Genomic DNA, 67,400 nt, shown 5'->3' on the forward strand with positions numbered 1-67,400 from the left:
GATGCTGCTTGGCCTGCTGTGTTCATCCAGCTCTACACCTTGTTGTCTCAGATTCTCCAGCATCTGCAGTTCTTGCTATCTCTGGGTAAGTACATGACAGGTTTGGAGGGATATGGGCCAAATGCAGGCTAGGAGGTCTAGTTTAGTTTGGGATCATAGTCAGCATGGACTAGTCGGACCAAAGGGTCTGTTTCTGTGCTGTATGACTCTGACACTATATCCCGTAAAAATGCAGGGTAGTTATAACGCATAGGCTTCAGGGCGATCTGGATCAGTTGATTGTGTGGGGAAACAAATGACAGAAGCTCTTCTATTTAGTGCTTTGACTAATAAAGGCAAGTCTGCCATATACCTTCCCAACCACCTGATCCCACCTGTTTTGTTTCTTTCAAGATCTCTCTGGTCCTCAGTATTTCCCAGCATCCTGCCCTTCATAATTTATTCCCTTGCCTTGTCAGTCCTTCCAAATGCATCACCTCACGCTTCTGTGCAGTTTCAAAGAATGATCTAATTGAAACCTTCAAAATACTTTTTTTAAAAAAAAAAGTGGATGCCATTCAGGACTGAGATGAGGAGACTTTGTTGATACAGAGAGTGAGTGTCTTTGGAATTCTCAACGTCAGGGTACTATGAATGCTCAGTGTTTTGAGTATATTTAAAGTAGAGATTAATAAACTTCTGATTACTAATGGTGAAGCTCTTGGAAGAGAGGAACATATTAGGATTAATTTTGTGGTGCTTTAGCAAGAGTCGATGCAGGTGTCTAATTCTCTAACAGGAGCAAGTGTTTCTGCTAGGCTGTGCAGCAACTGGGGGAAAGACTATGCAAAAGCAGCATTTTCTTGAAGATACACACACGTACAAGGCAGTATTTCAAATTTAAAGGACCTGTGCGGTATAACAAGCCAGCCATGCACAGAAAAGGAGCGAGAGGTGACCTTGGATGTAATTCCCAGAAGACTTGCAATTTCACACAACTTTTAACTGCCATTTGAATTTAGGATCTAAAAGGATTCAAGGGTCCAAATCTCCATTTACTAGTTAACTGTCAGTACACTTAATTGAAATCTAAATTTTAATTTTCAGTGTACTTTGAAATGTTTATTACATCTTAATATGTCTTAAAGCATTCCTACTTGAAATATTTTGTAAAGACTTTTTCTGTATTTTGAAAAGGCTTACTGTGTCACATTGGTATGTAATTTGTATGGAAGAATAATTTCTGAATTTCTTTTAAACAGATTGGTGATAGCATTGTTCTGAAAGCAAGAGAGACCCTTGAGCGTGCAATAAAATTGGTCAATGAGACAAAGAAGTGGGGAGCTCATGTTGTGTACGGAGACACTGACAGGTATCACTTATTGATCAAACTATAATTGATGATAATGATAAATAGATACCTGACCTTCAGGTGTTAAATTATGAGGAGAGATTATACAAAGTAGGCCTGTTTTCTCTATAATTTAGAAGGTTAAGGGGTGATCTGATCGACATCTTCAAAATATTAACAGTAAAAGACAGGTTGATAAAGGTAAATTATTTCTACTGGTTAAAGATTCTAGAACTAGGGGACATCTTCTGAAAAATAGGTCCAGGCTGTTGAGGAGAGATGCTAGGAAGCACTTCTACACACAAAGGGTGGTAGAGATTTGGAGAGGTTTCCATAGACAGTGGTAGATGCTAATTCAGTTGTTAATTTTGAATTTGAGATTTTCTGTTAAGCAAAGGTATTAAGGGATATGGGCCAAAGGTATATAAAGTTAGGCCACAGATCAGCCAGGATCCCATTGAATGGCAGAACAGACTCTGAGCTGAATGCCTATTCCTGATCCTAAATGCTTATTTAATAGCTAATGTATTAAATTTAGCATTTCTATGCAGTAATGAAAAGTCAGAAGAAAACTACAAATCTTGGTAGTTTCATCCAGATCTGTTAGAAATGATTGCTGATTAGCATTAGAAAGAAAAGGTAATGTTTTAGATAATACCTTTCATCAGAACAGTTTTCACATAGGATTCTGATTATTGCCTTTTCAGTAAGTAGCTGCTTGCATAGGCACCACTCGTTTGACTGGCATCACTCAGAATCGAGTTCCCTTGAGGAACGAGTTGGCTAAACCTGGCTGGAATATTTTGAAAGGATAGAAACCAGGGCTGAGTTGAGACATATAATTGATCTTACAGCTGTAGGAATGTCCTGCCTTGTGGCTGAGAAATGTATTTGCATGCACCTATTGGCCAAATTTCAAAAGTGTGTGAATGAGTCTTTAAAAATCTGTCTTGTCAAATGTGTTCTGGCCAAAAAGCAAGATAATCAGGAAGACCACCTACTTCCATCTCCATAACTTCAATAGATTCAACTCCTGTCTCACCTTTCTATCTGCTGCAGAAACTGTCATCCATGCATTTTTTTTTTTATTCCCACCTATTCCAATACAATCTGACTAGCCAACCACATTGTTCCTTCTGTAAGCTTGAGCTTAATCAAAGCTATACTGCCTATTTTATAGCTGTCACTGAGCTGCATTGGCTTCTGGTTGAACTATGCTTCAGTCTTCAAAATCTCATCCTAGTTTTCAAATTACTGCATAGCCTCATCTCTCCTTTTGAGGAAATGTTGGTTTATGGTAATGTTCCTGGACCAGTCATCCAGAGGCCCAGACTCGTGCTGTGGAGATGTTGATTCAAATCTCACCATGGCAAGTGGTGGAATTTCAAGTCAACTCACTAAACTTAAAATTAAAAACTCGTGTACCCTGGTAACCATAAAACTAATGATTGATTGTCAAAACCAATAGTGTTTTACCATTGATTCACTAATTTTCATTAATGAAAGGAAATCTGCCATTCTTAACTGGTCTGGCCTACACGTGACTTGAGATGCACAGTAATAGGGTTGATTCTACATTATCGACTGAATTGGCCTGGTCACGGCTAATTAGTGATGGGTCACAAAAGTTCACGTTACTAGCAACACCCTCATCCTATGAATGATTGATTTTTTTTTTTAAATTCAGATCTTTTTCAGCTTCACAACTGAGATATTTGCAAACTTCTTTGCATCCTGGATTACATCAGTCCACCATTGACTATCCTTACAGCTGCCTTGGCCTTAAATCTGTCTGTCCAATTCTCTTGTCCTTTTAAGGTGTTCCCTAAAACCTAATGTTTTGACCAAATTTTGGGCTGCCTGCCGTAATAGATTTTTTTGTGGTTCTGTGTCAAACTCCATTTAATAATGCCACTATAGAACTTCTTTAAAAATCCATTCCCATAAAATAGACCACAAATTTCAGGAAATGCATCTCAGGTCTTTCAGTAAAAGACATTCCTAATAATAACCCTTGTGGAAGGTAAAGGTTTAGACTCTGTTTTATTCCTCAAAAGGGTTTCTGAAGAAGGGTTCCAACCCAAAATGTCAGCTTTCCTGCTCCTCTGATGCTGCCTGGACTGCTGTGTTCCTCCAGCTCCACAATTTGTTATCTCTGACTCCAGCATCTGCAGTTCTTGCCATATCTCGGATTTTTGTTGATATTGTTTTTCAGCAGACCTTACCCAAACTGGCTGACATGTGACTTCAGATTTATTTATTTTACGTAATAGAAAATATTGAAAGAATTGATAAATGTGCTAATAAGGGGATAAGTGAATTAAATAATCTACAAATTGCTTATCAGATGACACGAGTACTATAAAAGACCATTATAAGTATGTAGAGGCAAAGCAATCAAAATATAGAAATAATAGAGAATGAAAACATAAGTACATAAGAAAAAGGAGTAGAAATAGATGATACTTGGGCCTACTGAGTGTGTCTCACCATTCAATAAAATTATAACCAATCTTGGGCTTAACTCCTCTTTTCTGCCCTCCTGCCCCAAAATTCTTTCAACACTCTTTAAATATATTCAACAATGGGGCAACCACAGTCCTCTGGGAGAGAATTTTAAAGATTCACAGCATTCTTGAGCGAAGAAATCTTTCCTCCTCTCTATTTGTTCCTTTGTCCCAAGACTCTGTCCCTGTGTATTAGATTCCCCATCCAGAGAAGTAGTAACCAGCAGATTCACAATCTGGAATGTTTCAATGAGATTATATCTCATTTTCTAAATGAAAAGGTTTTAGGAAAGCCCCCACACACAACTGAAAAAAAGTGGAAAGGGTAAGCTGCAAATGTGAACTAAATTTTAAAATCTAAATTACAGAAACTACAGAAATTGTAGTTTTACTGGTGATTTTCTGAGTTGATTTTTGTTCTTGTGCAGTATGTTTGTGCTGTTGAAAGGAGCCACCAAGGAGCAGGCCTTCAAGATTGGTCAGGAGATTGCTGATGCTGTGACTGCCACAAATCCAAAGCCTGTGAAATTGAAATTTGAGAAGGTAAGATGTCTGTTTTATATGAGAGTGAAAGTAAAGTTTTTGCCAAATAGGTGATTTAATCTTAATCATAATTTCTAAGAAATTAAAGTATTGCAGGCCAGGTAATGCCAATAAATTTCAAGTCTCTTTTCAAACTCCAGTTATCTTGAAGGGTCTGTTCTGGTTATTTAAAGAACCTGCCTGAGGAGCAGAGAGAAAAATCGGAAGTGGAAGATTCAAGATTTTGAGTGGAGGTTGTACTTTCAAAGTTCTCAAGCATGCATCACAAGATACTGCTTTGTTGTGACCATTAATAATTTAACTGTTTGCCCTGAGTTAAAGAGATCCTATTCTTGCAAAGGTATTTGGCAAACATGGACATGGGCTATTCATACATTTGCATGTCTGGCTAGGTTAGCATTTGTTGTCCATCACAAATTCATTTGGAGAAACTGGAGAAAGAGATGAGTTGCCTCTTTGCATGTGTTATAAGTCCAGTGCTGTTAGGGAGGGACTTCTAGGATGTTGACCTAGTGACAATGAAGGAGCAGTGATATAGTTGTAGATCTGGATGATGTGTGTCTTAGAGGGAAACTTGCTGATTGTGGTGTTCCCATCTGTCTGCTGCCATTATCATTCTAACTGATAGAGGATGCGTATTTGGAAATTGCTATTGAAGAAGCCTCGGTAATTTGTTGCAGTGCACCTTTTAGATCATGCACACTGCTGCATCACGATTGGGGTGTTTTTGTCCTGGATGGTGTTGAGCTTCTTTTGTAGTTGGAGCAACACTTGTACAGTTAACGGGAAAGTATTCCATTTCATTCCTGACTTCTGCATTATAGTTGGTGGACTAGGTTTAGAGGGTGGGTCCTTTATAAGTCTCTGACCTGATCTTGTAACCACAGTATTTATATGCCTGGTCCAGTTCAGTTTGTGGTCACTGGTAACCCCAGAATGTTGATAGGGGTGTTTTTAAATGGATGGAAATGGAGTTGCAGCGCAATGCTTTCACATCATTCCAATTGATGAAAATTACGCACGACCCTGCATAGAATCCCTACAGTGCAGATAATCCAAAGAATCCGAGAATCCCACCCTATCCCCGTAACCCCTGTATTTCCCATGGCTAATCCTCCTAGTCTGCACATCCTTGGAGACTACGGGGCAATTTAGCACAGCCAAGCCACCTAACCTGCACATCTTTGAACTGTGGGAGGAAACTGGAACACCCAGTGGAAACCCACGCAGACATGGGGAGCGTGTGCCAACAACACAGTTCCAGCGCTGGAGTTGAACCTGGGTCCCTGGTGCTGAGAGGCAGCAGTCCTAAGTACTGCCAACATGCTGCCCTATCCTCAACATTTCAGAAAAAAATTTGAAACAGTTTGAAGAATCCTAAATTTATCACATTTTGATTTGTTTGGGATATGCTATTCCCGAAGCAGAGGCCTCAGTTTTTTCCTAACTTGTCCATAAGATGTGGGAGTCGCTCACTAGGCCAGCATTTATTGCCCATTCATATAGACTTACGGCAGTTAAGAGTCAACCCCACCGCCCTGGGTCTGGAGGCCAGTTTTGCTTCCCTAAAATAAATTAATGAACCAAATGGTATTTTATGGGAATTAACAATTAAGAAGGTCGCCATTTTAATTGTTTTTTTTTAATTGAATTCCAATTTCATGATCTGCCATGATGGGATTCAAACACGCGTCCCCAAATCATTTTTGGGGTTCTAGATTACTAATCTATTGACACTGGGGAGACAGTGATATAGTGGTAATCTTGTTGGTTTGTTTGCTTTCTTATAGGTTTACTTACCGTGTGTTTTGCAATCAAAGAAGAGATATGTTGGTTATATGTATGAGAGTTTAGATCAGAAAGATCCAGTTTTTGATGCCAAGGGTATTGAAACTGTGCGGCGAGACTCCTGCCCTGCTGTCTCCAAGGTATGTTATATTTATTTATTTTTAATGCAGTTATTTCCTGTTTTCACCACCGCACAGATGTCCCCACATCAATTGCACAAATGAAAGAAAATTATTTCAAATGTTCAAGCAATATATTTTGACTCCGTTTTCCAAAGCTGGATATTTGATATCAAATTACTCTTGGAATTGTCTTAATGTAGTCTTATTAGAATATGATATTAAGGTTTCATATTTCACACCGCAATACAAGAGGGTTTATAACTTGCAAATCCAATTTGATGACTCCCAAATACAGCATAGCAGACGCTATCTGATGCCTTGATGCTGTATATATTTGTTTGTTCAGGTTATTGTCCAGAAATAGAACAAAACAAGCATGATGCCTATATCCGACAGGAGAATTTTGTCAGCAAATCTGTACATTGTCTGCTCCCAAACAACAGGAAATGTTATTAACAGTTAACTTGTTGTGGGATTCAAAAAGGTGCAATGCATTTGGCGTGTTCCCCATCCTGCAGGGAACCGGTTCCGCAAAAGTGAGTGAGCCACACTGGTAAAGTTAAATTGCTGAACCTAGATTATCAAGTCTTGGACTTGATTGTAGGTGGTTATGAGATATAAAACGGCAATTAAGAGTAGAAGGTATGTCTCCCTGTGTTCAAGGAAAGTGTCTGGTACCTAACTTCAGGCACAGTAGATAAGGGGTCAACTATGAGAAGGGAGACAGTCCACGCAGGACTGAAGGTGTTGTACTTAAATAAGAGCAGAGTACGAAACAAGGTAAATGAGCTTGTAGCATGAATTGTACACCCAGTTTCAATGTTGTGGGTGTCTCAGGTGTGCCTGCAAGATGATCAGGGTGGGAACAAAATATCCAAGGATACACATCCTATTGAGAGGACAAGCAGAAGGGGCAGGGTTCCCTTGTCAGCAAGAAATTAAATGAAACTAAATTGATAGTAAGAAATGATAACGGAGTTGGAAGGCATGAAATCTGTGTGGGTAGAGTGAGGAACTGCAAAGGGAAAAAACACCCTGATAGTTGTGTACAGGCCTCTTGGCAGTAGTCAGGATGTGGGGAAGAAAATAAATCAGGAGATAAAAATGGCACGAATGAAAGGCACTATTACAACGATCAAGGGGGACTTCAGCATGCAGGTGGATTGGCAGAGTCAGGTTGTTAACAGATCCCAAGAAAAGGGATTTGTGTGATGTCTACAGGATGTTTTTTATGGAGAGGCTTGTGATAGCAACCACTAGTGAACAGGCATTTCTGGATTTAGTGATGTGTAATGAGACAGACCTGATTAGGGAACAGAAGGTGAAAGAACCTCTTGGGGGGTATTGACCATAATATGACAGAATTCACCCTGCGTTTGAGAGGGAGAAGATTGAATCAAATGTAACAGAACTGAAGAAGTGTTCTGAAGAAAGGGCATTGGACCTGAAACATAACTCTGATTCCCCTCCATAGATGCTGCCAGACCTGCTGAGTTTTTCCAGCAATTTCTGTTTTTGTTTCTGGAGAAGTAGTAATTAACTTACTAGAATCGGGAAGAGTCCCAGAGGGCTGGAAAATGGCTAATGTAACACCTTTATAAAGAAGGGAGCAAGGTATAAGACAGTAAACTATAGGCTGGTTAGCCTGACCTTGGTCATTGGCAAGATTTGAGTCCATTCTGAAGGATGAGATTGCTGAGTACTTGGATTGCATGATAAAATAGGGCTGAGTCAGCACTGCTTCATCAAGAGGATGTCATCCCTGACAAATCTGTTAGAATTCTTTGAGGAAGTAACAAGCAAGTTAGACAAAGGAGTGCCAGAGGATGTGATCTATTTGAATTTCCAGAAGGTCTTTGACAAGGTGCTACACAGGATGCTGTTAAATAAGAATCCATGGTGTTATAGGCAGGGTACTGGCATAGATAGTGAATTGGCTGGCTGGCACAGAGTAGTTATAAAGGGGCATTTTTCAGGATGTCAGCAGGGAGTACCGCAGGGGTCTGTGGGACCACAACTATTTACGTTTTACATTACTGGATTAAGTTACTAAGTTTGCAAATTCCATAAAGACACGTGGAGTTGAGAAAGCAGGGAGGCTGCAGAAGGACTTGGGCAAACTAGGAAAGTGGACAAAGAATTAACAGATGGAATACAATGTTGGCAAATGTGAGGTTAAGCACTTTGGTAGGAAGAATAAAGGTGTAGACTATTTTCAAATGGAAAGGGCTTGTGAAATCTGAAGTACAAAGGGACTTCGGAGTCCTAGTTCAAGATTCTCTTAAGGGTAACAAGCAGGTTCAGTTAGGTGTGCAAATGCAGTATTTGGCATTCATTTTTAGGGTTGGAATACAAGAGCACAGATGCACTGTTAAGGGTCTACAAGGCTCATGGACCACATTTGGAATATTGTTAGCAGTTTTGGACTCCATATATAAGAAAAGATGTGCTGGCGTTGGAGGGTGTCCAGAGGAGGTTTACAGAAACGATGGCTGGGATGAAGGGCCTGTCGTTTGAGGAAACGTTGAGGACACTGGGTCTGCTCCTGGAGTTTAGAAGGTGCGGCAATCTAATTGAAACTTACTGAGAGGCCTGGATAGAGTGGACGTGGAGAAGATTTTTGCACTGATAAGAGAGACTAGGACCCAAGCGCACAACCTCATAAAAAAGGATGACCTTTCTTCAACCAGAGAGTAGTTAATCTGTGGAACTCGGTGCCACAGAGGGCTGTGGAGGCCAAGTCATTAAGTGTATTTAAGACAGAGGTTTGTCATTAGTAAGCAGTTCAGGGGTTATTGGGAGAAGGTAGGAGAACGGTGTTGAGAAATGCATCAGCCATGATCGAATGGCGAAGCAGATTCGATGGGCTGATTGAGCTAATTCTGCTCTTATTCTTATGGTCTTATGAATACCTATTACTCCATATCCTCTTAATTTTGCAACAAATAATCAATGGATTTAAACAGCAAAGGTGCACTGCTTTGAAGCAGTTGTTGCTGCATAGGTCTCAGCTGATCTGGTTCTCTGCAGATGTAATAGATAAGACTTTTTTTACAGAGACATGAATATAGAGGAATGAGAACTGTACACAAATAATGGTCATTTGCTTTATGAGACTGGTATATTCTAAATTGACTCAGAGTTGTTATCAGTTCATTGACTTGGGATGTTATTTTTAATGAGGTTTTGGCGATAAAGAAACAGTTGTCATTAATTTTGAACAAATAGAGCACTTTATCAGCTTTGTGTATCACAGGAGTGTCTGCTGCTTTTTCATGTGTGAACTTTTCCACAGATTCTAGAACGCTCAATAAAGCTGTTGTTTGAAACAAGAGATATCAGTCAAATCAAGAGGTATGTCCAGAAGCAATGCGCAAAGGTACTGGACGGGAAAGCCAGCTTGCAGGACCTGACTTTTGCCAAAGAGTACCGGGGGAGTGACTCATATCATCCAGGGGCATGTGTCCCAGCCCTTGAGCTAACCAGGTGAGTTGTACTGCTGGTAAAGTCCTGGAATATCCACTGGATTTAGAAGGGATTGTTTTGTTTGTTCTTTTAAAATGGCTTGTCTAATAACTGTTGAATGCATTACTTAGACTGGCAGAAATCTATGAAGTCTGCAAAGCTAGTTCCCAGTCAGAACAAAGCTACTACAGAGGTAACCAAAGCACTGGAAGCCTTAAATTATATCTCACAGCTGTCTCTCATTCTCTGGAGGACTTGCAAATCTTACTTTAATAAAAAATTTAATTAAAAGTTTAATTAGACCAGTAATAAAATAAGAAGGATATTTAAGTACCAGCTCGGGACAAATAAAACTTATTAGCGTCATGGAATGGAGATTGAAATTTTGAAACATTAAATTAACATTTCTAGGAGTGTCCCCCAGGAAAATGCTAACTTGTGGTCCAGTTTCTGTTGTGGATTAAGCATCTCCTTTAGAACTAAAAAGGACAAATCCCTGTGGCAATGTGTTAGGCAAGTCAAATAGTAGAAGAAGATGGATTGAATATTAGCAATTGTAATAGAAAAATAGCCAAATATTTAGGATTACAGGACTCGATCCAGATAGTTGGACTGTCATTTAAAGAGGATGATGACAATGTCCAGGTGATTGCAGGGCTCTTAATCTACCAATAGCATAACATAATGGACCTGTACAAGGGTTATATTAGAATAATAACATTTAGAATAATAACAGATGTTGTATAGGTATAGAAGAGGAATATTCTGCCAAACAACATTATTTTCTTTGGGAATGCTGCAGGTAAAATAAGCTACAATCAGGTTAACTTTGAATGATGTTGCCTGTCCAGAATCCCAACCTTCTCATCATCCCAGTGATCCAGATGATCCAGCCAATCTGTCCCACACAGTTATGATGTCTAACACACAAAGCACTTTCCACCCACCCCAAGACATGTAATCTCCCAGAACAGTTGAAAATCAAATATCTAATCCAGACTATCCTGTCAGCCCTAATGTTGCATAATTACATAAAACAAAAAAAAAACCAAAAGATGCTGGAAATCAGAAACAAAAAAACAAAAATTGTTGGAAAAACTCAGCAGGTATGGCAGCATCTGTGGAGAGAAATCAGAGTTAATGTTTTGGGACAAGTGACCCTTTTTCAGAACTTCAGTTCGCTTGTGCTCTGCCAGTGACACCAATGTGCAACATCACCACCACAGCCAGTATTGATTGTACGTCCCTAATTGCTGTTAAGGTGGCAATGAGCTGCCTTCTTGAATCATAGCAGTTGATGTGGAATAGATACATCCAGAGAGAGTTAGGAAGGGACTTCCAGGATTTTGGCCCATCAACAGTGAAGTGACAGTGGTATGTTTCCAAGTCAAGGTGGTTTGTGGTTTAGAGGGGAACTTGCAGGTGGTGTTGCTTCCACGCATCTGCTTCCTTTGTCTTTCAAGTTGTTCGATGTGACATAATTAGAAAATGCCATCAGTGGAGACGTGAGTTGCTGTGATGCATTTTTTTTTTTAAGTAGTGCACGCTACTTCAACTGTGCAGCATTGGTGGAAGGAGTGAATGTTTATGGAGGTAGGTGGAGTGCCAATCAAGCAAGCTGCTTTTTCGATGGTGATGATGAACATCTTGAGCGTTTTGGGAGCTACACTTGTCCAAATAATTGGAGAATATTCAATCTTACTCCTGACTTCTGCCAAATGGTGGGCACACTTTGGGGAGTCAGAGAGTGAGTTACTGCGGAATTTCTAGCCTCTTATTTGCACAGTATTTATGTGACTAGTCCAGTTCTGTTTCTTGTCCATGATGATTCCTAGCATGTTGGGGTTTAAACAGTAGCAACACCATTGAACATCAATGTGCAATGCTTAGGCGCCCTCTTGGAGACTGTCATTGCCCAACATTTATGTGGCATGTATATTATTCATTACTTCAGCCCAAGCCTGAATGTTGTCCAGAATTTGTTACTTATGGACGCTAATGCTTTAGTATCTGAGAAGTTACAAATGGTGCTGACTGTTAAACAGTCATCAGTGATCATCGCCACTGCTGAACTAATTATGGTGGAAAGCACGTGATGAAGCAGCTGTAGATGTTTGGGCCCAGGACACAACCCTGAGAAACTCTTACAGAGATGATCCAAAATTGAGCTGATTGGCGTCCAATCTTTTTGAGGTGTGTTCTCCCTGATTTGCTGATGCCACACACAGTTAAATACTGCCTTGACATCAAATGCTCTTGCCTCACCATTTGAATGTTGGCTTTTTCGACAGATGCTAGATGCCGGTGTGTCGCAAAACTGGGACAGTTTGGCAAGTGATGTAACTAGTTCTTTAGTACAAGCTAATACAAGTGCTCAGCTTTGTCTGGGCATGTATTCTTTGTAGTATGCAGTGTCTTCAGCCATTTGATATCATGTGGAATAAAACGAATTGCCTGCAGACCGATGCCTATAATATTGGGGACCTTGCTACGATTCATGATTGGATGTAGGAAGATTGCTGTGTTTGGAGCTGATTTGTTGGTTGGAATCATTTAGCTGTTTCCATTGCATATGAACATATGAAATAGCTGAAGTAGACCATTAGGCCCCTCAAACATTCTGCCCCATTCAATAAGATCATTACAAGCCAAGTGGATACAAAATTGGCTTGAAGGTAGGAGACAGAGGGTGGTGATAGAGGGTTGTTTTGTGGAATGTAGGCCTGTGACCAATGGTGTGGTGCAAGGATTGGTGCTGGATCCACAGTTTTTCATCATATATATAAATGATTTTGATTAGCAACCAAAATTTAGATTAGTGGGACTAGATCAGATCCGTTCAGGTCAGCTTGGATGAGTTGGACCAAAGGGTCTGTTTCCATGCTATATGACTCTGACTGTACTGGTCTGTTTTCCACATGAATTCCATCTTCCCATCTACCAAACTTAGATTTGGTTGCTAAGTTTGCAGGTGAAACCAAAATTCATGGTGTAGTGGACAGTGAAGAAGGGTATCTGAGTACAACAGGGCCTTGATCAGATGGGCCAGTGGGTTGAGGAGTGGCAGACTTTAATTTAGATAAGTGTGAGGTGTTGCATTTTGGCAATGCAAACCAGTGCAGGACTTCTACCATTAATGGTAGAGCCCTGGCCAGTGTTACTGAATAGAGGCCTAGGGGTGCAGGTGTATCGTTCCTTTAAAAGTGGAGTTGCAGGTAGATCAGATGGTGAAAAAGGTATTTGGCATGATTGCCTTCATTAGTCAGTGCATTGAGTATAGGAGGTGGGATGTCTTGTTATGGCTGTACAAGACAGAGGCCACTTTTAGAATATTGCATTCAACTCTAGTCACTCTGCTATAGGAAAAATGTTGTCAAACGTGAAAGGGTTCCAAAGAGATTTACAAGGGTGTTGCCAGGTTTGGAGGATTTGAGCCTACAAGGCGAGGCTGAATAGGCTGAGACTTTTATCCTTGGAGTATCAGATGCTGAGGGACGAGCTTAGAGAGGCTTATAAAATCATGAGGGACATGGATAGAATGAATAGCCAAGGTCTTTTCCCTAGTTAATGGAGTCCAGAACTAGAGGGCAGAGGTTTAAGGCGAGAGGGGAAAGAAGTAAAAGGGACCTAAGGGACAACTTTTCCACGCAGTGGGTGCAGCTTGTATGGAACGAGCTGCCAGAGGAAATGGAGGAGGCTGGCAATCTGGATGGTTACATGAATAGGAAGGGTTTAGGGGGATATGGATCAAATACTGGCAAGTGGGATTACATCAGTTCAGGTCAGTTTGGATGAGTTGAACCAACGGGTCTGTTTTCGTGCTATATGACTTTGACTCTACTGGTCTGTTTTCCACATGAATTCCATATTCCCATCTACTGCCAATAACCTGTGATTCCTTTGCCTAGCAAGAATCTGTCTCCTTTTATTTTTTAAATATTCAGTGACCCTGCTTTCCGCTGCCTTCTCAGGGAGAGAGTTCTAAAGTCACAGAACCCTCTAAGAAAACAGTTCTCCTCGTCTCTGTTCTAGAAGGGTCACTCCCAATTTTAAAATCATACCCCCTAGTTCTGGGATAATCTGTAACAGTCAGCATTCTATTCATGTCTACCCTGTTAAGACTATTCAGAATCTTAAGTTCTTTAATCAGGTCACTCTGCTCAAAATTCTAATAGAAACAAGCCCAGATTGTCCGACCTATCCATGTTTTTTTTTTCAATTTGTTAGCTGACATTGAGTTATTCTCATACAGATATCTTTAACAGTTGATTTAAGTTTGTTTTCTAATTACTGACGTTTATTTAATGAGTCGTCAGGGTTATCTGTACTTACTCCTTTGGAAAAGGGGAGGTTTGTCTGTTTCAGTCTGTCACTCCTTGACTCCCTGAGAGTGATAGATTGTACTCGGTATTTCTGCTAATTTTGATCAGGCATTAGTGGTATGTTGCAAGCAAAGAAGAAATAAAACTAACGCAAAAGTGAATGCTGTGAGGGAATATAAGACAAACATGAGATTTGCTTTCAATAAAAATGTGACAGTGGGAAGACCGCAATGTAGAACAAAAATTACATGGTGTAGATATGGTAAACTTTTTTCTTTTGAAGTAATACTCATCAGTGATCATTAATTATACATGGATGAAAGGCACATTTTTCCCTGTATTATTTCTTAGAGCTGAGAATTTGAAAGACCTTTCCAAGCAAAGAAATGAAGGCACGGATGTGAGTTCGTTCATAAGACCATAACTGTGAAAGAAAGTCATTTAACCCACCAAGCCCAGTTCAGAGAAATCATGGATGATCTGATGGTCCTCGGCTTCACTGTCCATTTTTTTAAACCCTCATAATCCTTGATTCCCTTACTAATTAAAAATCTATCTCAGCCTTGAGCATATTTAACAAACCCATCTCCATAGCCCACTGCAGTAAAGTATTCCACAGGTTCACAACCCTCTGAGAGAAAAAATTCCTTATTTCTGTCTTAAATGTTTGATTCCTTACTCTGAAGTTATGCCCTCTGGTCCTAGACTCTCCCACAAGGGGAAAAGTCCACTCCACATTGAGCCCCTAAGAATATTGAATGTTTCGATAAGGTCACACCTCATTCTTCTAAATGCCAGTGAGTGCAGGCCAAATCTTTCATTAAAGAAAATCCCTCCATACGCATGATCAGTCTATGAACCTTCTCTAGACTGCCTCCCATGTCAGTATGCCTTTCCTTAGGAAAGGCACCCAAACTATTCACAGTATTCTACGTATGGTCTGGCTGGTGCCCCGTATAGTTTTAGCAACACTTCCTTATTTTCATATTTTCATTCCCTTTGACATAAAGGCCAGAATTGAATATGCTTTACCTATTGCCTGCTGAACATGTTTGCTAACTTTTTTGTGATTCGTGCATGAGGACTCTGAAATCCTTCAGTGCTGCAGCTTTCTGCAGTCTTTCCCCATTTAAAAATTATTCAGCTCCACAATTCTTCCCTCCAAATTGGATAGCATCATTTTTTTCCACATTATATTGCATCTGCCATCTTTCTCTAAGGTTGACTTGATTTGTCTTCTCTTTTCCTCCCCCAACACTCTTTTTGCCAGAATGCTATTAATGTCCTCTACCATGAAGACTGATGCAAATTGTTTATTCAAATCCTGTGCGGTTTCCTGATTTGCTATAATTATTTACCCAGCCAACTTTTCTAAAGAGCCTATGTTCACTTTGGCACTTTTTACGTACTTAAAGAAGCAGTTCCTGTCCTTTATATGCTATTTGCTAGTTTATCTTCAAAGATTATTTTCTCCTTTTTATTGGTCAACTTTTGATGGCTTTTAAAACTTTCCTAATCCTCTGTCTTACCACTAATCTTTGCTATGCTGTATTTTCTCCCTCCTTTTCAATTTGCTACAATCCTTAATTACGTCAATAAACCATGGTTGGTTTATCCCTTCCTAGAATCCTTGTCAAGTACAGTTCCAGTGAGTACAATGATGGGGAAGCTGATGTATTAAAGGAATGGGCTTTTTGGTGTAGAACAACTTCTCACTTCAATTTGAGGTGCACATTTTGAGAGTCTACTTCATGGAAAGCTGTCGTTGCTGTTAAAAGTATGCAAGGTTCTTGGTGCTTTAATGAAGAAAATGCATCCTGTTTAATGAGGCTAGTGGGGAGCAGGCAGTCGACAACACTCTAAATTGGAAGTGATATTGCCTCCTCTGGGGGAGCTGGGACACTAAAGGCAGACATATAAATGAAGCAGAAATCTGGCACCCAGAATAATGCACCTGCAGCTTAACAGCTTTCTTTGACATTTGGAAATGTGCAGTAACCAAAATGAAAACAGGAAACACAAAATTTCAACACAGTATTGATAATATAATTGCATCACATTCATAGCAATATGTGTAAAATGCTATGTTTTGACTGCTGAAGAATACACGTAATGATATCTCCACTTACCTGTCAAAATGGTGTTGAAAGATCAGAACATATTAACTCTAGTCATAAATAATAAAACAAAAAGTAATCGAGAAGACTGTTCCATGAGCTGAAGTAAATTTAGACTGAAATAATGTCTGAGATGAGAGATCTCATTCTGCAGTACAAGTATGTATTGCCTTCTCTAGGAGAAGCAGCGCTGAAACTTAGAATCAAGTCACTTGGAGTGTGGCCAGTGGGGAAATGTTGATCTTTTACACTCAGTACAATTGCAGCTTTTTAAAACTGTTCTGTTGTGCATTCAAGATACACACACTCTCTGGTTCACATCTCTTTTATACTAACTCGCTGAAGAGCAATCCCAAAACGGATGTCCTAAAGTAGTTTAAGTTGTCCTTTGTGTCACTGTTGTATCTTCCAATTGGAAAATGAAGACCCAGGTCAAGAGAAGCATTTTCAAAGTTTTCTTTTGTAGCAGTTCCTGCATTATTTAAATCATCTTTTGGTGTTTCTGGAGTTTGATTGTGGTCTGTGGCATGTATTAATTGGGCCAGGCAGGAGGTGGTTTAGTTGACAGGCAAGCACGATCCACAAATCTGAATGGTTTCACCACTCCTGAACTCATTGTTTCTTCCAGCTTTCAATTCCTGCATGCACCCTCTGGGTTTCCAGTGCTATCTGTTCCTCATGCTGCTGTGACATTTCCTTTTGGCCTTGTTCCATAGCTCCCTTGCACCTGTGTTTTCCCACATCCCTTCCTGTGCTCCAGGCCATACTGCCTGTGACCCAGGTACTGCAGTGCTTCCAGAAACTAATGGTAGGGCCTTGGGTATTTTTGTAGAACAGAGGGACTAAGGATACAGGCACATAATTCTTTGTAGTTTGCATCATATATAGACAGTGTGGTTAAAAAGGCATTTGGTGTGAGGAGAGAGATTTTAAAAAGACATGAGGCAAATTTTTTACGCAGAGGGTACTTCACATGTGGAATGAACTTCCTGAGGAAGTGATGGATGTGGGCACAGTTACAACATTTAAAAGACATTTGGATAGGTGGATGAATAGGAAAGGTTTAGAGGGATATGGGTCGGGAGCAGGCAGGTGAGACTAATTTAGTTTGGGAGTATGTTCGGCATGGACTGGTTGGACCGAAGGGTCTGTCTCCATACTGTTATGACTCAATCAAAGACGCTCACCACCATCATTTTTCCAGGGGAGTTAGAAACGAGCAGGAAGTGCTGGCCCAGTCAGTACTGCCTGCATCCCTTAAAGGCACACAAAAAATCCTGATGTATTCCGTAAGCAAATATTCGGGACAGAATTATAGGTCACCTTAATTAAGGAAACCAGCACTGATTTTTCTTGGTGAAAACCATGTTCGACTCACTTTGTTGAATATTTTTGGAATAGAAGATTGATGGGGACAAAGCTGTTAATGTGGTGTGAGTGGACTTCAAAAATGATTTTGAGACAGTGCCACACAGAGACTTGTGAGCAAGTAATAAATAGCTCATGCTCCTAGGGAAGGTGATGCCAGTGTTTTTGGTCGGGGGGTGGGGATTCGTCAATGTTGAGACCCTTTCTCTTGAAATATCTAGGTCTGGACTTTGCGCATGGCACAGTTTCAAAATTTGCAGGTGACACTAAACCTGTGGTTTGTGAGGAGGATAGTTTAGAATTTCAAGAGAACTGACATTCATAGAATGAGCTGCTGCGTATAGATGAAGTTCACTCCTTGGAAATGTTTTTTTTTGTTTGGAAAGACAAGAAAGAGGCAATACAAGATAAAGAACAGAAGTCTTAAAGGGATGCAGGAGTAGAGGCACCTGGGTGTTTCAGTTATTGAAACGGAGTGTGATTAGTACAGCCCATAGTAACCGAGGTTTTATTCATAGGGCCGGAGAGTACAAAAGCAAGGAGGCTGTGTCAGGTTTCAGCTAGAGCGGTGTGTCCAGGCCTGAGCACCACACTTTGGGAAAGATGTGCAGGCATTGGAAGTTGCAGATAAGATTCATGAGAATGGTTTCAGAGCTGAGGACTTGTTGTAAGGACATGAGAATTAGGAGCAGGCACAGGCAATTCAGCCCCTCGAGCTTGCTGCAACATTTAATACGATCATGGCTGATCTCATCTCGGCCTCAACTCCTCTTTCCCACTGCTCTCTGTAACCCTTCATTATCCGTTACTAATTAAAAATCTGTTCATCTCCTTAAACTTACTTAATGTTGCAGCATCCACTGTACTCCAGGGTGGTGAATTCAACAGATTCATGACCCTTTGAGAGCAAACATTTCTCTTCATATGTGCTTTAAATATGCTGCTACTTATCCTAAAACTATGACCTGTAGATTGCCGCACAAAAGGAAACATCCTCCCTATGTCTACTTTGTCAGTCCCTTTAAGTATCTTCTATATCTCAATTAGATCTCCCCTCCTTCTTCTAAACTCCAGACAGCATAGGTCTAACTGCTCAGTCTCTCTTTATAAGACAAACCCCTTTGTCTCTTGAATCAATCTAGTGAACCTCCTCTGAACGGCTTCCAATGTAAGTACATCCCTCCTCAAGTAGGGGTCCAAAACTGTACACAGTATTCCAGATGCTGTCTCTTTAATGCATTGTATCGTTGCAACAACTTCCTATTTTTATTCGATGTTCTTTTAGCTGCAAATGCCAAGATTTCATTTGCCTTCCTTTTCATCACCTTCAGTATCTGCATATTTTTTGTGACATATTTACAAGGACCCCCAGTTCTGCACCAAAGCATTCTGAAGTTTCCCTCGATTTAAGTAATAAGTTGCCCAACTATTCTTTGACCAAAATGGAAAATCTCATACTGATCTAAATTATGAAGATCCTTTGAAGAAATTGGGACCTTTTTCTTTGGGGGAGAAAGGGGCTGAGAAGAGATTTTATAGAGGTATTCAAAATCGTGTGTAATCTACCTATTATCATGAGGGACAGAGTAGAAGGGGAGGAACCATTCTGAATGATGACAGGGTCAAGAACAAAGAAGGTATAAATTTAAATTGCAAAAGAGCCATCAGGACATGAAGAACATTTCGATTTTTGGAATGAACTGCCTGTGTGTGTGGTGGAGATAGATTCAGTTGAGGCTTTTAAAGGTAGTTGGATGGTTACCTACAAAGGAAGACTGTGCAGTGTCACTGGAGAGGAATTGCAGGTGAGCAGTGCAGACATTATGAATTTAAAGGCTTGCTCTGTGTTGTAACAATTAAGATTTTGTGATGCCTTTGTACATAGTGCGTGCTACAATTTTGCTTTTGAATACCTGAGAAGGTATCCTCATGTTTAACTTATTTTGAGGATTTTTTAGCACATGGCTAAAGAATGCTTTCACATGAAGTCATCTGGTTAATACAGAATCTGCAGTGTCCACTCCACTTTTCAGCACAAAATAAAACAGCCTTTCGATCCCAGCTATGCACCTAAGTATCTCCTGGCATGTGCATCAGATAGTGGGAATATGTGAGTGAGCTACTGAAATAATGGTTCTTTTTGCCCTGTGCTACTATAGAGGTGCCAGTACTAATTCTGCAATGATTGCTAATGTATATCTTGTTCCTAAACAGGAGGATGCTGTCTTATGATCGGCGCTCTGAACCTAGGGTAGGTGAGAGAGTCCCTTACGTCATTGTGTACGGAGTGCCCGGGGTACCGCTCATTCAGCTCGTTAGACGACCGATTGAGGTGCTGCAGGACCTCAGCTTGAGACTGAATGCTACTTACTACATCTGCAAACAGATACTGCCACCCCTCAACAGGGTCTTTTCTCTGATTGGTATTGATGTTTTCAGCTGGTACCATGAGTTACCTAGGGTAAGAAGCACTGCAATTCCCTGATACATACTTTGGTCTCCTAACATTGTATTAGTTTTTAATTAGTCTGGCCACTAATCTGTTAAGTTCTTTACTATCAGGAATATCAACAGAAATGAAGTTGGAAATGTTAATATAAAACTGCTGCAGGATAGAGGCACAGACTATTTTCTAAATGAGGAAAAGCTTTGGAAATCTAAAGCACAAAGGGACTTTAGAGAATCCTGACCTTGGATTCTTACACTAACATGCGGATACGGGTGGCAATTAGGAAGGCAAATGCAATGTTGGCGTTCATTTCAAAAGGGCTAGAATTACAAAAGGAACTACTGCCGAGGTTGTACAAGGCTCTGGTCAGACCGCATTTGGAATATTGAGAGCAGTTTTGGGTTCTGTATTTAAGGAAGAATGTGCTGGCCTTGGAGGGAACCCAGGGGAGATGCACAAGAATGATACTGGGAACGAAGGACTTGTTGTATGAGCAGCAGTTGAGAACTCGGACTGTATTCGATGGAGTTTAGAAAGCTGAGGGGGGTGGAATCTCATTGAAACTGACAGAATACTGAGAGGCCTGGATAGAGTGGATGTGGAGAAGATCTCCACTAGTAGGAAAGACAAGCACGAGATTACAGCCTTGGAGTGAGGGGACAACCCTTCGAATTGAGATGAGGAAGACTTTCTTCAGCCAGAGGGTGTTGAATCTGTGGAACTCATTGCTACAGAAGGATTTGGAGGCCAAGTCATTGAGTGTATTTAGGACAGAGAGAGGTCCTTGATTAGTAAGGGGATCAAGGGTTACAGGGAGAAGGCAGGAGAATGGGTTGAAAAGCATATCAGCCATGATCAAATGGTGGACCAGATTCGATGGGCTGAACGGCCTAATTGTGCTCCTGTATCTTATGATCTATTTATTTAATGATTAAACTCTTGTAACTAGTAAATATGAATATATTACAGTTAAAACTCTTTTTATCGACCAGAATGAATGGCTGTATGGAGCATCAACAAACCACTTTCAACATGCACAAGTTAGGGGTGTAGTTAGAAATTTAAGATTATACTGAAAAGGGCTTACAATAATTGTCAGACTCTTAATTTAGTGGAGAGCCAAAAGGACAAGAAGGGCTGAGAATAGATTAGTGGCTAACAAAAAAAAATGTCCAAAATATTTAACGAGGAAAATGATATTCAAATGAAGGTTGGGACTGGTTGGGCCCAACATGAGGTCATCTTGTAGAGACAGAGTATGGCTGCTATACTGAATAAATGCTTAGTATCTGATCGCACTAAAACACAAATGTTACCCTTGTCACAGGGAAGGAGGCAGTTGGGAAATTGTATGGGATAAAAATAAAAAGTAGTCGTTGTAGTCCTATGGGACCATAGAGCTGCTGTTTAGTTAGAGAGTGATGACTGGTGGTTTAACCTGAGAGTCACCTGCCTCAGATGAGGGGAGAGATCTAGCCAGCTGAGCTAACCTACGAGACGCGTGAAAGATCAGCACTGTTCAGAAAGAGAAGTCACCCAGTCTGGATAGGGTGCTTACTTGGTTGCCAAGGGAGGCAAAGGTGAAAAGTGCAGAGCCTGGTTGCAGTTTTCCAAACGTCTTTGGATTTTTGAGTGGTGCCACTGGACTGGAGGATTGTTAAATGTTTAAACTCCTTTTCAAAAAGGGCAAGGGATAAAAAAGCCAAATGACAGGCCAGTTCACCTAATGCCAGTGGTAAAGGAGCTTTGAGACTATAAACTGAGACAAAAATTGACACTTGGAGAAATATGATCAATAACCACTGCTGCCCCAAAAAAGGCTTGCAGGTTGTGGGTGTTCCCCTTCATCTGCTGCACTTATCATTCTAGATGTGGTTGTGGGTTTGGAACCCGTTGTCTTAGGAGCTTTAATGAATTTCTGCATTGCGTCATGTAGATGGTACTGAACATCACTAGTGGATGGAATAAATGTTTGTGGATGTGCTAATCAAGCGGGCTGCTTTGTCCTAAATGGTGTCAAGCTTATTGAGTGTTGTTGGAGCTGCACGCATCCAGGCAAGTGGGGAGTGTTCCATCACACTCCTGACTTGTGCCTTGTAGATGGTGGACAGACTCTGGGGAGTCAGGAGGCGAGTTACCACTGCAGGATTCCTAGCCATGTGCAGAGACCAAAAGTAGACCATGTTTTATTGATTGTTCTGTGAATGCATTCCAACACCTGAGTAATTAGCGACTCATTGTGCTGCTTGTATACCTTTTAAGTTGTATACACACAAAGTGTAATTCATTCCATGATTCCTTGTGCGAACAACTAGAACTAGGATGACTTTCACAACGAGAGGTTGACCAATTAAGACAGACTAAGAGAATTTTTTTCTTACAGAGACTTGAGTCTTTGGAACTGTCTTGCTCAAAAGGTGGTGAAACTGGAGTTCCTGGAATTTCAAAACGGTAGATAAGTCCTTGATGAGCAAAGGGCACAAGATTATTTGGGATCGATTAGGAATGTAGAGTAATTGGAGCAGCCATGATTTTCCTGAATGTCTGAAACAGGCTGAAGAGGCAGAGTAGCCTATTCATGCTCCTTCATATGTAGGACAGATTTGTGAAATTTTGTCCACACTCTCTCGGATGTTTTTGTCAGGACAGATTAATCTGCTGTCTGCGTTACATTAACAGCCCCGCGACAAGACAGCTTTCCCAAAGTCTGTCCTTGTTAAAATATATTCTAATTCATGACTTGACATCAGTGTTGCAATGTATAGCAGAGTAACCAACATTACAGGCACCTTTTTGATCGCTCTCCCACAAGCAGCTGTAGAAATTGTGAACTCACTGACATCTGGTATTGTCTGCCTGCCATCTCTTCATTGTATCTGACTGCTTTAAAGGAAACACGCTACAAGATAATTCTCCAAAAATGAAAATAATACTTTTCAATGTTCTTAAGCTCAGTGTTTAATATTTCTTTAGGTCCAAAAGGCGTTTTCAACAGCTCGCAATGAACAGGATGGTCGTAAAGGAACGATCTCCCAGTATTTCACCACCCTGCACTGTCCAGTCTGTGATGAGCTGACTCAGCTGGGCATCTGTAGCAAGTGCCGAAGCAACCCTCAGCAAGTAGCTGTGATCCTTCATCAGGAGATTCAAGAATGGGAGTGGAAACAATCTCAGCTGCTGAAGGTACTTGTGCTAAACCTTCTAAACTGCAAGTTACACTGTTTCTCTGACTAAAAGCCAAAGGATGTCACAATAAATATAGTGGACCAAATTGACTTCATTCAAAATGCTATGAATAAAGGTCAGTTGGAATTTTATCAGAAAGTAAACCAAATGTTTGGAGGAAGATTCACAGAAGGATGGGGGTGGAGTTTGCAGAAAGAGGTTAAGGAAAGCAGGCAAGAACGGAAATGGAGATATTGGGACAGACTGATATAAGTTTAGTTGAGAGTTGAGTCTGAAGGAGATTGAGGGAAATGACATTGTATGACTGCATTGCTCTAGAGAGCAGGCAAGGGATGTGATGGGCTGAATGACCATCTTCTGTGGCCATGCCATATTAAGTAAATGAATGAATTGTCTTCTGAATACCAGGGAGTTGGGTCTTGTGTGTGGGGGTTGATGCACAGTTGGCCAAGCTGGGGGACTTTGGGTGGGATTGTATGAGAATAAGGAATAAATTATCATCTCTGATTCTTTGCAGCAGTTACCCTTCCCGATCAATTCTCTGGACCAAGATCTGACTTTAGAGACTTATAATTCAAATATCTGGAATTTATTTGTTACCTCCTGGTGTTCTGCAACAGAATAAGTGATCATTGTTCTTGTTTGAGAGTTTTCTGAGTATTAGCTGTTGATTTTTGCGGCGACAAGTTCACTGGAGCTTAGGAGGTTGAGGGGTGACCTTATAGAGGCTTAAAACCATGAGGGGCGTAGATAAGGTGAATATCAAGGGTCTTTTCCCTAGGGTGGGGGCATTCAAAAGTCGGGCATATTTTGAAGGTGAGAGGAGAAAGATTTAAAAAGGACATGAGAGGCAACAGTGGTTTGTATGTGGAATGAACTGCTAGAGAAGGTGATGGATAGATACAGTTACAACATTTCAAAAACATTTGGATAAGTATGAATAGGAAAGGTTTGGAGGAATGTGGGCCAAATGCAGGTAAGTGGGACTAGTTTGGTTTGAGAATATGGTCAGTATGGACTGGTTGGGCCGAAGGCAGCAGTGCAAACCACTGAGCCACCGTTATGCCCCAATGCACCTGTTGTGCAGAAAATAGAGGGCCTCACCTGTATGAGTAATACTTGCGAGCTTGGCCAATTGTGCATCAACCCCCACGCACAAGACCCAACTCCCTGGTATTCAGGAGACAATTCATTCATTTACTTAACATGGCATGGCCACAGAAGATGATCATTCAGCCCATCACATCCCTTGCCTGCTCTCTAGAGCAATGCAGTCATACAATGCCATTTTGCGGTTGGTTTTCTGAAAATACCTAGTGCCTAACGGACTGCAGTTGTTGGAAAGTATTCACCTTTTAAATTGCTAATTACCCAAATCTTTTGTTTTTAGATTTGCAGGAATTGCACAGGCTGTGTGGATAGACAAGTTCAGTGTGTCTCATTGGACTGCCCGGTCCTGTATAAGCTGTTCAGCATCAACAGTGACCTTACAAAGGCCCCATACCTTCGACAATTGTTGGATCAATTTTAACAACTCTAATACACTCAAAGCATTGGCTGGTGCTCACTTCAGTTTTTGCTCATCTGCATTTTTGTGTGCCATGGTGAGCTTCTCATGATGGCAAAAGCTGAGCTTTTATAGCCAACGAGATTGAAATGTTTGCATATCTCCTTTTTGAGTGTGAATATCATGATATTTGTTGCAGTGCAAAAAAAAAGTGTATTAGTTAACTGTTTCACTTGTTGGAAAATCATTTTTAAAATACATTTGTGAACCTGTGTCATTTCCATAGTGATGGATGATTGAACAGCCCTGTAAATAAGTGTACAGTCCTATTTCGTATGCAATTATGGTAAATGGAGTTCTGATCTATGGGCACTGAAATGTGGGTAATTTACAACTATGGTGCAAATTTCAAGCTGCATATGTTTACAGATGATTTTCTACAATATATTCAAGTTTTATGTGTTGTATGTTTTAACAACTTTTCTCAATTATATATATTTTTTATTTACCTTTTCTGATGGTTGCTTTCTTTAGTGTGCATTATAGTGAACTTGCAGTCCAAAATGTAACAGTTTGTTAAAAGGACTGTCCTGTTATGTTTCTGGGTGCTTTGCTCTGAAAACAATCATGGCTAGAAAACATTTTGGAAACAGTGCTGTGTGGGGTTGTTGCAATATCTTGATTATTTATTGGGATTATATATGGCACTTCATATCCTTTTTAAAAGTTTATATTATTTTCAAAGAAAAGCTTAACAGTTTCTCATTATGTCAAGTCTGATTTGCCAAAATTTGTACAAATGAGGCTTGCTTTTTTGAATGGTTGTAAAGTTGAATGGAAATATAAAGGAATTATATGGTCCTGTTTATTTGCTAACTTCTGTTTTGTTGGACTCTACAATCATCCAGAACTTGGAATTTTACTTTAAAAGTATTTTTTTGATATTGTCACTAAATTAGAATAAATCAGATTATTAAAAGTTTACCTTGTTTAAAATACTAGATGGTCTGTTTTGGAAAATTAGTCTGTGAACGTGAGGCTTTACAAAGTACATAGGAGCTTGTGCACTAGAATCCTTCAAGTTGAACTTGGAAATTGAAGCATTCCCATGCGTCTGTTCCCTTTCGGCTAGTTGTGGGTATGAGACGCTGCTGAAAAAGCTGGAACAAATTGCCAGAGGATACAGTGTGGATAAGACCCTGCAGCTAACTGCTGTCACTTTGTCATGAGATGTGAGCGTTATAATAGGCATTTATTACTCATCCTTAATTGCCCTGAACAAGGTGGTGGTGTGTTGCCACCTTGAAAAGCTTCAGTCCTTGGGGTGAATTGACACCCACTACACTTTTGGGAAGGGAATGGATGCTTAATCTGGTTTCTGGGGTTTCATGCTAACACATTGGATTATGTGGAACTGGACGATACCAGATAAATGGGAATATTCAGTCACATTCACGTATGTGCCTTGGAGGTGTAGAGGAGGCTTTGGGGGAGGAATGAGTTATGTGATTGAATACCCAGCATATAGCCTGCTCAAGAAACCTTGTCATTTATTAATTGGTCTTATTCAATTTTGCCCATGGCAGCCTCCAAGCTAGGAGATAGTAATAAGGACTGCAGGTGCTGGAAGTCTGCATCAATAAAATGTGGAGCTCGAGAAGCACAGCAGGTCAGACAGCATCGGAGCAGGAGGAAAGTTGATGTTTTGGGTTTGGACCCTTCAGGGCTGGGGCCGGGGAAGGGAGCTCGGAAATGAATAAAGGGAGGGCAGTGGGGCTGGCGGGATGCTGATAGGTGGATGCAGGTAGCGGGTTGTAGAGATTGGTCAGTGGGATGGGTGGAGCGGATAGGTGAGAAGGGAAATGGATAGATTGTGTCAGATCAAGGAGGCAGGGATGAGAGGGAGGGCTGGAGGTGGGCAGATTTTGAAGCTGGTGAACTCTTGTGTTGAGGCTATTGGGCTGTAAGCTCCCGAGGTGGAATATAAGGTGTTGTTTCTCCAGTTTACATGTGGCCTCATTTTGATAATGGAGGAGGCCCAGGACGGACATGTTGCCATGGGAGGGTGAGTTGAAATGGCTGGCAACCAGAAGGTGACGTTGATTGGCGTATACAGAGTGCAGATGCTTTGTGAATCGGTCACAGACTGTGCTTGGTCTCTCTGATATAGAGGAGACCACATCAGAAGCAACGGATGTAATTGACCAGGTTAAAGACATTCATGGGGGATAAGTCAGCTGCATAGGCAGGGAATGAGGAAGGAGATGTGGATATAATAGCAGTTTGGTTATCTCCTCCGTCCTGAAGCTCTTCAGCCACATCCTGAAACAAGAGTGTCGCAGTGGGAGAGAGACTCACTGAGATCTCTTCGGAGGGAGAAGGAAGGAAAAAAAACTTCAACGTGGACATCCTTGGAACAGGCATCGCAGTATGGTCTTCAGCGACTAGCAGATAGTAAGGACTGCAGATGCTGGAAGTCGAGTTGATAAAATATGGAGCTGGAGAAGCACAGCAGCAGACAGCATCGGGCTATTGGTGGAAAACTTCATGATGGTTATGCCATTTAAATTATTGCACACTGCACACTGATTTAGTCATGATGTAATAGGAACATTTACTTGCTGTATCATCAACCCAAACTTGGATATTGTTCAAATGTTGTAACAGGGCATTGTCATGCTTCATTGAGGATTACAAATTGTATGAAACATGGCAAGTTTCAGTAACCAGCCCTGCTACTGATGTTGCTAAAGATGATCTGAAAATAACTTTACCTGGAATGCTGCTCTGCCTTCAGCATCTGATTTTCTTCCCCCAGAAACTTATCACTGCAGGTTTGACACTTCTCAGTTCCTTTTCCTAAATCCTTCACCTCTATTCAGAATGTATCTAAGCTTTCTCTTGACTCCATCCTCAACCTGATCCCTATATTTAATGCCCTGCATTGTGCTAAGTTTCAACCCAAAAAGTCCTTTCCTGAATGGCTTTGAAGGGGCTCATTTCTGCATTCAGATACTGGGACCCACATGGAATTTATTCTTTGAGGGTGGAGGCAGAGGGGTTTAAGAAAATCTGGCTTTTGTTCCAATATTGATCATACCAGCTTTTTGACCAGTTTTTGTTTTCATCATTTGAATGTTAGCATAGACAGAGAAACAAAATTTCCATCAAGAGATGCATTATTACCTGAATTACAGCCTCCTGAAATCCATGAAAAAGGATCGAGGTTGCAGGGCAGTACCTTGCATTGGTAATATTTATTTATTGGCTAAAAAAATGAGCATGCTTCAACACTCAGGGTCATTGTTTTGGGTCACTGATCTTGCCAGACATGAAAGAATAGATTACAAGTATAGCTATCATTTAAATGGAAAAATGCAACATTTGTTGGTAAGAATAATTTTATTTTCAGTAGCTAAAGTTTTGAGAAGTCATGAATACAAACTCTGAATCTCTTCTGAAGATTATCCGCAAACTAAATTGACACTTGTTTGCACAATCTAGTATTGTATTTCAGCGCAATTAATTTGGACATCACTTCATCTGCAAATGCAAAGTACGCTGCAGTCTGAGGGGCTTTCCAAGATTCCCTATACAATGGACATTACCTTTTACTGTCAGACAGCAAGAGAATTAAGATTCTTTCAAATCTCATTGAAGAAATGACTCGCTGAGGTAAAACACCAAAGTGTAGAGGAATTATAGATTTTCTAATGATGATACACACATCACAAAATTTGAATGTTTTGTTACCTTTAATAAAAGATAAATAATAAGCTCCCCTTCTGTCAACTGCTAATATTTGAAGTTATGTAGGTGATTGTAATTGTAAATTATTTATTCAAGTATGGAATCTGGGCTAGCATTTTGCCTTTGATGTGGTTATGGTGAGCTGCTGCTGCTGTTCTGAACTGCTCTAGTCCACATCAATAGCTATAGGATGGTGTGTGTCTTAGAATGGGAGTGAGAGTCATGGTATTCCCATGTCCTTCTGTGTGGTAGAGATTACATGTTTAGAATGTGCTGCTGAAGGATTTCTACAGATCGTACAAACGGCCAGCCAGGTGCATCTATCCATCAAAAAGCAGGGTATGTGTGTACATCTTGCAACAAGATCTAGATGAAGAAAGAGATCGAACCAGTACTCTAACATCAACCAGCAACAAGCATCCCAATATTAATTTACAATATGCCACAAAACAGCACCTATTGAAACATAATTCTGTTTTCAATGCCATCATACAGCCAACAGACCAATATCAATCACCATTTAACTATGTCAGATTCAGAATTATCATGAAGACTATAGTACAACTTTTGCTTTTCGTGGAATGATGGTGTAGTGAATAAGTTGGGGTGGGGGAGAATGGAGGTAATACAAGCTTTAGTTGAGAACTACAGTATTCAATTCCATACCAGTGCTCACCAATGTTGAAATAACCAACCCTCAATGCACATTTTAATTGTTTTCTTTAGAATATCTATTATTGATAAACCAGATGACAGCAAATCAGATAATGATTGGAGTGCAACTTGTCAGCATTTAAGAAATAATTGCCATAAAGAAATAATTAACATCAAACTGATATAGTTGTAAGCAGCTATTTTTATATATTTGCTTTTCAATATAATCAAGAGATCCAGTTTAACCATTGAAGTTAGAGCCCAAAGCTGGAACTCTCCAGTGTTCAGGACTTATAAAAACTTGGCATAAAATGTGCCTCAGACCGATAACAGTAGAAAACATAAAAAGCTTAAGAGTTCTCCAGCTTCTACAGAGCTTAATTCAATACTACTAAAATTATTTTTCTTTCACAAAAGAACCTAATGTTATCCTAAGGCACCAGTGTAATATTAGCTATTTGTGGCATAAACAGATCACTCACACCCACCACACTGCTCTACCATTGAATAACAGTACGGCTACTCTGAATTGTAACCTCAAATATCCATTTTCAGCTATCCCTATTAATCTTTCACCCCTTACAAGAACGCATTTACTACTGCCTTAAAAATATCCAAGGAAGCTGGAGTTTTCTGTCAAAGGGTCAAGAAAACAAAGGCTCAACCCTTTGGAGGAAAACTTTTACCTAATCATTTTAATGCATGTTTTAAACGCTGGTAATAAGGAAGGTAAATGGAATTTTGGCATTTATTACTAAAGGAATTAAGGTAAGTAAATGTTGCTGCAACTGTACAATGTTTTAGCAGTTTTGGTCCCCATATGGGATGGAGTTGCTTTGGAGCAAGTTCAGAGGTGGCTCACTAATTCCAGAGATGAGGGTTTGTCTTATGAGGACAAATTAAACTGTTTATTCTCTACAGTTTAGTAGAATGAAAAGTCTAATTAAGATGCTGAAGGGGGATTGTCAAAATAGACACAGAGGGGATTTTCTTTGTGGTGTAATTCTAGAACAAGAGGTCATCATTTTAAGATCAGGGATAAAAGATTAAAAACATAAGAAATTACCTCAAAGGGTTATGGATTAATGGAATTCACTAGCCCTGAATGCAGTGGATGCTGGACATTGAGTAAGTTTGAGGAGATTTTTAATTACAAAAGTGTTGAAGGGTTATGGAGGGCTGGCAGGAAAATGGAGTTGAGGATGAGATGAGAGCAGCCATGATCATATTGAATGGCAGAGCAGGCTCAAGGAGCTGAACTGCTAACTCCTAGTTCTTAGATGACTCCTTATTTTTAAAATGATCTCATTCTAGATAAGAGGAAAGTTCAAACTTTCTGTCAAAATCTTTCAAAATTTACATGTTTCAATCAAGTTGCCTCTTACTCCTCCAAACTCCAGCAGATACAGCCTAGCCAGTCCAACCTTTTCTTAAAACAAACCATCTAATCCAGTAAATATTCTTGAACATATCTCCAACACATTTCCTTAAGTAAGATGACCAGTACTGTGTACTCCAGATCCTAGCGCACCAGTGCCCTGTATAACTGTAGAATAATCTCCTTTTGTATTCAGTTCCCTTTGCAATAAATGATATATTCTATTAGCTTTCATAATTACTTGCTGTACCTGCATGTATATCTTTTGCAAATCGTGTACAAGGACACCAAGATCCCTCTGCCATCTCTCACCCTTGAGGTAATATGCTGCTTTATTCTTCCTACAAAATGGGCAATTTCAAGTTTTCCCACATTCTACACTCCTTGCCACATTTCTTTTGCCCACTCACTTAAGCTATAAATATCTTGTGTACTCTTCAGAACATACTTTCCTACTTGTCTTTATGTCAGCAGCAAATTTGGCAACCTTCATTAAGTCAATTACATACAGTGGGGCAGTGAGTAAAATACCCACTGTTTACAATCTACAACCCTGTCACCGCACACCAAGAAGCTGCAAGTCTCTCAGCTGGAGTCCTTTATTCAGGCCATTTCTGAAACTGTGGGGTGGAAAAAAATCCTTCCTAGCATCTTGGTTAATGCAGGGCCTATGCGTAACTGTATCTTTAACAGTCCAGACAGTTCCTTGCCATGTTTGGGAAGCGTATTTTTATAAACGGATTCACGAAGTGTGGGTGTTGCTGTAAAGGCCTGCATTTCTTGCCCATTCTGATTACCCTGAGGGCAATTTAGGCTCAACCACAGTGCTGTGGGTCTAGAGTCACATGTAGGACAGGTAGCTTTCCTTCCCAAAAATACATTAGTGAATCAGAACGGAGTTTATCACAATAGAGTGGTTTAGTGTTTGCTATTAGAATGGCTTTTAATGCCAGACTTGCTTTTTCTTGAATTCACATTTCACGATCTGCCATGATGAAATTTGAATTCACGTCCCAGAGTATTCTTTAGGGATCTGGATTACTAGTCAAGTGCTATGATTACTACTCCACTGAAAGCCTGTCTTCAGAAATTGGAAAACACTTGTCTTAAAAAGGCAGTAATTAGAATTCACCATGTTAGCCAATATTAATATTGATTGTAAAGAAATTCAAAAACAATAGGCTGTGCATAAGGAAATCACATTTTGCACTCATTTTAACGTATAAAATAGCATTATTCATATGACAAGGAGACATAAACATAGGATTCAGTTTCTTTTATAAAGTACATAATTATCATTAAATCGGGTTCATGTTTTATATACCAGTTACTGAATTCCACCAACATGTAATTTGAAAAATCCAGTTCTCTCTGTGACTGTTCACAATATTGTGAACAATCTAGTGTCGCAAACTCATGGTCAGTTCACAATATGTACTGAATAACAACTTTCCAAACACTGCAATAAAAGAACTTTTCAATTTTTCCAATGTATCTGGAAATTGTGATATCATTGAACAGAAAAAGTAGTGATTAATTCATTTGTCATAATGACAACTGACTTTTGAAATTTAATCCACTCTCTACTGCATTACTAATGTATTTTTCGTCAGGCAATTGAGCTGCTTAGAGGGAAATCCATTACTACATTTCATATTGCCTGAACAAAACTGCTGAGAATTGATAACATGCCAACCGGTTCCATTTTTCCCACAAGCACAGTTTTCGTGTAGAGACAAACCCCACAAGCAAAAACAATCTATTTTAAACATGAATCAGACTGCTTTTGCTTCCAGAAGCAACTCATGTTTTCTCTGCAACATTAAAGCCTTTGACTGTTCATGTATAACACATATTGTATTAGGCTTTCAATAATTGGCAAAATTCATAGATTTATCACTACCTACATTTTGGAAAGGCAAATCAGGGCAGGACTTGTACACTTAATGGTAAGGTCCTGGGGTATGTTGATGAACAATCAGACCTTGGGCTGCAGATGCATAGTTCCTTGAAAGTAGAGTTGGAGGTAGACAGGATAATGAAGGCAATGTTTGGTATGCTTGCCTTTATTGGTCAGTGCATTGAGCACAGGAGTTGGGTGATCATGTTGTTGAAGTACAGGACATTGGTTAGGCTACTTTTGGAATACTGCATTCAATTCTGGTCTCCCTGATATAGGAGAGATGTCATTAAATTTGAAAGGGTTCAAAGAAGATTTACCAAGGCTGTTGCCATGGTAGGAGGGTTTGAGCTACAGGGAGAGGCTGAATAGATCATAGAATAGAATTCCCTAGAGCGTAGAGTCCACAATGACCCTCCGAGAGTATCTCAGCCACACTCACTGCCCTGCCCTATCCCTGTAACTCTGCATTTCCCATGGCTAGGTCTACCTAGCCTGCACATCCCTGGACACAATGGGCACTTTATCATGGATGGGGAGAAGAGATATCAGAAAAATGCACTGCAGAATACTTCTATCTTCAGTGTGAACAAGTTAATAAATCTGACAATTTAGCCAGTCATAGTTCCCTCCACAGTTATCTGCTGGAGGATGCAAAATTATGAATCTGACCCTCAATTTTCTGAAAGTTTAACACACTTCATGATCATAAAAAAAATTGTGAAACACAACCCACTATAGAATCATCAAGCTGTACAGCACAGAAACAGACCTTCGGTCCAACTCATCCATGCTGACCAGATATCCTAAATTAATCTAGTCAATCCTATTTACTGGCATTTGGCAAAACCTTCCTATTCATGTACCCATGCAGATGCCTTTTAAATGTTGTAACTGTGCCAGCCTCCTCCACTTCCATATATGCACCACCTTTTGTGTGAAAAAGTTGCCTGGCTGAGGCTATTTTCCCTGCAGTGTTGGAGACTGAGGGGCGACCTTGAAGAGGTTTATAAAATAATGAGGGCCATGGATAGGGTAAATTGGCAAGGTCTTTTTCCTGGGGTAGGGGAGTCCACAACTAGGGCATAGGTTTAAGGTGAGAGGGGAAAGATTTAAAAGGGAGCTGAGGGGCAACTTTTTCAGAGGGTGGTGCATGTATGGAATAAACTGCCAGACGAAGTGGTGGAGCCTGGTACGATTACAACATTTAAAAGGCATCTGCGTGGGTACATGAATAGGAAGGGTTTAGAGGGATATGGGCCAAATGCTGGTCTAGACTGTACGAAGTGGCTTCATCTCGGAGCACTGTTCTAGATGGTCGGTCTGGACAAGTTGGACCAAAGGGTCTGTTTCCGTGCTGTACAGCTCTATGACTTGTGTTTCAAACTGACATAAGCTGGCACGTTATTTGTTCCAAAAATTGGTGAAAGTGATAACTGTCAAAGAATCTTGGAATTTATGCAGTACAGAAAATGTCCATTCAATCATGTCCTTTCTTACTGCTCTTTTTCTTTGCACTGTTTTGTTTTTGTTTTTCAAATAGGTTAGTTGTTTCCACGAGTGAATAAAATTGCACAAAATTACACACTTTACATTCAACTATTCTTACCTCTAAAATGTACAATAATGCAACTGGAGATTTTAAGGGCTCCATGCTGCAGTAGTGAGGGCACACAACACTGTTACTAGGAACAGTTCTGCAATCCAGTGATCATGAAGTTTTGTATACCAGTGGAGCTTATGGTTAAAACGTGACAAATAATTAAATAGAGAAACAAGATGGAGCACAATCAGAACTAGTTCCCCAGATTGACTTAAATCTGTAAACCAGATTTCAGCTGCAGGATTTACAAGAATTAACAGTCCCTCTACAAGAGATACAAATTGTCATGCAAATTTTTAAAACCCTTCTCAGACATCAAAATCAACATATAATTTACTCTAATATATCCTAATGATAATCATATAATTACAAGCAGCCTGCTGATGTATATTCACATTTTCAAAGATTTTGTTTCAAAAACAGACAGACAAGGAGCAAGTGTTTAAATGTAATTCAAGTATAGGGTCATCTTTAATTTGTCCTTTAACTGGTCTTCTGCTGACAGATTTGTAAACATATCTGCTTGGTTTGTAGTATTCAGTCATTCTTTTCTCTCTCCAAGTTAAATAGTTTCTTTTTCGGAGAGCCACCTAGATACCTCTGGGTAGAAAGTGAAGGGAAAGAGCTGTGTTCTGGAGAAACAAGGTCCATGCTCTTCACTGAAGCAGCTCTAGTTGGAATCCGTTCTGCGTCATTCTTTACATCACTCATTTCAATCACTTCAAAATCTGCATCGTTCCAGTCTTCCGGAGGGTCATCATTGTTTTCATCTTCATCAAGCCCTGACCCTAACAGAGCTTTCTGGTCATCATTCTCTGGTTGGATACTGCTTGGAGATGAAGCTAGTTTGTACATCACAGGGAACAAGATGGCTGTCATTGCGGAGGTCCCCAGAGCAGTCAGCATCAATACAGGATATTGCTTGATGGTGTCAAGGCCTTGAAGGAACCCAACCAAAGCTGGAACCACCATTTCACCCAATGCCGCTCCGAAAACAAACAAAGCTGCTGACTTCCCAGTAGTGTTTGTGTATTGCCTGATCCAGGATACACCGCTGGGAAAGGTGGCGGCCATCGAGGCTCCATAAAGAGCAGTGCCCACCCACAGAGAAATTAGATTCGTGTTATGGAGTGTCAGAATTATGGATGAGATGGTGCAGCCTATTAGACTCAGCAGGATCATCGTTCCAGGGTAAAGGCACGTGGCTAAAAATATTGCGAGTCCCCGACCTGTGGCAAATGTCCCCCAGAACAATGAGTTTAAGCCGGCGGCCTGGTTGTCATTAAAGTGAACAAAGTCTTTTGCGTACGTAAAGATGTACGATCCATATGCCACCTCAGCTCCCACATACCAGAAGAAGAAGAAGAACAGGAGGAACAAAATAACATTGTGGTATCTTGCAAATGGAGGGTCCTGGGAGGAAACAGCAGCCCTGCTTCGATTTGGACTGCTCCTTAAATAAATAATGAAGAACAATACAGAAATTAAAAGCACAAAGCTTCCAATAACAATATATGTCCAGGTAAAAGGAGTGAAGGCTGAAACAGTTGTTTTCAGTACGTCCATAAAATGCACCAAGTTACTCTGAGAGCTATTCTTGGTATTGCTCAAGATGCCATTCCCACTATTGTCAGTGATCTTTTGTAAGGTGCCCAATAGTGGTTTTGCTAGGATAGGAGCCACAAATGCACCTAATGCAAAACTGAAGTGCAGCGCCTGCATATAGGGTCTGACTTTCGTGCCCCACACAAGCAAAATGAGCAAATTTCCACCTGCAAACAAACAGCAAAACAAGTTATTTTCATCTCTATCCATGGTGAGCTCTCACCTATTTGGAAAATTACTTACACAAACCATAATGTAAAAAAGCAACAGGTGTAAATGCTGGACATACACAGCAGGTTTGATAGCGTCTGTAAAGAGTAAGGGAGGGTAGTATTTCAAAACGATAGTTACAATAGCATCACTGACTCATGGTTACTGGTCATTTCCAAGTGCCTTTTAGAAGGTGGAGGTGAGCTGCCTTGTCGAAACTACAGTGTCTCCTGTGCTGCATGTCCCCTACAACGCTGTTAGGGACGGAGTTCCAGGATCGTGAATCAGTGACCGTGAAGTTCCAAGTCAGGATGCCATTTAAGTTGAAGGGGAGCTTACAGTTCATGGTGTTCTCATGTAATAAGAGGTGGAAGCAGCTGCCAACATGGCATTGTTAATTTTAGCAATAAGTCATGCTGGAAAACTGAAACATTGGCACTTTAGGCTTACACACAATCCTCATTGATTTAGTGATCATGAAAGACGAAACATTCATGTTGGGGGGACCTTCAGAAGTTTCAGCACTGGGGCAGCAGACAGTCTTTAAGCTAGCTAACAACGGGATCGGAACTTGATCTTCAGTACAGTGAGATACTGTACATAAACAGTATCTTTAAAATGTGTCAAGTCAGAGTTGTAACATAAAGGAGCACCAGTTTCAGAAAAGAAAGACTTTCCGTTGATTAAGGAAATCTAAAACCTAAGCAGAAACAGATTAAAGGAAAGTAACTGTCAAAGAGACTAGTGATTGTATCAAGCTCAGATGTAGCAAAAGTTACTCTCACAGTAGCCAGATTGTCAGTGGAAAAGATACAGTGGTGGTTGTAAAGGTATTTTCAGTTACATTATAAATCAGAGGGTGGTTAAAGGATTCTGGCAGCTTTAACTTGCCTCCCTGGATAGGATGGATATTTTGTGTAGTCACCTTGCATCATTCATTAGCCCTACAGCCTGCACTTATTTACCAGTAAAATTAACACCAAAGCTGTACATATTAATATAGATGTAATTCCAGTCCTGAAACCTATACAATTTTTGAAATTGTCTGAGAGAGCTTCAAATCAAAAGTATTTATTTGAGATTTCTTTAAGAAAAAACTGAAAGGTGCAATGAGTGAGTTCTTTGCTCAATCAAGTTTTTTTTTAGTTCATTCACAAGATGTCAGCGTCGCTGGCTAGGCCAGCATTTTTTGCCCAAGAGGGCAGGTGAGAGTCACATGTAGTCCAGACTTGTTCAGGACTTTGGTGAACCAGGTAGGTTTAACTGTTCGGTTCAATGTCACAAACAGCTGTGCTGGAATCAAAACAATTGGGAAACAAAAAATACAATCTTAAATGTCTAAACATAATTACAGAGTGGGCCTGTGCATTGGAGTTTGCAGTAAATGACTTTCCTGGTGAAAAACATTTTGATAGAGGCAGAGGAAAAAGGGGGAGTGAAGTCAATAGCTCCACACGTATTGACCACCTTCGGCCAAAGTAGCAAATGTCAAACAGCCAATCTGCTGTGGTTCTCACCCATCACCTTCTCAATATTTAAAAAAATTAGAACAGAAAAGTTTCCTAATCCAAGGAGCCCAGGCAGACTGTGCTGCCCCCAGTGAAATAACTCATCACAGACTGAAGATTTTCTTTAAAAAAACTGAAATATGTGCATTTATGTAGTGCCACCGAACATCTCAAGGTACTTTACAGACAATGAAGCATTTAACGGACAATACAGGAAAATGGTTGAAGTAAAAGATCAGATGATCTCACTAAATGGAGAAATAGCCTTGAAAGGGCTGAATGGCCTACTACTGCTCCTATTTCTTATGTTTTGAAGTGTAGCCAGTACTGTAATGTAGGAAATGTAACCGCCAGTATATAGACACAGCAAACTCCTACAAACAACAATATAATAATGTGCAGGTAACCTGTTTTTGAGATGGTGACTGGGAGATAAATATCATTCAGAACACCACAGATAATTCTCCTGCTCGGTTTCAAAACAATTTCTTGGGATCTTATGTCCATCTGAGGAAGACAGAGATAGCACCCAAAAATGGCGCAAAACTGCATGGGAGTGTCAGTCTTGTTTCCCGCAGGCCCTGGAGTGGGAACTGAATCCAGAACTTTGTGCCGCAGAAATGAAAGCACTACTGAATGAACACAAGTGACCTTGCAGTGGTACTATGGTAGCATTCTTGCTTCTGAGTCAGAACACTGTACATGTAATCCTCACCACAAAGTCTTTGATATATAATCTAGGTTGATACTTCAGTTCTAAACTGAGGATAGCCATATTGGGGAGATGCTGGTGTTGGACTGGGGTGGACAAAAGAAGTCACACATCACTTCACCTGACAAAGGAGCAGCATTCTGAAAAGCCTGTGATTTCAAATAAACCTGTAGGACTATAACCTGGTGTCATGTGACTTCTGACTACACTGAGGGAAGTATTGATTTCACTGTACTATCTGAAGAAGAGTGGGCAAGTTGACCATGCTGTCCAGGACAACAATTTAATCACTCAATCAACATCACTGAAACTGATTTCCTGTTAATTTAGCTCTGTTGTTTGTTGGCTGCTGGATTTGCCCACTTAACAACAACAACTTTGTCATGAAGTACTTTGTGACATCCCTCGGAGATGAAAGGTGCTACATGGACTGCAGTGGTTCAAGAAAATAGCTCACCACCACCCTCTCAAGGGCAGCTAAGGACAGGCAATAAATGCGGGCCAGCCATAAGAGAATATATTAAAAAAAACTAGCCCTTTGTTTCTTACTATTCCTGTTCTATGTTGCTGAACACTGTACTCATACAGTATGTTCTGGAAATGTTTACAGTGCTTTACTGACCTTACTCAGCAGACTGCTGACTATTCTACTCCCAAAACATACATTATATTGAAATGGAGAGAACATTGGCCTTTCCAGGAAGAATAGAAACTCAAAGACAGCCAACAACATTTAGGAAATAAAATTGAACAAACTGAGACTGGGGAATAAATGTTAAGGCCCGAAGCAGATATTTTCCTGAAATTTTAGGAGGCAAGAACATAAGAACTAGGAGCAGGAGTAGGCCATCTGGCCCCTCGAGCCTGCCCCGCCATTTAGTAAGATCATGGCTGATCTTTTTGAGACTCAGCTCCACCTATCCGCCCACTCACCATAACCCGTTAATTCCTTTACGGTTCAAAAATTTATCTAGCCTTGCCTTAAAAACATTCAGCGAGGTAGCTTCAACCGCTCCACTGGGCAGGGAATTCCACAGATTCACAACCCTTTGGGTGAAGAAGTTCCTCCTGACCTCAGTCCTACATCTGCTTCCCTTTATTTTGAGGCTATGCCCCCTAGTCCTAGTTTCACCTGCTAGCAGAAACAACCTCCCTGCCTCCACCTGATCTATTCCCTTCATAATCTTATATGTTTCTATAAGATCTCCCCTCATTCTTCTGAATTCCAATGAGTACAATCCCAGCCTACTCAGTCTCTCCTCATAATCCAACCCTCTCAATTCTGGAATCAACCGAGTGAATCTCCTCTGCATCCCCTCCAGTGCTAGTATACCCCTTCTCAAGTAAGGAAACCAAAACTGCACACAGTACTCCAGGTGTGGCCTTACCAGGACCCTATACAGCTGCAGCATAGCCTCCCTGTTTTTAAACTCCATCCCTCTAGCAATGGCAGACAAAATTCCATTTGCCTTTTTAATTACCTGCTGCACCTGCAATCCTACTTTTAGCGATTCATGCACAAGGACGCCCAAGTCCCTCTGCACAGCAGCGTGCTGCAATTTTTTTACCGTTTAAAACATAGTCCATTTTGCTGTTATTCCTACCAAAATGGATGACCTCACACTTATCAACATTGTGCTCCATCTGCCAGACCTTTGCCCACTCACTTAGACTATCTATATCCCTCTGCAGACTTTCAGTGTCTTCTGCACACTTTGCTCTACCACTCATCTTAGTGAGTCCCCAACTCCAAATCATTTATGTAAATTGTAAACAATTGCGGTCCCAACACTGATCCCTGAGGCACACCGCAAACCACTGACCTCCAACCAGAAAAACACCCATTTACCCCTACGCTTTGTTTTCTACTGGTCAACCAATCCTCTATCCATGCCACTACATTACCTAAAATAGCGTGCAACTTCATTTTATGTAGCAGCCTTTGGTGTGGCACCTTGTCAAATGCCTTCTGGAAATCCACATACACCACATCCACAGGTTCCCCATTGTCCACCATGCAAGTAATGTCCTCAAAGAATTCCACCAAATTAGTTAAACATGACCTACTCTTCGTGAACCCATCCTGGGTGTTCCCAATGGGACAATTTATATCCAGATGTCTTGCTATTTCTTCCTTAATGATAGATTCAAGCATTTTCCCCACTACCGAAGTTAAGCTAACTGGCCTATAGTTACCTGCTTTTTGTCTACTTCCTTTTTTAAACAGTGGCGTCACATTGGCTGTTTTCCAATCTGCGGGAACCACCCCAGAGTCCAGTGAATTTTGGTAAATAATTACTAGTGCATTTGCTATTTCCCCCATCACCTCTTTTAGTACCCTGGGATGCATTTCATCAGGGCCAGGAGACTTATCTACCTTTGGCCCCATTAGCTTGCCCAGCACTGCCTCCTTAGTGATAATGATAGTTTCTAGGTCCTCACCTGCTATAACTTTCTTGCCATCAGTTTTCGGCATGTTATTTGTGTCTTCCACTGTGAAGACCAACACGAAATAACTGTCTAATGCCTCGGCTATTTCCTCATTCCCAGTTATTAAATTGGCCTTCTCATCCTCTAAAGGACCAATGTTTACCTTCGCCACTCTTTTACGATTTACATATTTATAGAAACTTTTGCTGCCTGTTTTTATTTTCTGAGCTAGTTTACTCTCATAATCTATCTTACTTTTCTTTATAACTTTTTTTGTGGCTTTCTGTTGGCCTTTAATGATTTCCCAGTCTGCTAGTTTCCCACTACTCTTTGCTTTTTTGTATGTGTTTTTTTTCAACCTGATACTTTCCTTTATTTCCTTAGACATCCATGGCTGGCTGTCTCTTTTCTTACAGCTCTTCCTTATCACTGGAGTATACTTCTGCTGAGCACTGTGAAAAATTGTTTTGAAAGTTCTCCACTGTTCCTCAATTGACCCACCATAAAGTTTTTGCTCCCATTCTACCTTAGCTAACTCCTCCCTCATTCCTTCATAGTCTCCTTTGTTTAAGCACAGGACATTGGTACTGGATTTAAACTTCTCACGCTCCATCTGTATTTTAAATTCGACCATACTGTCATCGCTCCTTCCGAGATGATCCCTAACTGTGAGATCATTAATTATTCCTGTCTCATTACACAGGACTAGATCTAGGATAGTTTGCTCCCTTGTAGGTTTCATTACATATTGTTCAAGGAAATTATCGTGGATGCATTCTATGAACAAGGAGACCAGTAAGTTGCAAAATTAAATGCAATGCAAAAGTTGCGAAGGGTTAACTTAAAATCAAGTTAAGACAAAGATTTCTACTCTAAGTAATGCAATAATTTTGGAAACAATTCACCAAATATCTCAGCAGACTTTGGACAGTGAGTGTTTAACCAGAGAGAGCCAAGAGGCAGGGTGGACAAGGAATGGGGGTAGTGGGGTGGAATGGCACAGAAGCTTAATGGATCTCAACATCCTCAGGCTGAGGTAGACAGTAAACAGAGGAAGAACAGGGTTAGTGCATCCAGTAAAAGATCAGTGCTGGCTGCTACAAGTAACCACCTGATTATTAGGGAGTAGACTTTGACAGTTTTGCACCGACAGTTAACACCAGTCTAATACTCTCAGTTCACAGAATCAGAGAGTTATAATGTGCAGAAAGAAACCATTCGGCCCATTGTGACTGCACCAAGTCTATTATGTAATGCCGATCTCCTGCCTTTTCTCCACTTCCCTGCACGCCATTTTTTCTATCTAAATTAACCATCCAATACCCTCTCAATGTCTCAATTGAACCTGCCTCCACCACATTTCCAGGCAGTGCATTCCATATCCAAATAACTCAGTGTGGAAAAGTTTTTTTCTCACATCACCCTGGCTTCATTTATATACCATTTTAAAATCGATGACCTCTAATTCTTGTTCCTTTTGCAAACGGGAACAATTTCTCTTTATCTACAAGAAAAACAGAAATTGCTGGAAAAGCTGAGCAGGTCTGGCAGCATCTGTGAAGAGAAATCAGAGTTAATGTTTCCAGTCCAGTGACCAGACCCAAAATGTTACCTCTGATTTCTCTTCACAGACGCTGCCAGACCTGCTCAGTTTTTCAGGCAGTTTCTGTTTTTGTTTCTGATTCCCAGCATCCGCAGTTCTTTCGGTTCTCCTTATCTACTCTGTCCAGCCACTTGCGATTTTGAAAACCTCAGTCCGATCTCCTTTCAGCCTTCTTTCTCCAAGGAGAACATTCCCAACTTCTTCAATCTCTCCTCAGAGGTAAAGTTTCTCATTCTTGGAGCCATCTCAGTAAATCGCTTCTGCATCTCTCTCCAAAGCATTTGTATTTTTCCAATAAAGTGGTGTCCAGAAATGTACACACTCCTCCTGCTAACAACTTATGACTAACAATTGTGTGGTCACTGGTATGTTGTGCACCAATAGGTCACCATCTTCAAGAATCAAGGGTCTGAGGGAAACATTTTGAGTGCACGGGTCAAACATTTTGGGATTCTGTGATTAACACAGGAGTCACCTGATTGAGATTACACCTTGGACACTGCTCCAATCACGTTGGAACTAAAGTCTAAAGTGAAGCTCTGCAACACTAACATCATCTCCTTCATGTGTACAGAACAAAAAGTTCATGTTTAAATGGAATCATAGGTATCCTCTGTTTAAAACACAATCTGATAGCAAGTCTTCATTTTAGCATGGTTTACAAATACAGGACCTTCACTTTCATTTTAGTAGTTACTGCAATGCACAAGAACCATATTCTAACTGTCTTTTTAAACATACCACCTCTTTCTAAGCCTCTCTCCCAATCCGTTACTCACTGCCACTGACTGGACCTCTCCTGATCCCGTTGCTGCCTCCCACTCATTATTTTCCCTCCTGTTTCCAGCCTTCTCCTAAACTCCTCAATCCCACCAGTTTGCTGCTTTCACCCACTGACCCCGCCCCCCGAGACCTAGCTGTCAACAAGGGCTCAGAAGAGACGAATGACAGGAGAGTGGCATCTGGGGGAGGGTTGAAGGGTCAGCAGTGAGGGTAGGAGATGGGGGGGATTATGTGGGGCGAGGGTCTGGAGGGGTAGGAGCTGGGGAGTGTGTGGGGTGAGGAAGAGGCCACCAGTGAGTGCAAGGGGGCAAAAGGAAGGATAAACAGATGTCTGTTTCAACTCTCCAGCCTCTGCAGTTCTTTGTAATATTATCTTAGCATGAAACAGCGATCAGGAGGTAGGAAACAGTGAGTTGGAGTCAAGTAGAAAGACAAGTAAGCAAGTAAGCATAGGAAGCTAGAAACAGTAACAAGCTGATTTTTGGGGCAGTGATTTGAAAGTAGCCAGCACCTTTTTAGTGTAAAATTTACAGCAACATAATCCACCCTTACCTTGTTCCTTGTTATGGAAAGTCATTTTTGCTTAGTACACATTATTTTCAGGAGTACATGAGGTTGCTAAACAAGGGATAGCTGTTCTCTCGAAGATGTACCGACCTGTATCCAGGAAGCCCATTGAAATTCCAATGAGGGACATCAATCCCGTCAATATGATAGCCTTCGTACACCACGGAATAGTATACATTCCCAGTGAAGTCATTAGCATCGAAATTCCTAAACAAGTTTAGAACAACAGAACAAATAATGGTACTTCTGAAGATACAAATGTGGGGTCACATGTAGGTATGTCAGAAGAGCTACTTTCCACTGTTAAACAAACTCAATTTATATTTGCCAACAATAATGAAAAAAAAGATGCAAATGTACAGTGCCTTATTCAACAATTATATTTTAGGCAAATGACTTGAGGATAAATTGCAGTTTTAGCTGTAGGAGTTAACATAAACAGTTGGATTTAGCAGTCTGAATGCGGGCCAAGAAACAACAGCATTCAATTATGTACAACCAGCTCATAACTAATATAAACTAGCAAAAATAATTGCCTTAATGTAAATCAGAGTTAAAATCCCATCCTGGCCACATCACCTAATCTGAATGTAACTTCTTTGTCAGGCTAAATCTGCTCTCCAATCTTAATTACTCAAGGAAAGTTCGAAAGATTTTGGCCATAAGTCATATACAGTCCAAAAATTCTCAAAAATGTTATTGATAGACGAAAAAAGAAAATCAAGAAAACAAGTGTGGGGTAACATCAGAAATCAATATCAGATTCTTTGAAAAACCCATGTAGGGGTTGGGGACAGGAAGCAGTTGGCAATTGGCAGGCAAGAGTTACAGTGACTGGTGCAAAAACAGGCAGGGAACTCTGCAGCTAGTACTCAGTGTGGAGCTTGAACAGCATTGAATAGTCAGACAGGACTTCGTAACTTTAAGGTAGGAACACTCGTTTTCTTGGTCTGCACAAACCGATGTGTAGTCCCTGCCATTTATAGTGGGCATGTTAGCACTAAAACAATGAGCTTTGAAATTGGAAAGCTCACCTGGAAGCTGCCTTTTGTATTAGCAGTCACATCCAATCGCATTATATCAAAGTGCAAGCAGCTCACGTGGGTGGAAGTCAGCCATTTAGCATCAGACACTAAACAAGGAGGCCATTCAGCCCACTGTGCACATGACAGGACTTTGAAAGAATTGTTCAACTGATCCCATTTACCTTCTTTCTCCATGGCCATGCAATTTTTCTTTCAAACATATGTGTAGAGTAAGTATCTGTTGAACTGCCTAAAAAGGACCTTGTGGCACAGTGGTAGTGTTCCTACTTCTCAACCGGAAGGCCCTGGTTCCAAGTTCCATCTGCCCCAGATGTGTGTCATCACATATCCCAACAGGCTGATTAAACTTCAGTTTGAATTGGTTCAAGTAATTCCCAACAAGAATATGAGTGGTACTTTGTAATTGACTGTTTCTAGTAATAGGAATGGCTGATGATTATAAGACCACAAGATAAAGCAGCAGAATTAGGCCATTCAGCCCACTGAATCTGCTCCACCATTCAATCATGACTGATAATGTTTGTCAAACTCATCCTCCTCCTTTCTCCCCATAACCTTCGAACCCTTACTAATCAAGAACCTATCTGCCTCTGTCTTAAATACACTAAATACTCTGTAGCAAGGAGTTCCACAGATTCACCACCCTCGGGCTAAAGAAATTCCTCTTCATCTCAGTTATAAAGGGTTGTCCCTTCACCCTGTGGTTAGTCCTAGTCTTTCCTACGAGTGGAAAAATCTTCACACCCACTCTATCCAGGTCTCTCAATATTCTCTAAATTTTAATCAGATCCTCCCTCATCCTTCTAAACTCCACAGAGTACAATCCAGAGTCCTCAACCACTCCTCATATAACAAGCCCTTCAACCCCGGGATCATTCTTGCGAACATCCTGTGGACCCCTCCATTGCCAGCACATTCTCCCCTAGATGTGGGACCCAAAACTGATCACAATATTCCAAGATAGTAGGAACTGCCGATGCTGGAGAGTCTGAGATAACAAGGTGTAGAGCTGGATGAACACAGCAGGCCAAGCAGCATCACCTTTCTGAAGAAGGGTCCAGACCCAAAATGTCAGCTTTCCTGCTCGTATAATGTATAATGTGAATAGTTGTGGTCCTAACACTGACCCCTGCAGAACTCCACTAGTCACCAGCTGCCATCCTGAATATGACCCCTTCATCCCTATTCTGCTTTCCGCCAGTCATCCAATCCTCTCTCCATGCCAGTATCTTGCCCCTAACACCATGGGCTCTTACTTAGCAGCCTCCCGAGCAGCACCTTGTCAAAAGCCTTCTGGAAATCCAAACAGATCAGGTCCAATGGCTCTCCTTTGTCTAACTTGCTTGCTACTTCTGCAAAGAATTCTAACAGATTTGTCAGGCAATGACCTCCCCTCCCCTTGACGAAGCTGTGATGACTCCACCCTACTTTACCATGCATTTGCAAGTACTCTATGTCAATGGAGGGTGAAAGGCTAAACTGCTTTGACCCTAATTTAAATTACCTGCAAATTTACAGAGTGAATACAGGAGTGCTGGAGCTTCAAGTTGACTAAACATTGCTATAATAACTGATCTGACAATCCTGAAATTTACTTTCCTGCTTTTCCCCCTAACCCTTGGATTCCCTTACTGTCAATCTCAGCCTTGAATATACTTAATGATCCAGCCTAGACAGCCCTCTATGGTAAAGAATTCCAAGATTGATTACCATCGGAAGAAATTCCTCCTCAATTTTGTCTTAAAAGGGTGACCCCTTACTTTGAGATGATGCCCTTTGGTCCTAGACTCTCCCACAAGGGAAAACAAGAGCTGCACATCTACCCTGTCCCTGTCAATTCCCTTAAGTTTCAATAAGGGGGTCACTTCTTATTCTTCTAAATTCTAATAAGGCCAGGCCCAACCTTTTCAACCTCTCCTCATAAGAAAATCCCTCCATACACAGAATCAATTTATGGACCTTCTCTGGACTGCCTCCATACCAGTATGTCACTCCTCAGACAAGGAGACCAAAACTGTTTACAGTATTCTTGCTGTGATCTGACTAGTGCCTTGTATAATTTTACCAAAACTTCTCTATTTCTATACTCATTCCCTCCTAAATAAATGCCAACAATCCATTTGTCTTCCCTCTTACCTTGGACACTAGTTTATTGTGATTGATGCATAAGGCCAGTGTTTGTTGCCCTTCCCTAACTATCCTTGAACTGAACAGCTTCCTGGCCAGCTCAGAGTCAACTCCATTGATTCCTTAAGGGGCTTGACAGGATGAATGCTGAGAAGATGTTTCTCCTCATGGGAGAGTCCAGGACTAGATCACATCATCTCAGAATAAAGGGGAACCAATTTAAGACTCAGATGAGAAGGAATTTCTTCTCTTGGAGGGCTGAGAGTCTTTAACTCCTTGCCACAGAGTGCTGTAGGGGTGGAGTCCTTGTGCATATTTAAGGCTGAGACAGATTCTTGATCGGTCAGGGAATCAAGGGTTGTAGGAAAAAGGCAGGAAAGTAGACATGAGGAATGTTGGATCAGCCACGCTCCTACCGATTGGTGGAGCAGGCCTATGGGGCCGAACGGACTGTTCCAATTCTTATGGTTTTATTGATGTGGGTCTGGAGTCACATACGGGCCAGACTAAGCTAAAATAAGATGTTTCCTTCTCTAAGGACATAAGTAAATGAGGTGGGTTTTTAGAACAATCGATGTAGTCTCAATGTCATCATTCCTGAGACTAGCTTTCAACGCAGATTTATTCATTTAAATTCCATCAGCAGCTGCCCTGGGATTTAAGTCATATAATCATGCAGCACAAAAACAGACCCTTCGGTCCAACCAGTCCATGCCAAACATAATCCCAAACTAAACTGTAGTCCCACCTGGCCTGCTCCTGGCCCATATCCCTCCAAATCTTTCCTATTCATATATTCATCTGAATGTCTTTTAAATGTTGTAACTGCACCCACATCCACCACTTTCTCAGGAAGTTCATTCCACATGCGAACCACGCTGTGTAAAAAAAAAAAAAATCGCCTCTCATGTCTTTTTGAAATCTCTCTCCTCTCACCTTAAAAACGTACCTGTAGTCTTGAAATCCCCCATCCTAGGGAAAAGACAACTACCATTAATTCTATCTATACCTCTCATTATTTTATAAACATCTATCAGGTCACCTCTCAACCTCCTAAGCTCCAGTGAATAAAGTCCCAGCCTACTTAGTCTTTCTTTCTAACTCAAACCTGCCATACCCGGCAACATCCTGGTAAATCTCTTCTGAACTCTCTCCAGTTTGATAATATCCTTCCTATAACTAGGCGATTCGAGCCTGTCCCCAGAGCATTAACGTGTCCAGTTACTCTGCCGCTATGACACTGCATTTATAAATCATACAGTAAGTCTTTCTTTAAAGCTGCTCTCTCATCACACATCAGAGGATTAATTTTAACATCACTTCCCATATGATTGGAGCAATTTCTGAGCAGCCTCACCTGCTCTCTAACACTCCAATTTCAGGCCTCTCCCATGCCCAGCATTCTGGCCTAGCAGCTTGCCCTCATTCCCATCGCTCTGACTTGCAGCTTCTCCCCCGACAGTGGAGCCCAAGGTCCATATTGAAGTCGCTGCCTGACAGTATCTCACGGACAGCCATCAGCAGGAAGCTATCCTCCTGACCACTGCCAGCTTCGCAGATTCACTCAAATGACCAGAACCGCTCCTTGCCCACAGTGGGGCCTTCCTCCCCCTTCTCCTGGGAGGGTGCTGGGTCATGGCTTAGTTTAGTTGGCTCCCCCTTCTCTTTCTGTCAAGGCCGCAAGCCTGATGGTCAGGAGGGAAAGGATCTGATCATTCGGGAGCGGGAGGGTCAGCAAGCAGGTTCAATGGCAACACGTGCTGCAAGAAAGTTATACTTTCCTTTCACATTTTTTAATTGATTTTAATTGAAAAGTTATTTCCCTTATCAATGAATGTCTCAATTTAGAGGGTGCAATGTTCTAATAAGGAAAGCCATGCAGAAACTGACTTTTTTTAACATGGATTTGTATGGGAACCAGTGTTTCATTTTTAGCCCATTTTAGAAGCACCACCACAACCTTAAGTGAGGACATACTACATTCTTATTGAGTTCAAACTGCGCTTACTTCACAACATCACTCTCTGTTCAGCCTGTGGCTGGACGGATTCGACTTACCAATTAACAAGTAGGGATTTGTGTAGTCAAACAGTATCCCACCAATCAGTGAACCCCCCACATAGCCCAATGATCGGCCCACAAAGATGTAGGAGATTTCGCTTAAATTTTTGTTGACATTAGTTGCTAGCTCCTTAAACGTAGGTCCCAAAATAGCAATGCTCATCCCCTGAGAACAGAAAGAGAAAATAAAACAAGAGTCACTAAACGTGTAAGTAACAGATAACACAATTTAAATGGATTTCAAGCAGCAGCATTAAGCAGATTGTTTCTGGATCTATTATCTTCTACTTCACACGTGGCTTGTAATCTTCCTCCAGTTCCACAGTGCCTGCTAGTGCCAAGAGGCTAAGTATCAATGAGCTGTTTGCCAAGCTCCTGGGGAGCACAGAAAAGAAAATTCCTCTTTTTAGATCCTGATCAGAAGCAGGAATGCCAGCCAGTTTTCCCAGACTTGCTAATGGAGTCCAAGGGGGACATCAGCCTTACCAGCAAACAGGAACAGTCAGCACAGACCCCTGGAATGAATCCTTTGTTGTGCTGTATCATCAAGGAAGTCATCACAGGAGTCCAACTTTCATTTCTTCCAACACAATTTAAGAGGAAGTGGAGGGATTTCTTTTAGCATCGGATAGAAAACTGACATCAGTAAAACATTAGCTGGTATTTACCGCACGACACTTCACAAAGGATATCAAGGTCATGGGGAGGAGACAAAGGGTTGTCTACTACAATGATACCATTTACAGGGAGAAACAGAAGCTGGGATTGTTCTCCTTATAACACAGGGAAAGGACTACAAAAAGTTTTTGAGCTTATGATGATTGTCAAAAGAATGAGAAAGGGAAATAGAAGAGACTTATCTTCACTCGGAAGGTTGCTACATCGTGGAAAACACTGTCTGACTGGGCGGTGGAAGCAGAGTCCATAAGAACTTTTCAAATGAGGAGTGAATATATTTTTTAAGGGAACTAACTTGCAGGGCTATGGGAGAACAGTGAGATGTTTGTCTATATTGAACAACTCTCTCAGAGTCAGCAACAGAATAGCGAGTAAATGGTCCACTTCTAAGAATCAATAATCTAGCCTTTGCCAATTGTGGTACTTGGTGCCTCTGGTAAATGGACTGCAATCTGCAGACTTTTGAGTCCACTCAAATCAACCTCGAATAAATCCATGTGTAAGGCCAAAAACAATTTGAAGTGTTAGATTTAATCAACTAAACAATTTTGGCAGATTCAAACTTACAGTAATTCGGATTATTAAGTTATGTAAGGGTTATTAAGGAAGTTATGTAATTACATAGCACCTTTCACTTTCCAAGTTGCTTCACAGGCAATTTACCTTTGAAGTGCAGTTACTGTTGTTATTTCGACAAGCACAGCAGCTACACTGAGATAACAAGGTGTAGAGCTGGATGAACACAGCAGGCCAAACAGCATCATAGGAGCAGGAAGGCTGACGTTTCGGGCCTAGATCCTTCGGCATCTGCAGTTCCTACTATCTCTGATACAGCAGCTACACTGCTGGTTAGGGAGTGACAGACTGTGGAAACTCCATTGCCCCTCCCCTTTAGATAGTGCTATAGAATCATTTATATCTCAACTGAAAAGATGGCACTCCCTCAGTACTGCATTAGAGTAACAACACAGAATATCGACTCAAAGTCTGAATTGGTGCTTGAACATAATCTTCTGGACGGAGCGTACTATCACCGAGCTAAGTTGATAGGAATTAACACTGATCATTATGTACCCCCACCGTCAGCAGCCTGTATGTGACACAATCGAATGTGCAGACTACCTTAACGCTGCCCCTCACTGAGGAAAGCTAGCCTGCCCGTTACATTAAACGATACACTCTGTTGTGACAGATGCTGCAGCACACAAAACACCAACATTTCCACTGCCACTTCCCCAGGAAAAATGCTTCTATTCAGATCAGAATCACAATTTTGGAATTTATCCAATGAGGATTATCAGAGTTAGTCGGATTAGACCCTAAACTGGAAAGCAAGCTTGTAGGGCAGACTTGTTCACTCTGCAGATTGTGAACTGTTGTAAGCATTAGAGTCTGGATTGTCAATATAGCACATGCTTCTTAAATTCTCCTCCTTTAGCTACAATATATTACATTTGTTTTGGAACGTAGGAAAGTTACAGAAACAAAAGAGGTCCTTCAGCCCATCACATCTACGCCATCTAAAAAGGAAACAAAAGTCGGCTGGTCCTTGGCTTTGCAGGTGAAAGCACTTCAGGTGCTGACTTTCTGCTGTTACAGAGGGAATGGAGTAGCACTAAAATAATACCCTCGATGCTGCCAGATTTACAAGGAAGTGTCCTGACCACGGTCCTGCAGGACAGTTCCCTCTATCTCAAGGCAGTTCAAATAAAATCGCTGCACTACTCCATACTGAAATATTGCCACCACACAAGTACCAGACAATGACAATCACCAGCAAGAGAGAATCTAACCCTTGCCCCTTGACTCTCAATGGCAATATCATTGCTGAATCCTTCCATGATCAATATCCTGGCCAGGGGTCAGCGGTTTAGAGGAGATGGGAGGAAAAACATTTTCACTCAGACAGTGGTCGGAATCTGGAACTCACTACCTGTAGCGATAGTAGAAGTAAAAACCGTCACAGCATTTAAGCAGCATTTAGACATATACTAGTGATACCCAGGCATTCAAGGCAATGTACCAAGTGCTGGAAGATGGGATTAGAATACTTTGGTGATTGTTTTTGACCAGCGCAGACTTGATGGGCTCTGTGTTCTAAACCTCAACCACTATGTGATCCCACAGCTTTCTAACAGCCTTGTGTATTCCTCTACAGTACAATCCCACAAATAATGCAAATCCTATATCTTCTTCGTACAAAATTCAAGGTGACTCTAAAGAGAAAAAGAGAGCAAGTTTGAAAGGCAAGGCAAGCAATACATGACATTAATCTCTGCTGGCATTATGTACACATTCACCACTTGATACACAACATAGACTTGGCAGCGGTATAGATGTTATTTGCCTTGCGCAGCCCCAACTATAGCTCTTATTTGGTCAGTACAGAAACAAGAGTGTCAGGGAACATACCAGAAAGCCTTCATCCCTCACACAGTTGGCACTACATTAGCAATGCTACAACATCATAAATACACAATTTGTTCATGCAGAAATTATAAGGATTGCTGGTAAAATCAGCCGAATTCAGTCAGCATTTCAATCTAAATAAAAAGCAACTCTGGAAATCATAAGATGGAACAGTGAGTGAAACTAACAGCTGAGATCAAGTTCAGTAACACTAGCCTCATGTACACACTGAAGTCAACTTCAAACCAGCAGCTGATGCCCCAGCAGAGATTAATTCATCAGTGACTGCAAACTAGACCAAACTCCTTCTCATGTGCATGTCTTTGTGCCTCTCTATACAGGATCATAAGACCATTAGACACAAGATCAGAAGTAGGCCATTCAGCCCATCAAAATTCTCCCTGCCATGAAATGAGGTTGATCTGATAATCCACAACTTCTCTTTCCTACCTTTTCCCCATAACCCTTGCTTCCCTTACTAGTTAAAAACCTGTTTACCACAGCCTTGACTATACTTAACAACACATCATCAACAGCCCTCTGTGGTAAAGAATTCCACAGATTTACAACCCTCAGAGTAGAAATTCCTCATTTGTCTTAGAAGTGCAATCCTCTGTCTAATATTATGCCATCTTGTTCTCAACTCTCACAAGGGGAAACTTCTTCTTCATATCTACCATCAAATCTCCTGAGAACCTTGTATGTTTCAATAAGGTTAGTGCTTTTTGCCTAATAAGTCACTCTGAGAACCAGATAAAACAGAGCCATTCAAGATCCCAGCAGAAGGACCACTTGAGAGAGATGCTCACCCACACTCAGATACTGTACAGGAACACAATATACAGCTGCAACCTGCTGACTACTAGATAAGTACCTGATCGCACCAAGGGGCTGAGGCCTAAGACAAGAGATGGAAAACTTGGTATGTTTTATAACATACCAACGATCAAGCAGATCAGTAGAAATCATAAATAAAAGTGCTGTGGCTCAGTGAACACAACAAGTGAGAAATTGTCAAACCTTTTCTCTACAAAAAACCATCAAGGCCAACAGCTACACATCATTTATGTTTGCTAAAGCCACCAAATAATGAAGCAATCTGGAATAGCCGAGTTAGGAGGAATGAACCTATTCCTGTCCTTGCTCCACTCCTCCACTGGTTACGACAAAGCCTGAATTTGAAAAGGAAGGTGATACTGCCACTTTTATTTCTGCAAAGCTCAGGATCAGAAACAGATCAGCCAAGTTCCTCAAGTGACAAAGAACTAGTTTATGCCAACAAAGTTGGTTTAAGCACAGATGCAAGGATTATTAACAATATGTCACCGAAGACTAAAATATACAAATAGATACAACTATCTGTCTTGTAAAATAACACTGACATACAACCTCCATGTCTGGGGAAAAAAAAATAGAAAAACTCTGCAGATTATCTTTTAAAATACTTTGGCCATGTAACAGTTAAATTCAAATAAACAACATATTCACAGATTGTCCAAATGTTGGTCTGTAGCCAAAACCACTTTGTACACAAGGGGTTGGCACTTGGGTATCTTCCTGGATTTCTTCATTCATTCATGTAATGTTAACATTACTAACCATAACTAATTGTCCTAGAGAAGGTGATGGTGAACTGCTACAGTCTTTGGAGCACTGAGACACCCACAGCCCTGTTAGTAAGGGAGTTCCAGAATTACGACACCCCAAAAGTGAAGGGTAGGTGATATTGTTCCACACCGTGATGGTCTGGGGCTTGGTGAGGAACTTGCAGGTGACAGTGCTCCTTATAGCCTCTGACCTTTTCCTTCTAACTAGTAAAGGTCACAGATTTAGAAGGTATTGTCAAAGGAGCCCGGGCGAGTTGCCCCAGTTGTACATCCTGCAGCCACTGTGCTTTTATGGTGAATGTTAGCGAGATGGATGGGACTCTGATGAGGTGACTTCTGGGATCAATTACGGCCGGTTGATAATGCTTTTCTGGAGGCAGTGGTGCAGATGTTGAATTCTCCTTTAGGAACCCACATTGATAACAAGGGTTGCAAAGAAAAGAGCAAGAGAAGCAAAGTTCCTAGTCTGAGGGTGTGTTCAAATCTAATTCTTTTTAACTCACAAACTGGGTCACATGGCCTCTCTCTGAAAATGTTGTAAATTTGATGTCTCGATCTAAGCAGCTTGTTCTATGCAAAGGAACATTGTTCTGCTGTGGCCGGTGTTTTGAAAAGTGTTCTTTTCAAAGTGTTCTTTTAAATCAATAGGAAGAAACGAAATAGGGTCAGATGGTGTAGAATTGAGGAACCGCAAAGGTAAAAAATCCAAGGTGTTCTTTTCAAAAAGTTCAAGCTGCATCAATAGACAACCAGTCAATGTTAATGCTCTGTACATTTCAGACAGGGTCAGAAACCAACAAGACAGCTGAGTCAGCAGTGTCGGGATTCTCCCATTGTTTCCAACAGGTAACTCCAATCTATCTGCACATCAGAATTTTCACGCCTTAATATTTGAGATAATACATCGTCACAACAGTTTATTAAAAGGCTGTAAAACTGACATGCTTTGGTGAAGGCCATACATTTAACACCAGCTCAAAAGCACCAACTGCTTAGGAATATTTGCATTAGATATTCTTCATAATAAAATTAGTGGAGAGAAAAAGATAAAACCACTCTGAACCCACAGGATGATTCCGCTGAAACTTATCACTGTTTCAAAAGTTATATACAAGGTCATGACTTAACGTTCACACAACAAAAGAAAGATTTCGGATAACCAGTATTAGATCGTCAATTTTCTTTCCCAGCAGATAGCAGGCTTTATCACTTGATTGAAAATATTCTGACCACGCTAAGGTATATTCATAACAATCAACAATGCAGCAGTGGCACCGACTCAGATACTGATCAACTCTAACAACAAACATCCTACTATCCCACCAGAGAAAAATACCACCTCTGTATTTCGCCTAGACATTCATTTATATAGCACCTTTCATGACTTCAGGACATTCCAAAGCATCTAATGGCAATGAAGTTGTAAAGTAAGTACAGTAAACTTTGCGCTATCCAGCACTCTAGCCACCGTAACTCTGGACGAACAGGAATTTCTATTAGGTCTGTTTTAGGTAGCAATGTCCTTTATGATCTGATTAGCTCGATCAGTCATGATGCTGTGCAGCCTCTGTTATTGGTGAACATTGAAGTCCCCAACATTGACTAGAGTCTGTGCCCACGCCGCCTTCGGCTTCTTCCAAAGTGTTGTTCAACATGAAAGAGTACTGGTTCATCAGTACCATTAGCATGGGTAATCAGAGGAGGTTTTCTTGCCCATGCCCTGATTCCATGAGACCATGAGGTTTTATTTTTATTCACTTGTGGGACTTGGGAGTCACTAGCTGGGCCAAAATCTATTGCCTGTCCCTAGTTGCCCTTGATAAGATAGTAATGAGCTACCTTGTTGAACCGCTGCAGTGCACCTGCTATAGGTTGATCCACAATTCTGTTACGGAAGGAATTCCAGGAGTTTGACCCATGGGGTCTGGAATCAACATTGAGTTCCTGGAGTAACTCCTTCCATACTCCATATCACTGGATCTCCACTTCTGCTGGGTCTGGTGGGATAAGACATACCCAGAGACTGTGATGCAGTGTCTGGGATACAGTCACACCCATGGAAGCAGACAATGTCAGGCTGCTGCTGCTTGACTAGTCTGTGGGACAGCTCTCCAAATCCTTGGCCTCAGGAACCATACTACGCCTGCGCCCCCACCCCAGTCCCCTGACCTCAGGTACACCCCCAGCCCCACAGTCCCTTGGCCTCAGGAAGCCACCCCCCCTCCCTTGACCTCAGTACCCTAACCCTCCCCCAACCCCCTCCCCTCCCCTCCCCCCGTCCCTTGACCTCAGGACCCCACCCCCGATCCTGCCCGCACTCACCAGCCCCAGGAAGGCCCCGCACAGCAGGAAGGTGTCGACACAGCGGCCTGCCCGCCCTGAAGCCCTTCCCCGGGCCTGGATCACGGTCACCCCGGGCCCGACCTCCTCCCGCAGCCGCAGCCGCCGCCGCCGGTTCTCGAACAGCGTCTCCTCCTCCTCATCCTCATCCTCATCCTCCTCCGGCAGGCGCTGCAGAGGCCGGGAAAACCGAACCTGCTTCTTCCCCGCGGCCGGGGGGGGGCCTCCGGACCGGCTCGGCATCACCGCGGAGCCCGGTGTCACCTACTCCCAGCCGGGAGTGTCACAGGAACCGGATCATCACAAAGAGCGGCACAGACTGTAATCATCACACCCCCTCCTGGGAGCTTCGCCAATCACTGCCGGCATGGTGGCTCAGTGGTTAGCGCTGCTGCCTCACACCGACAGGAACCCGGGTTCAAATCCAGCCTCCGGCAACTCTCGGCTCTGTGTGTGTGTGTGTGTGGTGCGCGGGGGGGAACGATATGAAAGAGGAGAGATTAGGACCGAGTGTTTGGAAAAGGCTAGCAATCAAACACTGGGGAAAAACGAATGAAAATGAGAAGAGGGAGGGTTAGTACAGGACTGAAGGTCTTGCACACTGAATACGGTAAATGAGCTTGTGGCACAGATCGAAACGGGTAGGTATGACGTGGTAGGTATCACAGGGATGTGGCTGCAAGGGGAATCAGGATTGGGAACTGAATATCCAAGGGTATACATCCCATTTGAAAAGACAGGCAGGTGGCCTGAGGGGGTGGGGTTGACTTATTACTGAGAAATGAAATTAAATCAATAGGAAGAAACGAAGTAGCATCAGATGGTGTAGAATCTGTGTGGATAGGATTGAGGAACCGCAAAGGTCAGAAACCCATAGTTTGGAGTTGTGTACAGGCCTCTAAACAGTAGTCAGGAGCTGGGGCGCAGGATACACCAGGAGATAGAAAAGGTGCGTAAGAAAGACAAAATAACAGTGATTGTGGGGGATTTCAATATGCAGGTGGACTGGGAAAATCATGTTGGTAGTGGATTGCAAGAAAATGAGTTTGTGGAATGGCTTTTTGGAGCAGCTCGTGGTGGAGCCCACGGGAACAGGCAATACTGGATTTAGTGTTGTGCAATGAGGCAGACTTGATAAGGGAGCTTAAGGTGAAGGAGCCCTAAGGAGGCAGTGATCATAATATGATTGAATTTACCCTGCAATTTGAGAGGGAGAAGATAGAATCAGAGGTAATGGTATTACAGCTGAATTAAGGCGACTACAGAGGTATGAGGGAGGAATTGACTGGAAGAGGAGCCTAGCAGGAAAGACAGTGAAACAGCAATGGCAGGAGTTTCTGGAAGTAATTCAGGAGACGCAACAAAAATTCATCCCTAGGAAAAAGAAGCATGGTACAGGGAGGATGAGGCAACCATGGCTGACTGAGGAAGTCAGGGATAGTATAAAAGCAAAAGAGAAAGCATATAATGTGGCGAAGGGCAGTGGGAAACCAGAGGACTGGGAAGCTTACAAAGACCAACAGAGGGCAACAAAAAAAGAAATAAGGAGGGAGAAGATTAAATATGTGGATAAGCTAGCCAGTAATATAAATGAAGACTGTAAGAGTTTCTTTAGGTATATAAAGGGCAAAAGAGAAGCAAAGTGGACATCGGACCAATGGAAAATGACGGTGGAGAGATAGTAGTGGGGAACAAGGAAATGGCTGAGGAACTGAATAATTACTGCACGTCAGTCTTCACAGTGGAAGACACGAGTAAAATCCCAAAAATTCAAGAGAGTCAGGGGCAGAGCTGAGTATGGTGGCCATCACCAAGGAAAAGGTGCTGGTGAAATGATTGGCCTGAAGCTGGACCAGATGGACTACACTGCATAGTTCTAAAGGAGATAGCTGAAGAGATAGTGGAAGCGTTAATGATGATCTTTCAAGAATCGCTAGAGTCAGGGAAGGTCCCAGAGGACTGGAAAATCACTAATGTGACACCCCTGCCTGTTTAAAAAGGGAGTAAGGCAAAAGATGGAAAATTACAGGCCGATTAGCCTAACCTCGGTCGCGGGTAAGATTTTGGAATCCATTTTAAAGGATGAGATTTCTGAATATTTGGAAATGTATAGTAAAATAGGGCAAAGTCAGCATGGTTTCATCAAGGGGAGGTCATGCCTGACAAATCTGCTAGAATTCTTTGAGGAAGTAACGAGCAGGGTGGACCAAGGAGAACCAATGGATGTTATCTACCTGGCCTTCAAGAAGGCATTTGACAAGGTGCTACACAGGAGGCTGCTGAGTAAGGTAGGGGCCCATGGTGTTGGAGGCAAGTTGCTAGCATGGATAGAAGATTGGCTGTCTGGCAGAAAGCAGAGAGTGGGGATAAAGGGGTCTTTCTCAGGATGGCAGCTGTTGACAAGTGGTGTACCAGAAGGGTCAGTGTTGGGACCACGACTTTTCAGTTTGTACATTAATGATCTAGATGAAGGAACCGTGGACATTCTGGCTAAGTTTGCAGACGATACAAAGATAGGTGGAGGGACAGGTAGTATTGAGGAGGTGGCAAGGCTGCAGAAGAATTTGGACAGGTTAGGAGAATGGGCAAAGAAGTGGCAGATGGAGTACAACGTGGGAAAGTGTGAGGTCATGCACTTTGGTAAGAAGTATAAAAGCATGGACTATTTTCTAAATGGGGAGAAAATTCAGAAGTCTGAAGTGCAAAGAGACTTGCAAGTTCTAGCCCAGGATTCTCTCAAGGTAAACTTGCAGGGTGCATCAGTAGTCAGGAAGGCAAATGCAATGTTGGCAATTATTTTGAGAAGACTTGAATATAAAAGCAGGGATGTACTACTGAGGCTTTATAAGGCTCCGGTCAGGCCACATTTGGAGTATTGTGTGAAGTTTTAGGCCCCATATCTCAGGAAGGATGTACTGACCCTGGAGCGGGTTCAGAGGAGGTTCACGAGAACGGTCCCAGGAATGGAAAGCTTAGCATATGAGGAACGTTTGAGGACTCTGGGACTATACTCATTGGAGTTTAGAAGGAAGAGGGGCGATCTAATTGAAACTTACAGAATACTAAATGGCCTGGACAAAATGGATGTTGGGAAGATGCTTCCATTGGTAGGAGAGACTAGGACCTGAGGGCATGGCCTTAGAGTAAAGGGAAGACCTTTTAGAATGGAGATAAGGAGAAACTTCTTCAGCCAGAGAGTGGTGAATCTATGGAATTCACTGCCACAGAAGACTGTGGAGGCCAGGTCATTAAGTACATTGAAGACTGAGATAGATCAGTTCTTGATTATCAAGGTGATCAAGGGTTACATGGAGAAAGCAGGAGAATGGGGTTGAGGAACTTATCAGCCATGATTAAATGGTGGAGCAGACTCGATGGCCGAATGACCTAATTTCTGCTCCTAGGTCTTATGGTGTGGACTTGTTGGGCCGAAGGGCCTGTTTCCACACTGTGGGAATTTTATTCTGTTCTAAATAAGATCCTGGCTGATCTGTGATCTAAATCTATATACCCACCCTTGACCTGTATCCCTTAATACCTTTCCTGAAGAACAATTATCCATCTCAGATTCAAAATTACCAACCGATCCAGCATCCAGTGCCATTTTTTTCATATTCATTCACAGGATGTGGGACTCGCCAGCTTGGAAGCATTTATTGCCCATCCCTAATTGCCAGAGGGCAGTTAAGTGTCAACCACATTGCTGTGGGTCTGGAGTCACATGTAGGCCAGACTAGGTAAGTACAGCAGTCTCCTTCCCTAAAGGACATGAACCAGATGAGTTTTTCTGACAACGGATTTGTGGCCATCATTAGACTCTTAATTCCAGATTTTTTATTGAATTCAAATTCTACCATCTACCCTGTCTTTTCCTGTTATATCTTGAAATCAGTTCACACCTTAACCTTCTAAATTCTACTGAAATCAGACCTAATTTATATAATGTCACCTCATAACCTAACCCCTGAAGTCCAGGTATCATTCTTGTTAATTTACAGTGTACTCCCTCCTTCGAAGATGTGGTATGCAGGTCTACACACAGTACTTCAAGTGGGATCTAATCACGGTTTTAGATAACTGTAATATAGACCAATAAGACATTGTGATATGGTGCAATGATACATTGTAAGGCAGCAATTATGCTGTAACACAGAGCAATAACCATGAGACCATAAGATATAGGAGCAGAATTAGGCCATTCAACCTATCAATCTGTGCTGCCATTCAATTATGTCTGATATGTTTCTCAATCCCGTTCTTCCTTCTCCCGTAACCCTTGATCCCCTTACCAATCAAAAAGTCATGTTGGGCTGAACCAGCAACACCTACATCCCATAGACAAATAAAAATAACACAGTTTGCATTTATATAGCACCTTTAACATTCGGGTTCAGGATTCACCCAGATCCAACTTTTGTATGCTGCTGCAGAGTGTCTGGTTAAAGTCAATGGGTCCCTTCGCTTTGGGAGAGGCGTACGCCGGGATTACCCCTTGTCCTGCTGGCTGTATTCCCTGTGCATGGAGCCTTTCCTGTGCCTCTTGCAGAGGAGGTTGTCGGGACTGGTTGTGCGTGAGTCAGGCAGGGCCATGGTCCTCACTTTCAACAACCCGGCTGACCTGTGGAGGATGCATGAATGCCAGGCAGTGTACTCAGCAACGTCTTCTGCCAGGATCACCTGAGCCAAATGTTCCGGACTCCCGGTCAGTCTGTGGCGGGTGGACTCTCTGCCGGAGGAGTTACGGGGGTTCAGCTGGAGCACCACCCATCTCCTCTGTCTAAGGGTCTACCATAGCCCGGCTGAGGGATCCTGGATGGGGACAAATTGGCAGGAGCTGGAGGCCAAAGTCCCCCATGCCATTGGACAGGCCCGCTCTGAGCGCTGTCCAACAGGAGTCGAGTGCTTCTCATAAACCAGCTGGTGGCCTCCATGTTGTGGCACTGGGTGGTCTCTTTGGTTCCTCCTGGTTTTGTCGCTGACATCCAGAGAATGTTGGTTCACTTCTTCTGGGACAAAAGGATGCACTGGGTTACGGCACAGGTTCTAAATCTCCCAATTGAGGAGGGCGATCAGTTGCTGGTGTGTGTCCACACCCAAGTGGTGACTTTTCACCTTCGGACCTTACAGCGATACCTTTACATTGAGCTTCCTCCTGGGTGGTACGCCCTGACGATGTATTTTTTCCTGCCAGGAAAACCTCAACTACGACACGCAGCTCCTATTTATCGCCCGTGAGGGTTTGCAGGTTGCCCTCAGGACGCTGCCTGTCTTTTACCAGGAACCTGATCACTGTCTGGGAGATGGTCGACTCGCGTCGTGCCTACCTTCCGGCAGGAATGGCGGCCATCGTCACAGAGCTGCTCTCAGGAATCCGCGCCTCCATAGTCGCAGGTTCGACTGCCTGGCGCGGGGGGGAGGGCCGTGGCTGTGGGGGTGACCAGTTTCGGGGACGTGTTGGGTGGCGGGGGCCTGGGCAGGAATTGGCACACAGGGCCGCGGTAGACATCCGGTTCATGGCCACTGTCATTCAACGCCTTAAGACGGTGGTACTCAGACCCCACGTTGTGCACCAGCTGGAGGATGCCCAGGTGTGTGCGGGATCCCGTCTGTGCGTATTCCTGCTGGTACGGAATTTCACGTTGGAGAGTATGGCCACGAGAGTAGGCCATTTCAGCCCCTCAAGCCTGTTTCACCATTCAATGAGATTATGGTTGATCTGTGGCCTAATTTCATCTACCTACTGTTTGGCTCATATTCGTTAATACTATAGATTAACAAAATATTACCTGTCTCAGATTTAAAGTTAATAACTGATCCAGTATCAACTGCCATTTGTGGAAAAGAGTTCCAAACCTCTACCATCCTTTTTTGTGTAGAAGCACTTCCTAACACCTTCCACTGAATGGTCTGGCTCTAGTGTTTAGACTATACCCAACAAATGGAAATAATTTATCTTTATCTACTCTGTCTTTTCCGTTTAATATGTTAAAGACTTCGATCAGATCATCCCTTAACCTTCTAAGTTCTAGATGAATATAATCTTGCCTTATAATTAACTCCTGAATGCCAAGTACCTTTATTGTAAACTTAAGTTATACTCCCTCCTAGGCCAATATATCCTTCCGAAGGTGTGGTACCTAGATCTGCTCACAGTTCTCCAAGTCGGGTCTAACCAGGGCTTTGTAAAACTGCAGCACAACTTCTGCATCCTCAAACTCCAGTCCTCTAGACATAAAGGCCAGCATTCCATCGGCTTTCTTGGTTATTTTCTGCATAGGTTTGTGACATTTAATGAACCGTGCTCCTGAGCCCCCAAGTCTCTTTGGAGACCCACTGTATTTAACCTCATACCGTGTAGAAAGTACCCTGATCTATCCTTTTTTGGCCCAAAATGGATAGCCTCACACTTGTTTACATTGAATTTCACCTGCCACAGTTTTGCCCATTCACTTAATCTATCAATATCCCTTTGAAATTTTCTGGTACCATCTATATTTCTACAATGCCGCCTAACTTCGTGCCATCAGCAAATTTGGAGATACGACTTTCTGTGCAAAAATCCAAGTCAATAATAAATAATGCAAGTAATTGTGGCCCTCACACAGATCCTTGTGGGACACCACTGTTCACATTTGAGTACTTTCACATTATCCCTACTTTCTGTCACCTGCCACACGGCCAGTTCCCCAGCCGTGTCTGTAATTTGCCCTCAATTCCATGGGCTTTGACCTTAGCTAACAGTCTCTTGTGTGGGACTTTATCAAATGCCTTCTGGAAGCCCACACAAACGACATCCATAGATATTGCCTTATCCACTAACTCAGTAACCTCTTCAAAAAATTCAATGAGATTTGTTAGGCATGACCTACCTATCATAAATCTGTGCTGGCTCTCCCTGATTAACTGAAAAATTTCAAAGTGTTCAGATACTCCAATACTTGAGAATAGACTCCAACAATGTCCCCACCACAGACGTTAGACTAATTGGTTTGTAATTCCCTCGGTTTCCTCTTTAATCTTAAAAGTGGAATGATGTGCAATTTTCCAATCCAGAGAGACAACTCCTGTATCTAAGGAACTCTGAAAGATTATAGTTAGGGCATCCATAATGTGCTCCCCTACTTCCTTTAACACCTACGGATTGAATCTGGGGATGGTCCCGGGGATTTGTCACTCTTCAATTCCATTAATATCTTTATTATCGATGTTTTACTTACATTAATATTATTCAGTCCTTGTTCCTAATCCACTATTCATTTCCTCAGGACTTCTAACGAGCTTTCCTCCTTTCACTCTCATTGTTCTGAACCACCTTGTTCTCATGCTCATATTCCTGTCCTGGGCTTGATTCAATGAAGCACAACACTAACTCAAGCACAGGGTAGAGAGCGTCAAGTTTTTTTGAGTGGCGATAACCAACAACCTGTCCTAGACTTCGCGCATAGATGTGACAGTCAAGAAGACACAACAATGCCTCTTCTTCCTGAGGAGGCTCAAGAAATTTGGCACGTCCACAAGGTCCCTCACCAACTTCTACAGATGCACCATTGAAAGCATACTGTCCGGGTGCATAATGGCCTGTCATGGCAACTGCTCTGTCCAAGTCCATAAGAAACTACAGAAGGTTGTGATCATAGTGCAGACCATCATGGCAGCCAACCTCCCATCCATGGACTCCATTTACATGGCTTGTTGCCGCAGAAAGGCAGCCAACATCATCAAAGATCCTTCTACTCCAGTAATGGTCTCCTACAACCTCGTCCGTCAGGCAGAAGATACAAAAGCTTAAACACCTGTACGAGCAGGTTTAGGAACAGCTTCTTCCCAGCTGTTATTAGACTGCTGGATGGACTCTTTAACTTCAGGTAATGCTGAACTTGCTAACATTGATGTTGCCTATCGCACGCCCTATGCAATGTAACCTGTATGCCTCTGTCTAATTTTTTTACAGCCTTTGATCTGTATCTCCTTGCTTACTATGATCTGCCTGTACTACTGGTAAACAAATCTTTTTACTGTACTCTGGTACACGAGACAATCAATCAAATCAATCAAGGAACAACACCTCATTTTCCACTCAGGCACTTCACAGCTGCTCAGACTCAGTATTAAACTCCTAACTTCCCTGCCGGATCTCTCGTTGCTTGTCCTCCATTTTTCTTACATTTTTACCTCTCGCGGTGGATTTGTCTTGTTTGCATCTTTGCTCACAATGGGATAGACCCATTTTAACCCTTCCACACCTTAATTTACATCCATGTAAATTAATGGGTTGGGAGCCATCCTGACGTGGTTCCCCTTCATCCCCTGACTATTTTCCTGGCTCTCAACCCCTCAGCTTGTTTCCAATGGGGAAATGTAGTCCGTTGTAAGCAATCTGGTGATCTATGTACCACTAGGTGGCGACCATTGACCACCAAATGGTGTCTCAAAGACCACCACCCCACCCAACTCTTTAAGTACTAAACTGTATCATTTGAAAATTAGTGGAGAGGTTGAGGCATTTAATCTCTATTGTTATTGGTTATTAATTGAAATATAGAACTGCCATTTTCCAAGCAATTTTTCCTGAATATATGTGCATACAGCATTAACAGGTTCCATGGATTTAATTTAGCTTGGGAATAGACAGAATGGGAATGATCATAATAATAATTAGTGGTAAATGAATATAAAGGCATTGTCTGGATAAATGAATTAACAAACAATGCTAAAGGAGGGAGGATATACCCAAAGTCATCCTGATCCCAACGCCCACTTTTGTGTGTGGCTGCATCAAGCTGTGTGTAGACCCTCAGTACACAAGGACCTTTCCCTCACGAAGAGGTTTATTCTGAAAAACATCTCTGCTCACAGGTTCAGCATATAATGCCCTCAAGACTCTGTTGCAAAAGGAGATGTTAGATCCTGCCAGTTGGCTCCCCAAGTGTAGCTCTGTGTTCCACAGGCTGTAAACTGGGAGAGGGGAGTGTGCAGTGGGACCTGGGTGTCCTTGTGCACCAGTCGCTGAAGGTAAGCATGCAGGTGCAGCAGGTGGTAAAGAAGACAAATGGTATGTTGGCCTTCATTGTGAGAGGTTTCGAGTACAGGAGCAGGGATGTGTTGTTGCAGTTATACAGGGCCTTGGTGAGACCACACATGGAATATTGTGTGTAGTTTTGGTCTCCTTTTCTGAGGAAGAATACTGTTGTTCTCGAGGGGAGTGCAGCAAAGGTTTACCAGGCTGATTCCGGGGATAGCGGGTCTGACATACGGGGAGAGATTGATTAGTTTGGGATTGTTTTTTGCTGGAGTTCAGACAAATGAGGGGGGATCTCAAAGAGACATATAAAATTCTAACAGGACTGAACAGGGTAGTTGCAGGGAGGATGTTCCTGATGGTGGTGTGTCCAGAACCAGGGCTCACAGTGTGAGGATTCGGGGTAGACTATTTAGAACGGAGATCAGGAGACATTTCTTCACCCAAATAGTAGTGAACTTGTGGAATTCATTACCACAGGAAGTAGTTGATGCCAAAACATTGAATGTATGCAAGAGGTGACTAGATATAGCACTTGGGGTGAATGGGATCAAAGGCTATGGGGAGAAAGCAGGATTAGGCTATTGAGTTGGATAATTAGCCATGATTGTGAAGAATGGTGGAGCAGGCTTGAAGGGCTGAATGGCCTCCTCCTGCTCCTATCTTCTATGTTTCCAGGGATAGAGATTGACTGCATCTGGAGGACCATCATTCCAGTGAAAGATGCTGTTTGTTCTGCCCGAAATTTGTTGACCTTCCAGAGCAAAGAGTTGTCCTCAACCGAGCGTTGCAAACTGGCACATATTCGAGGACTGTGTGTTGAGGGAGGCAGGTACCAACGAGACACAACGGGGAAAGGTCAGTGTCTAACATCAAATATAAGTTCTGACTGTGAGTTTCTAAAGCTGCTTTAGAAAAGGAAGTTTTTCTGCCAGAGTTCATCATCGAGATTTAGGGTGAAGGTGGCTGGGCTCAGCTACTATTGGTGGATGTCAACTTTCTTTTTGCAAAAATATACTTTATTAATAAAACAAATCTTTATATACATACACAGTTACTGGAGCATTTCTGTACAGTCTCTGCACATGAAGAACAAACAAACATTGGAATTTGGCTTTCCCTGCAGTTCTGAAAAACCCAAGGCATTTCTTAGTTATAGAGGACTATTTTTAAATACATTGAGGCGCTAAGAGGGTATGATAACTGAAAGGACCCCCATTGTATTTATGTTTTTTAAATTTCAAACATATACTTTATTCATAAAAATCTTATATACATACATACATAGTCACTATAGCAGTCTGATTCTGTACACTCCTTACATATGTAGAACAAATAAACCCAAGGTATTTGTTACTTATACAAGATTATGTTTACATTAATTTAAGGCACCAGGAGGGCCCAATAACTGAACGGACCCCCATTTAACTTTGGCAGAAAGACCTTAGACAGTGGTCCTTCCTCACTGCACCTTGGCAGCAGCTGCCCCAAGTTTTGGTGCATCCCTGGGCCTTGGAATGTGCCAGTCTGCAACACTCACTCAGGGTAAACTCCTTGTGCAGGAAGGCCAACAAAGTTTTAAGCAGGCCAAAGAGCATCTTTTAGCGAGTTGATGGTCCTCCAGACACAGTAGGTGTTTATCTCAGTGTGCGTCCTGGGAACAGACTGTAGAGCACAGAGTCCTGCATCACAGAGCTGCTGGGGACCAATCTCGACACAAACCACCGCATCTTTTTCCAGACTTCCTTTGCAAAGGCATATTCCAGAAGGAGATGTGGAACAGTCTCTACCATTGTTCTTGCCTCAATTTACCTTGGCTCCTGAGGCTGGTTTGAACTGCTCGCAGATCTCATGCGTCTGCACACAGTCCGAGCAGAAAATAGCAACACAACACACTCTAGGCTGCTTGGCTTACACTCAATTGCCCTAACTCCCTGCAATGGCAAAGCTAGGAGCTGGGTGGAGAATGGCCAATTGGCATCCACCTTCAAGGTTATCTTGACATGTCATTTACTGGTCCCGATTACAAATGGATCCACTGCATTAGCGCTGCTTCCATCCAGCTGTATGTACATGCCAAGGAATGTGAGCATGTCAGCCACAGGACATTGGTGTCATTAATTTCGTTCGGTCTCATTTAAATCACAAGTTACTTTAGTTTTTTTTTCCCTGCTTTCTTCTTCTCGATAGATGACCTATTTGAGGCAATGAACACTGCTGGGTGTCTTTATGTCATTATTTGGGGTGAGGAAAAAGCCTGAGCACAATGTCCCTGTTTGTTAATTGGCCAATGTAGCCGAGAGTAGCTCTGAAGAAAAATGTTCATGGGCCCACTAGAAAGGCAGACAACAAGGTTGAAGAAAAGAATTCTGACTCAATGGGATTACCTGGCCATGATCAGACTGCTGTTTGTGGAGGAGTATGATGCAGGAATTGTCTGCCTTCTTTCCTACATCATACCAATTACCATGCTTCAAAAGAATTTCATCAGCAGTAAAGCACATTAGGATGTGCGAGAGTTCACAGAAGGTGTTATATAAATGCACAGCTTTCTTTGTTTTCACCTGATGAGCTGAGTTTCCTCCCATGCAGAATGAGTCCAATTCTCTCAGATCCCAGAATAATCGATACAACACTCTGCAGTTTCTCCAGCACCTTCTTAATTTCGTTCGGTCTCATTTAAATCACAAGTTACTTTAGTTTTTT

General features: G+C 41.8%; 2 protein-coding genes across 3 annotated transcripts in view; one reads left to right on the plus strand and one right to left on the minus strand.

The window, feature by feature from the left end:
- LOC109917016 (DNA polymerase zeta catalytic subunit) overlaps window positions 1-25,212 on the plus strand; it is a 170,426-nt gene extending 145,214 nt beyond the window's left edge. The window contains exons 17-23 of the mRNA XM_048596685.1: window positions 1,242-1,351; window positions 4,266-4,380; window positions 6,171-6,308; window positions 9,586-9,776; window positions 19,777-20,023; window positions 22,985-23,194; window positions 24,588-25,212. Coding sequence (XP_048452642.1) covers window positions 1,242-1,351; window positions 4,266-4,380; window positions 6,171-6,308; window positions 9,586-9,776; window positions 19,777-20,023; window positions 22,985-23,194; window positions 24,588-24,728 — 1,152 coding nt within the window. The 3' untranslated portion in view covers window positions 24,729-25,212. The remainder of the gene's footprint in view (window positions 1-1,241; window positions 1,352-4,265; window positions 4,381-6,170; window positions 6,309-9,585; window positions 9,777-19,776; window positions 20,024-22,984; window positions 23,195-24,587) is intronic.
- A 4,080-nt stretch (window positions 25,213-29,292) lies between these two features.
- On the minus strand, window positions 29,293-56,198 carry mfsd4b (major facilitator superfamily domain containing 4B). 2 transcript variants are annotated; one of them, XM_020516466.2, is made up of 4 exons: window positions 55,658-56,198; window positions 48,639-48,807; window positions 43,498-43,614; window positions 29,293-35,761 (listed from the first exon to the last, which is right to left on the minus strand). In XM_020516466.2, exons 1-4 carry the CDS (start codon window positions 55,916-55,918, stop codon window positions 34,527-34,529), a joined length of 1,782 nt encoding a protein of 593 aa, XP_020372055.2. In that variant the 5' UTR covers window positions 55,919-56,198; the 3' UTR covers window positions 29,293-34,526. The 2 variants fall into 2 exon arrangements, with proteins under 2 accessions (XP_020372055.2, XP_048452543.1); XM_048596586.1 differs by lacking the exon at window positions 55,658-56,198 and adding an exon at window positions 49,983-50,183.
- Between the last annotated feature and the right edge of the window lie 11,202 nt (window positions 56,199-67,400).

This window comes from Rhincodon typus, chromosome 5 (genome assembly GCF_021869965.1).
Source record: "Rhincodon typus isolate 14 chromosome 5, sRhiTyp1.1, whole genome shotgun sequence".
In the NCBI taxonomy this organism is placed as follows: Eukaryota; Metazoa; Chordata; class Chondrichthyes; order Orectolobiformes; family Rhincodontidae; genus Rhincodon; species Rhincodon typus.

Excerpts from the sequence above, each read along its gene's own strand:
- mfsd4b (XM_020516466.2), bottom strand. The coding sequence starts at position 55,918 with ATGCCGAGCCGGTCCGGAGGCCCCCCCCCGGCCGCGGGGAAGAAGCAG. Across the intron at positions 43,615-48,638 it reads AAATCCCTACTTGTTAATTG|GAATTTCGATGCTAATGACT; the intron begins GTAAGTCGAATC and ends AAACTTGTTTAG. Across the intron at positions 35,762-43,497 it reads AATGGGCTTCCTGGATACAG|GTGGAAATTTGCTCATTTTG; the intron begins GTCGGTACATCT and ends GTTTGTTTGCAG.